Source organism: Lynx canadensis, chromosome F1 (genome assembly GCF_007474595.2).
Source record: "Lynx canadensis isolate LIC74 chromosome F1, mLynCan4.pri.v2, whole genome shotgun sequence".
Taxonomy (NCBI): Eukaryota; Metazoa; Chordata; class Mammalia; order Carnivora; family Felidae; genus Lynx; species Lynx canadensis.
Genome location: NC_044319.2, coordinates 66,324,086 through 66,393,256, shown reverse-complemented (window position 1 = coordinate 66,393,256; position 69,171 = coordinate 66,324,086). Strand labels below are relative to the sequence as shown.

The 69,171-nt window shown below is 57.1% G+C and overlaps 1 protein-coding gene and 2 long non-coding RNA genes across 9 annotated transcripts; 1 reads left to right on the top strand and 2 right to left on the bottom strand.

The window, feature by feature from the left end:
* Positions 1 to 34,658: 34,658 nt before the first annotated feature.
* LOC115504742 lies at positions 34,659 to 37,036 on the bottom strand. The gene is made up of 2 exons (XR_003965783.1): positions 36,985 to 37,036; positions 34,659 to 36,742 (listed from the first exon to the last, which is right to left on the bottom strand). It is a non-coding gene; the product is annotated as an uncharacterized LOC115504742 (long non-coding RNA).
* A 4,346-nt stretch (positions 37,037 to 41,382) lies between these two features.
* LOC115504740 (SLAM family member 9-like) lies at positions 41,383 to 50,956 on the bottom strand. 7 transcript variants are annotated; one of them, XM_030301854.2, is made up of 6 exons: positions 50,772 to 50,956; positions 45,694 to 46,092; positions 45,028 to 45,324; positions 43,520 to 43,654; positions 43,233 to 43,318; positions 41,383 to 42,975 (listed from the first exon to the last, which is right to left on the bottom strand). In XM_030301854.2, the coding sequence occupies exons 1-6, from the start codon at positions 50,842 to 50,844 to the stop codon at positions 42,883 to 42,885; spliced, it is 1,083 nt and encodes a 360-aa protein (XP_030157714.1). In that variant the 5' UTR covers positions 50,845 to 50,956; the 3' UTR covers positions 41,383 to 42,882. The 7 variants fall into 7 exon arrangements, with proteins under 7 accessions (XP_030157714.1, XP_032447745.1, XP_030157715.1 ...); XM_032591854.1 differs by having other exon boundaries at positions 43,516 to 43,654; positions 45,694 to 46,086; XM_030301855.2 differs by having other exon boundaries at positions 45,694 to 46,086; positions 50,772 to 50,955.
* On the top strand, positions 46,019 to 49,861 carry LOC115504743. Its single transcript, XR_003965784.1, has 2 exons — positions 46,019 to 46,109; positions 46,294 to 49,861. It is a non-coding gene; the product is annotated as an uncharacterized LOC115504743 (long non-coding RNA).
* Positions 50,957 to 69,171: the final 18,215 nt, after the last annotated feature.

The following is a 69,171-nucleotide window of genomic DNA, read 5'->3' as shown; positions in this document are numbered from 1 at the left end:
AGAGGAGCAGGTGTGACCCGGGGCCCAACAGATGGGGACTCCATGTGTTAGCTGGTTTCCTGCCCAGACCCCGATGGTCCAGATCTGCCTCCTCCTGGGTGGCTGGGGTGGGGGGCAGAACAGAGGGGCGGCTCCCGGGTGGGTGTAGCCAGGGGCCAGGAGGCAGGTGTGAGGGAGGCAGGTGGGGGGTGGGGGCTTCCTGGCGTCAACATGCTGATTTTTCCAGAGTCTTGAAGGGTTGAGGGAGAGGGATGGGGGGCTTGGCCCTTTCTGGGATGCCCTCAAATTCCCCAGGGCAGGGAAACCGCCACCAAATGTGTAATTGGAAAGGCAGTTCTTTGCCCTGCTTTGGCTGAGATCATCAGGCACTCAGTCTCCTTTTCCAGTGTCCTGTGTTTTCTGTGGATCTTTCTCTACAATCTGAGGGTCCCCTTTGCACCCCTCCCCATCCCTTAGCCTGGTTGCCTCTGCAGCAAACAGGCTGAGGACGGCATGTGTGAGCGAGGGGCCAGGACGGCCCGCCGTTAGCCCAGCATTAGGGACAGCCAGGCTGTGGCTCTGTCTTCGGGGGTGGGGTGGGCAGGGTAAGGGGGGGCCTTCCCTTCTTATCTGCCGGTGACCTGTATGTGTGGTTACAAACTGTTTCCAGGCTCTTGCGGGGGAAGGGGCTGGGCTGCAGATGTGGCCTTCCTGAGACCCAGACTTGGTAGCCTGGCCCCCGCCCTTGGCCCCAAAGGCCCCCGGGGTGGAGAGAGGGGCTGAGCTCTGCAGTCAGACCCCCCGGGTCCCCAAGTCTGGTTCTGCCACCTTTGGCCCCAAGATTTGGGACACATTGTCCCAGATCCCGGAACACCGGCTGCCCCTTCCTGAGCTTTGTTTTGCCTCACCCGTCAAATGGAGAGAATGACACCTAAGCCAGATGTTACTTGGGACATCAAATGACCCAGTGCAGCTTCCGAGCAGGGCCTGACACGGGGACCCAGCTCCCTCGTGTGTGTGCAGTGACACGTCGTTTCCTTATTGACAGTTTTTCTCATGATCCAGCAGTTTACGAATAGAGAAGGGGTTCCTGTGTGGCCTGAGGGGTTGAGGTGACACAGGGACGGCGCCCATTCCTACGCACCCCCCGCCTCTGTCCTCCGCGCACGCAAAGGGCAGGGGTGCGTGGAGCGAGCAGAAACGGGTCAGGTGCACGAGCAGGAAGGACGGTCGTCCTCACAGGTGCAGACACATGCAAATAAGATTCTGCTCGCCCTGTTTGCCTAGCAAAGGAGCACAGTCGGGTCTGTTTTGTTGACAGTCCTGAGTGCGGGGACAGGCGTGGGCAGGTAGGCTCGCTGCCCGAGGCAGCTGGGGACTCAGAGCTTCCTGGCTGTTCCTGGGACGCCTCAAAGACGCTGAACCCTTCCCAGCGCTTGCACTCTTCCTCGTCCGCCTGTGGGGTTTGGGCTCCAGGAAGAGGACTTCGTGCAGAAGGAGTTTGAGCAGAGACATTCATTTTGGGGTACTCACAGCAGCCACGGCCCCGGAGCCAAACTAGGGGGTCAGTTACCGACGGGCCCGCGCTGGGTGTGCAGGGCTGCTGGGTGATGGGGCGCCAGGACCTGGTCTGAGGGAGAGACAGGAATAACACAGGCCGACCGCACCCGGGCTGTAACATCCGTGGTCTGGTCCAGCCTCGCCCACTATGTGCCCCCGTGGCCTGCAGGGACAGCGAGGCGGGAAGGCCAAGGCCATGCTAGATCCCGCCCAGCACGGGGTACCGAGACCGGGTCCAGATCCTGCATAGACAGCAGCCCCACTGAGCAGACTCCCTGCCCTGCGTCTGCGTGGGAGGTCTACTCCCCACTCGACAGCCTGCTTCTTGCCCTGCCCTCATGGCACCTGCCCGCTGAGCTGGCCGTCTCCCAGCATGCACTTGGGAGTATACCTTCAACTGGGTAGATTTCAGCAATATTTGAGGAAACCCACAGAAACACGCTAATTTTTCTTGGATATTGATGATTGAAGCCTGATTCATATTCCTTCACCCACTGAAAATAGTTGATACCAAACATTCAGATAAACCAAATAAATGCCTAAAAAAAATAAATGCCTAAATAAAAAGCAAATAAATGCCTAAAAAAAAAAACCCATAAGTTTTCTAAATACCTGTCTGTTTCCTAATACTTTGTAAAAGACATTCCATTTAATTTTATATTTAAATTATCTGTTAATTAATCACCTATTTTAAAGAAGGTACTTAAGGGGCACCTGGGTGGCTCAGTCAGTTAAATGTCCGACTTCGGCTCAGGTCATGATCTCACGGTTTGTGAGTTCAAGCCCATGTCAGGCTCTGTGCTGACAGCTCGGAGCCTGGAGCCTGCCTTGGATCTTGTGTCTCCCTCTCTCTCTGCCCCTCCCCTGCTTGCGCTCTGTCTCTCTCTCAAGAATAAATAAACATGAAAAAGAATTTGATGATAAAAAAAAGCTACTTGAAAGTGTCATCTTCCTCAGACACATGATCAGTGGGTGTTGGGAGGGACTACAGATTTGTATTTTTAATAATCCCGCGATCAGGGGTTGGCAGAATACGGCCATTGGTCAGATCTAGCACGTCTGTTTTTATAAATAAAGTTTTATTGGAACACAGCCACATCGCTTCATTTACGTGCTGTATTTGGCTGCTTTCTCCCTATAGTGGCCAAGATGTGCAGTTGGGACAGAGACCATATGGTGAATGACTCCTAACAGATTTCCTATGGGTTTGCCTGCCCTTAGGTAACTGTGCAGGTTACTATGGGGATTAAAGAGGCTAATGGAAAGCCCTTGGAGCTGTGCCTGCAAACATATACCTGGTCGATAAATAAATGCTATTTTTTTCTTTTCATCGGCTCAGGGAGTAAATTACACTAATAAGTTTCCTAATTATACTATCCTTGTGTTCCTATAATAAATTCACGATCGTGATCGATGGTGTGATTTTATTTGCTAATATTTAATTTAGGAATTTTAAGTTCTCTGTGTATAACCGACTTTAGTCCATGGATTAACGTGTGTTTGTCTTGTTTTGGTTTTTGGATTCTCCTTGTCTCATATCAGCATTAGAGCTGAGCTATACTTCTGTGATCTGGAACCTCTCTGCCTGTTTCTTTTTAAATTTTTTTTTTTTTCAACGTTTATTTATTTTTTTGGGACAGAGAGAGACAGAGCATGAACGGGGGAGGGGCAGAGAGAGAGGGAGACACAGAATCGGAAGCAGGCTCCAGGCTCTGAGCCGTCAGCCCAGAGCCCGACGCGGGGCTCGAACTCACGGACCGCGAGATCGTGACCTGGCTGAAGTCGGACGCTTAACCGACTGCGCCACCCAGGCGCCCTCTCTGCCTGTTTCTAAGCTGGGACGCTGTAAATAGCACGGGCTTTTTATTTTCTTTGGCCATTTGCTAGTGCGCATCCCCGAAACCGCGTGCCCTTCACGCCTTTTATGAGGACGGATCTTGGCAACCTGTCTAATCTCTTCTAAGTCGGTGGGTATAACCAGGTTTCCTCCTTCGTCTTGACAGAAGTTTGACCAGTTCACTTGCCTAGAAAGGCATTATGTCACTTACATTTAAAATTTTTTAATGTGTAGTCACACATCGTGTTTCCTCATAAATTTTAATGTTTCTTGTCTGTATTTAGGCCTTGATCTTCATTCCTAATGACAATTAGGTATAAGTTCAACTTTGTGGTCAGACATCAGTATTCTGCTTTGGGTTGGTCTTTTAGGAAAATCAACTTTTGATTTTGCTCATTAAATCTCCTTCGCTATTGTCATCTGTGCTAGGACTCGGTCTGCCGGCAGCTAGCATACAACTTGGCCTTCGAAGGCTTAAGCAGGTGCGGATTATTTTCTCCTGTAACAGGAAGTCAGGCGATGGCGGTTGCTGTGTCGGGCCAGCTGCTCAGCACGTCCCCGGGCACCCAGGCTCGCCCATCTTTCTGCTTCCCCATCCTTGGCACGGGGGCTTTGTCCTCTGGCTCGTTGACTCACGGTCCCAGACAGCTGTTGCTGCAGACACAGCGCCACGGGGAGTGTGGCAAACCAGAAGGATGAAGGCCACGGTCTCTTTTGTCCTGAGTTCTGTCCTTCCAGGAATAAAGACCTTCCTCCCATCCAGCCGATCCCCCTGCTTTCATGGTCAGCACCAAGGCAGCTGTTAGAAGGTCCGGGAAGCTCTCTGGGTTGTGCAGCTGGTGAGCGAGGACAGTGAGGGCCCTGCGGCTGCGTGTGGAGGGAGACACTACCCCCCCCCCCCCCCCGCCCTCCCGCCCCAGGCCGGCCAGTGGCCGTCAGTGTCCGTGGTGCCCTTTGCTCTGCTCTTCCTGCCGCGTCACCAGAGCGAAAGAATCCACTGCGGTGAGAGTACGCTTGCTGATTCACGCTTGGATCTCCCAGGGTGTTGTGGTTTGGATTTTGTGTTTAGCCTGAGAACATTCCCACATTTCCAGGCCCTGCTGTTGGGCGCACAGGAATTTAAAGAATCTCCAGTCGGCTTGCTTAATGCTTTCCATCTTACAGATCGTTTGGTCTGCTGTGACCCCGTCACACCTGTGATGATTTTGCTGCCGTTTCCCTTCTGTACGGTTTTCCATTTCTTTCTTTTCAGTCCTCCTGTGTCATTAGGCAATACAAGTAGCCTCACGTGGCTGCATGTTCGGAATCGGCGTCTTGGGTTTTTACGAGGGGGTGTCATGCACCCCGACTTCTTCCATGAATGGACCTACTCCCGACAGTTAACGTTCTTTATTGACCGCCCTCTGGATTTTTTTCTTGCCTCTTGTTGGATTGAGAGAGTTTCCTTTGGTCCAAAGATCTCTAGTATTTGGAATTTGTACCACCTTGTATTTGTTTTTTTTTTCTGAATGGACACGAAACGTACGTTTTTACTTCAACGTTTAAGGTTAACCGGTATTTCTTTTTCTGAGCAGAACTTTAACGTGTTTCCCGCCGTATTCTCGACTCCTGCGGTGTTCCTTGCACACGTGAGGATAGATATAATTATTCTCTTACGTATCATCGTCATGTGTAGACGTAATTATAGAATCACCATATACATCAGGATTACCGAAATAACCAGACAAGACTGAGCTCGGAAGGGCCTCGGCCACGCGCGCCTGGGCTGGGACTCAGAGCCCCTTGGCCCTGGTGGTAGGATCCTTCTCCGGGCCTGTAGGTGGGACCCTCCCACAGCTGCCTCACTCGGTGATGGTGTTGATGACCTTGTGTGTCCTCCAGTGCTGAATCGCAGCTTCTCCTTGGTCCCCTCCTACCCCAGAGCCCATCCCCCAAACCCAGATTGTCATCCACTCATTATCCAGCCGGGCAGGCTGGTGCGATGTCAGCCTGGAGTGAGGGACTCCAATGGCCACAGAGAACGGGACAGACGGGACAGTGATCTGGTTGAGCCAGGGTCTCCTCGGGGAGCTGAGCAGAGAGGGCTCCGGGGCCAGCCTGCAGTTCCAGGAATCCAAGCCTGAGCCTGCTTCTAAGCCAGCGGAGGGGCCACGCCCTCACCTGGAGTGTCAGCAACCCCGTCAACGAGAAGGATGCACCTGACCCTGCCTAGCGTCTGTCCGTGGAGGGGTGAGGGGGTCCGGGGTCCGCCGGGAAGGGCCGGCAGAGAGGGGAGGTGCGTGCCCGCGGGGGACTCAGGGCATGTTCGGGACAGAGGAGCAGTGTTAAGGTGCTCTCTGGGGAGCCATCCAGAGGCACGTGCGTGTCCACACCCTCGTTCCTGTCCGCACACCCGCCGGTCCAGAGCCTGGACGGTACCTGGAGACCGCCGTGACCTCCATCCAGGACCTGCCCGTGCGGCTGGCGCGTGGGCGCCCCCTTCCCAGCGTCGGGGGGGCCTGGGAGGCTGACCTATCAGCAGAGTCCAGGCAGGGGAGGGGAGAACTTGCAGAGGAAAGACTGAGGACCCTGGGGGCACCCCGCCCCAGCCCTGGAAGTGCCCGTCCCCGGAACCAGGATGGTGTGGATACTCACAGCCCGTTCACTCTGATAAATGCCCATTGGTTTTGCCCCGTGTGCCAGACATGACCTTGCTGAGGATGGTTACCACGTCTGAAGTCATAAACCACAGTTCAACCCTCCCCTGAGCCGCGTGAGCACCTGTGGCCACTGCAGGCAGTTACCCTGTTTTCCCTTCCGCTTCAGGTGTCCCCTTGGCTCTGTAGAAAGGGACTACGTATGCAGTGCAGGGTAGGTAAGGGGGGAGGCTTACAAAAGAGCCCAGGTCCTGATCTCATGAAATACCAAACCCCCTACTTCACCTATACCCCCCCGAGCTAGTACAAGGGTGTAAAGAAGGAGGCTACTAATCAGTGTGTCTGTCCTGCCCCAGAGGTGTCCTCCCGAGCTCTGCCAGCCACCCAGCCTTCGGCCCCTACACACGCACTGAGCGCTCCCCGTGCCCCGTGGGGAGGGAGGCCTCGCCTCCCTCCCCGCTCCAGGGACCGCTCAGGACAGTGGGGGGCATCACCACAGCCTGGCTGTGAGACTCCGGGCAGAGTGACTTAATTTCCGGGGCCTTCTCTGCGCGTAATCACGTCCACTTCCTCGGGTCGTCGCTAAGGTGTCCGCAGAGCACGGGGCACACACGTCCTAGGGGGCACGTCCCCAGGCGAGGAGGGGAACGTCCCTAAACATAGAGCTGCACGCCCGCCGCTGAACTTCAGGCAAATACAAAGTGCCCGGTTCAAGTAGGAAGGAGAGACAGATCCGAGCGGTCGACGCGGGACCCGGGGAGGCGTCCCAGAGACGGGGACGCTTGAGTTGGGCCTTGGAGCACGAGCAGGCTTGTTGTGCCAGGGCGGGAACGAGGCCCCGCACAGCGAGCCCAGCGCCCTGAAGCCAGCCGGCCCCGCGGCCTCCCCCCTCTCCCCCCCAGCCGGCGTCTCCCCGAAGTCTGACGGCAGGAAAGAGGGGCGGGCGGGAGAGATGAGCGGCAGGAGCCTGTCGGGGCTGCGGCAAGGATGTGCACTTGGGATACCTTCTCCACCCGACCCCAGCCTGGGACCCCGGTTCTCCTTGAGCAGAGGGCTTCGGGGGGACGTCCTTCCCACGGTCCTGATGGTGAGCCCGGCAGGGGGTGTGCATCTGGGTGAGGAAATGAGGCAGGTGCAGTCGGGGAAAGGTAAGCGCTAGGGAGAGCCCGAGGGGGGCTCTGGGGAGGGCAGTGGGTGGGGGGGACGCCGGGAGGGACGTACCGACCTCTCCTGTGGGTCGTGGGGTAGGAGGCGGGATCCAGCGGTGCTGACGGTCAGGGCTGTGTGCCCAGAAAGGAAGGGTGCTGGATGGCGGGGATTAGAGCCCATGGAACGTGGCTGCCCTGTCCTGGGGCTGAGGGCCCCACTCCCCCGATCCCACACGCCCTCACTGCCCCCGTGGTGTGTGCAGGCGGGTCCACTCTGTGCCACAACGCTGTTCCCAGCCCCTTTCCGCAGACCACCCTGCTCTCCGACTGGTGGCACCAACAGCCAGCACCCTCCCCGTGGAGATCAGCCTCCTGAGACACCCTAAGGTGGGTCCGGGGGAATCAAACCAGGTCAACCGATTTGTGGTCAGAGGCCATAGCGACGGCAAAGCCAGGGTACCCTACTCCTGGTCAGGCTCTGGTCCCATCCTTGCTTTGAACGGTGCGGTTGTCGTGTCTGGACCTGAGAGCAAAGGCTGGAAACCACCCGGTTCGTATGCACACAATCCCTTCAGGGCCTTGGCCCCACCAAGGAGGAGGGACGCGGAGGCTGGAGAGGGAGGGGGACGTCTCCGCGAGGTGTGTGACTGACCCGAGGGCACACGACTTGGCAGGGGAAGGGGTGGGAGAGAGCCCAGGTCTCCCTGGAGGCGCTCACCGCCCACAGGCCCCAACTCAAGCCCTCGGGGGAGGCAGGAGTGTGACTGGGTGTTCGGTAGGACCTGTCACCCACAGAAGAACCGAAGCAAGTAAGAGTCAGGGGCTCTAGCAGGTTCTGGAAGCAGGGCAGACCCAGGGCTCTGAGGGGCCTCAAGAAAGCCCCATCCACTCCTCCCCCTTCCCATGGTTCCTTCCCTCCTACCTGCCGGAGATCCTGCCATTAATGCCTCCTTTCTCGGTAAAGGCGTTGTTGTCCCCCCTGTGAGCCGCCCCTGGGAGAGCCTCTCAGGTGCTGTGCCCTCACTTGATGTGGTGGCCGATGGCCTGATGACCCAGGAAGGCCTGGAGATGGGAGTGAGTGGCCCAGGGAGGGCAGGGCACCTTTCCGGGAGCATGGGTCTCTACCCGAGTCACATCAGACACCCCCCGGGGGCTCGCTGGTGCCCCTCCCAGAACTTGTCTCAGGGGGTCTAGGGCAGACCTGAGGCCTCGCATTTCTAACATGTTCCCCAGTGACGGCCCCATCCTTCGAGAACCATGAACTAAAATCGAGCAGCGAGGAAGTAGCCCCGCTGTCCAGACTCCCAGGGGCAGCCAGTGGCCTCGACCTCTGACTGCACGGAAGGGCGGCAGGTCTGGATCATTGACCCACAAGATGTCGGGACCTTGGAAGTCCCCTGATCCAGTCCCAGCAGATCATGGTGGGGAAAGTGGGCTCCAGAAGGACCACTAAGAAGGACTTAGGCAGAAAAGCACGGCGGCACCAGGCGGGACGGGATCTCCTTGCCCCCAGTTGAGTGCGCTGTGCACTGTCCCCAGCTGTCTCAGCACCTGCCTCGCTGTGACTTTCCAACTCAGCCCCTCTGAGTCATGTCCCCCTCTGACCTGGGCCACACAGGCCTCGAAGCAGTTCCTCAAGACCCAAATCGCCATACCCACCCTGGAGAAGCACAGGAGGGGAAGAGGGGGGAAACAAAGAACAAAGAGGGCGACCTCTGACCCAGATGCCCAGCCCTGCCCCCTCAGTGTCTGCCCTCGGGGAGCTCCCAGCCGTGGAGAATGTCTTCCCTCCCGGGACGCAAGCACAGTAGAGATGGGGTGGCCTGAAGGAGCAGCATCGGGAGGGGTGGGCGTGAGGCTCTCGTGCCCACTTCTCCATCAGCCTTCGAAAAAACTGCTTCCTGGGGTTCAGTTGCCTCTTTCCCAAAGTGCAGATTACAGGAAGAAGGCCTAACATTTATCTGATGCTTGGCAGTTTTTCAGAGCACTTTTGTGATGAGAGCAGCTAAGGCGAGTTACAAACTTGTTCAACTAATACTTTTTGTTTAATCTTAAAAATATTTTTTTTAATGTTTATTTATTTTTGAGAGAGAGAAAGAGAGACAGACAGACAGAGCGTGGGTGGAGGAGGGGCAGAGAGCAAGGGAGACACAGAACCTGAAGCGGGATCCAGGCTCCGAGCTGTCTGCCCAGAGCCCCATGCGGGGCTCGAACCCATGAACAGCGAGACGATGACCTGGGCCGAAGGCGGGCACTCAACCGACTGAGCCCCCAGGCGCCCCTGTCCCACTAATACCTAGTGAGGGTCTACTGCGTTCCCAGCATTGTTCTGATCTGGGACACCGAGGTCGACAAAACAACAAGAACCTTGGCCTCAGAGAAGACACATTCTAGGTTGGGGGAGGGGAGAATGGGGCGCACTCCGGGAAATACTCCGGAAGTACTTCCGGCAGGAAGGGGACGGGTGTGATTTTCGCCAAGGCAGTCAGGGAAGGAGACCCCAAGAGACATGAGAGAGTGAGCAAAGCGAGGGGTGCTGGGGGCGAGGAGAGGGGTAGCATCTGGGTAGAGGGCAGAGCCTGTGCAAAGATCGTGCGGTGTTCAAGAGGGGCCCGCACTGAGCTGTGTTGTGAGGGTCCCAGGAACTGCCTGGTCGAGGACAAGAAGCACGGGGAAGAGGGGTAGCTTGATGACCTCTGTGCCTGATTCTTTGGAGTTGACCAAGAGCGCCCCTAAACTCTGCTTGAACCGCGGAATGACGTGGAGGAGGGCGGCTGCCATCCCCTTAGCCCTGATCGCACCCCCACCGTCTACACTGTCTACGGGAAGAGCCAAGAGCCCCAGGAGGGCGCCTAGGTTACGAAGACATGGGGCGGTGAGGGGCCTTGGCAAGATCTGCCTCATCCTGCACTCCACCCCGAGCCCCCGAAGTCCCTTCTTAGGTAGAGCTAGGACAAGACCCCGCGTCTTTCCGACGCACCCCCAGGGACAGCAAAGCAGTACAGTGTGTCCCTGGGCTCCTCACCAGGGTTTTCTCACTTCGCAGGTTGTATGAGAAGCGAATTCTTCGGCAGGCAGTCCGCTTTCTGACCTCTGAGTCACTCACCCCCGTGAGGGAGCACCTGTCGTCAGGCAGGACCTGCCGAGGCATGTCTGGGAACAGTGATGCTTTCCCGGAATCGGGAGGGCCTCGGAGGGGGGGCCGTCAGGATGTCACTGCACAGCCTGGACAGGAGGAGGGGTGGCCCTGGATGATGGAAAATCAAGAGCTGCAGAGATAAGGTTCAGGGTCAGCAGAGGGAGGCAGGGAAAGGAAAGGAAACAGGGGGGTTTGAGCTCCTTCACCCGCCAGGCTTCACTGTAAACAGAGGAAATACCGCATCTCAAGATCCACCAAAATTTGAGTAATTTATCAATTCTTTTATGTTTATGACCTAATGTAGGTAAACGGCAAGAAAGTCAAAGGCACGTCTTATTGAAATTATATTACATAATTTTGGCCACTATTGCAAATAGGACCTTGTTCCTGTTGTGTCGTCTAATTAGTTTCAAGAGAATACACACAGGGGCGCCCAGGGGGGCTCAGTCGGTTATGCGTCGACTCTTGGTTCCAGCTCAGGTCAAGATCTCGAGGTTCGTGGGTTCGAGCCCCATGTCGGGCTCTGCACCAACAGCGTGGAGCCTGCTTGGGATCCTCTGTCTCCCCCTGTCTCCGCCCCTCCCCCACTTGCTGTCCCTCAACATAAATAAATAAACGTTACAAAAATAATACGGACATAACACATATTGTCACATCGCGAAATTTCTCTACTGTTTGTAACAGTTTTTCATTTGATCCCTTTGTATTTCTGGGTGAATAACCATAGTGTCAACAAATAATGATAATTTTTCTTCCTTCTTTCCAATTTTTATGCCCCGCTCCTCTCCAGTGTCACACTGTGTGGGCAAATAGCCCCCAGACTGTGTAATCCTAGCGATTCTGGAGGACAACCTCGTTTGCCTCCTCAGTGTGGGTGCTTCTAGGGTTTCCCTGTTTTTTTTTTTTTAATGTTTATTTATTTTTGAGACAGAGAGAGACAGAGCATGAGCAGAGGAGGGGCAGAGAGAGAGGGAGACACAGAATCCGAAGCAGGCTCCAGGCTCCGAGCCGTCAGCACAGAGCCCAGCGCGGGGCTCGCACTCACGGACCATGAGATCATGACCTGGCTGAAGTCGGACGCTTAACCGACTGAGCCACCCAGGCGCCCCTAGGGTTTCCCTGTTAAACGTGATGTTTACGGTTAAGGCATAGAAGGCATTTTAAAAGTACGTTCTTATTGCCATTTTAAGAGTTTTACCATGAATACCATGTTAAAGTTTATTCTTTCCCCTTTATCATCTGCGGTGAGATCATCTGGTCTTCCCCCGGTTTCCTCTATGAATAACAAACACATTAATAGATTTCCTCATATTGAACCAGTCCTGTGTTATCGGAATCAACCCCAGTGGATGTACTATTCTCTTAATGTGCTATTGTTTGATAACAGTTTTATTTGGGACTTCTGAATCCTTATTCGTAAATAAAATGTTTTTAACGTTTACTTGTTTATTTTGAGAGAAAGAGAGAGCACACAACGTGTGTGTGCAGGGAAGGGGCAGAGAGAGAGGGAGAGAGAATCCTAAGCAGGCTCTGCACTGTCATTGCAGAGCCCGATGGGGGCGGGGAGGGGGGGTGCTCCATCCCACAAACCGTGAGATCATGACCTGAGCTGAAATCAAGAGTCTGATGCTTAACCGACCAAGCCACTCAAGCACCCCAAGATTTAAATTATTTGATTATAAGCTACTTAGAGATACATAAACACACAACTACGTAAAAATGGCTTGTGCTTATGGCTTTTATACTATAAGCCACAAAACATCATAAAGTAAATAAGAACGAGGCAACAAGACAGCAAGGAATGGTTATTCAAGCCTACGATTTTAACCTAACGTGATGGCTGTTTTCGTTTGGCTAAAACGAAATCATTCATGTGAGCATCGTGGGGGAAAATGTAGCTTCCCAGCCGGGTCTACATTTAATGTTGAAAACTTTCTAACGAACCACGGTAGTTCATCTAGGTTTGTTGCGGAAGGTTTGACCGATTCATTTACCGGTTCAAGCCGGTCAGTCTCCACCTTGACCGAAACTCTGCCAGCTGGCAGCTGATAGACGCGCAAGATCGTTGTACACACTTGGAAAACAAGTCGACACGGTTGCTGAGAGCGCCGCTCTGGACGCGCCTACCTACTTACTACCGAAATCGTAGAGCAAGAAAGTTCCTCGCTGAGGATTTGCTACCCTGGTGGGCATCGATTATCCTTGTGCTCGTGGACTTTTGTGAGCTGTGGCCACAAAGACAGAATCCCATACCGCCGCCACATCTGTAAGCCAAATCTGCCCCCGCCAGCCACAGACCGGGGACTTCCGGGTTGGGCACGCTCGGTGGGGAGGGGGTGTGGGCAGAAGTGGGCCAGGGTGCCGGGCACCAGCTCAGTGAGTGACCAGGACACCAAAATGATCGAATCCATCTTTTTCCAGAAACTTCTTCCTTTCATCTATGTATAAAGCTTAAAGCAATTCAAATTGGATGGAAGGGTTTAAAGCTTTTGAAGATTTCTGTGGTGTCCGTTGACAGGTTTCCACGATTTCTTCGGCAACGTTCAGTTTCTCTGCCCAGCTCCCTGCCAGGAGAAAGAGACGTCGGTGCCCGAGACGGCCTGGGTTGGTGTTCCCTGACCTGGGGGACGGATGGGGACGCCGAGGGCAGGGAGGACACCTGGAGCCCGAGCCCTGAGTCTGTTCCCCAGCGTTCTCCCAGGCTCTTAATCCATCAACTCAAATTGACATAGTCTTTACCAGTAATGACAGAAATGGATATTTTGTAAGTTTAGCAAATGCAGTAAGTTGCCCGCTCAGGGATTTGCTCATCTAAGACACGGATTCTTCTGTCAAGTGTCTTTCGGCAAACAGGTTCTAGATGGATTGACCCGTGGGCAAGTTGCTGTGAACTTTACAGCTGATGGGCAGGAAATGTGGCTTTGGGGCCAAGCTGCCCGTGTGAAACCCGCGTGCACCTCCCGGCGGTCTGGAAGCAAGCCCTGGGCTTCCGCGGACCTCAGCCCCCTCGGCCGTAAAAGCGGAGTCATCAGAGGCCTTTCCTCGCGGCCTTGTGGCAAGAGTCACCGTATTAACACCCTCGCGGCGCTCAGGGAGCGCTGGCCTCGCACGGGCCCGGTAGGTGCCACCATTGGCACTCTCCCCGGCCCCGTCCGGTGGCCCTTTCCCCGCCTGTCTCCTCCAGGTGAACCGTGCATGTGGCGGTCCCCTTCAGGACCACGCTCCGCTCCCTGCCCTCATCGTGTTCTCCTGTAAGACGCTTTCACCCTGACGTGAACACGGCCCTGGAAATGCTTTTCCTCTAAGGTACAGGACCCGGCACGTGCACACATTCCTGTCCCGACTCTCGTCGGGGGAAAGCACGAAATCTAAACATTCTGACAGCACCTGCCAGCCCCTGAGACTGCAAATCCAGTTTGAGATTTACCCTTCCAGGGGCAACAGACCCAGACAGGAACATGCCACACGGCTGGCCCAGCCAGATGCGGAGGAGGGAGAAGGGTCACGTGGGGCCTCGTGGGCAGGGACACCCTGCCCAGTGGAGACCGTTTCTCTGTGGCTTTCACAGACCCCAGAGCTGGAGCAGAAAGTCCTCTCACCGCTGCTGGGTGCTCCCACTCGCCTCGGACCCCGCGGGCAGCGGGCAGACGCCCGTCAAACACAAGCCAACCTGTCTGGTTCCCTGACCCCTGTGCCAAGGGCTCAGCGTCCAGAAGGCAACGTCCTGAGGAATCCAAATACACGTTTGCGAAGGAAAACAGCAACACCCAAAGATAGGAAAGCAGAAAAAGGAAGAAAAAGAAAAACCCTGACCGGAGACCTCCACACATATTTGGTCTTCCCAAACGCAGGAAAGACATAACCGTTTGCAAAAGACCCGAGCAAGTCAGAGATGAAAGGTGGACTCAGACGTCAGAGTGTGATGGGGCAGGGCTAAGAAGATAATCAGGGAGAAAAGGGATTCTTCTGCAGAATTTAAAAATGCAAAGGACAGGGGCGCCTGGGTTGGGATTATGACTCTTGATTTCGGCTCAGATCATGATCCCAGGGTGGTGGGATCGAACCCATGTTGGGCTTTGTGCTGAGCGTGGAGACTGCTTAAGATTCTCTCTCTTTCCCTCTGCCCCTCTCCCCTGTTCGTGCTCTCTCTCTCTCTTTCTCTCTCTGTCAAGAAAAAACACAGCAAACCCTTAAAAAATGCAAAAGAACAGAATCACACTACAGGAAACCAATAGTGACGTGGGGACAGGGTGAGCAGAAGAGAAAAGTTAGAAGAACAGCGTGAAATCACAGTAGAGACTGAACATAGAAAACTCGGTCCCCGGAGAAGGGATAGAAGGAACGTCCCCAAACCATTGTTCTTGCTAACAGAGCCCCCCTTGGCTCAGCGGTCAAGGACAGATGGCTGTGCCCCTGTCACCACGGTGGGCACATGACCCTACTCTGGCCAGTGGTGCGTAAGAGGAGGTCACATGGGGTTTCTGAGGATGACCTCCATCCCGATAAGAGGAAGGAGGGGAGAGGGGTCCCTGCTGTCATGGCTCCCCGGCTCCTGCCCCTGAACCTCTGTGTGAGAAGCGGGGGGCTGGAAACCGACGGAGCCACCCCCGAGCAGAGGTCAGGAGATGGCCGAGGCTGACCCGGAGCCCCGGTGTCGCCGAGCGCTGATCCAAACCCAGTGCGGTTTACCTCTCGGCCTAGAAATTACCGGGGAGCCGCGAGGGTGTCACAGCCGCGGGAAGGGGCAGGTGCTCACGGGCCGAGTGACGGGGGCTGACTGTGGAGCCGTTGGCCCGTTTGTTTCTACTTGCCAGTGACAGGGGGCAAAGGAGTGGCTGGAGATTTGGTTGCACGTGGGGGTTGGGACGAGGTTTTGGGTTTCTTGCTCAAGATGTTCATAAACCGTGTAAACGCATGCATCTCCTGTCCTTCCCCAGAACCTTAAAACTACAGTAAGTCCATTTTAAGGGTATAAATCACAGCACACAGAGACGGGGAGACACTTGACCAGCAGACCAGAGATGCCTGGAGTCTCAGAGAGAAGGAAGAGGGCTGCCTGGGCCGGCAGAGCCCGACCCCCGACCGGTTACGCGAGGATCTCTGGGGTAGTGCCCAGGGAACGGTTAATGACCCCTCGCGGTGCGCCCATTACGCAGCCAGGGCCGAGAGCACCCTCCTGGAATACACACGCAGCACAGCTTGGAGCCGTCCGCCCGGAGGAACCAGCAGGGACTCTGGGCTCAGGCCAGCGAGGAACAGGAGGGCTTCTCGGGGGACACAGGGGCAGGGCCGGGAGGTCTGTGCTTGGAAGGGCCCGGGCCCACTGCCCACTCCAGGCACGGAGTGTGATGGAGCCTGGAAGCCGAGAAAGCAGCGCTTTTCTAAAAACCCCCCAAATGCCCTGCAGAGAACTCCAGCAGCCTCCTGGCTGTGGCACTCAGGGCTTCCCCAGCCGAGAGCCGCCTCCCTGCCTGCACCCTGCCTGGCTCCTTTTTACGTAAGAGGAAAACCAGGGGTCACCACACACGTGAGAAAGGCAGGCAATGAGGATCCAAGGATCCTCTGCAAGCGCTGGCCAGTGGCCCCAGGGGGTGCATCAGGGTGTTAAATCCCTGCAGCCCAGCGGGGTCCCATTCCGTGAGGCCTCAGCCTGAAAACTCCAGAAACAGCCTGAGAAGCGTTATCTAGAGACACGGAAGGAACCACAAGACAACTGAAACCAGAAATAAGACATGTGGTTGCCTCTGGGAAGATGGATTGGGGCCAGCAGGACCCTGAGGGTTGTAAGTACGCGTTTGCTGTGCCGTGCATGGTGTGGTGCACTGTATATTTACGCTCTCGTATAGCTGCTACGTTTGATCACACACATGCTAGAAAGAAATCCGACCAGCCTGAATGTGCACCTGACTCACTTGGCCACCTTCTTCAAAAGCAGATCTGGTTCGGGAGTTCTGGAAGCCTGGGATCACAGGACGTAGGACAGAGTAATGCGGGGACAGTAGAGTCACTGGCAAGGGCAGGGTGTGGGGACGGAAGGCAAGGACGCCCTATCCAGTGGAGGGAGGCTGACCTTTGGGGACCCTGGGCAGGAGGGCAGCCCCAGCCTGGGGCCTCAGTGTGAGGGTCTGCAGGACCACCGATGCTGGCAATTGTGAGATGCTAGAAAATACATGTGTCGTCTCTGCCCTGGGTTCCCTCGGAGTTTCCTGGGTGAGAGGAGTGTCTTTTGTCCTAACGAAGTGGCTCTGGGAGGGCTCCTGGGTGGGGGCTGGTCACATCAGAAAGACAGAGCCCTGATTAGAAGCTGCTAATCTGTTTCTCCAGAGAGGGGAGGGGGGCTGGAAATGGACGTAATGATCCATCGTGCCTGCGTTGAGGAAGTCTCCATACAATCCTAGAGGTATGGGGTTCTAGAGCTGCCAGGTGGGTGAATAGTCGGAGGAGTGGGGGGAGGGGCCGCCTGGACAGGGCATGAGGCCCTGCACCCCTTCCCCCTCACCTCGCCCCACACATCTCTTCTGGTACCCTGTATCGTTGCCTTTAGTAAGCTGGTGAACAGTAATTATTTTCTCAGTCTTGTGAGCTGTTCTAGCAAATTAATTGAACCCAAGGAAGGAGTCACGGGAACTTCTAATTTATAAGTGATCAGTCAGAAACACCGGAAACACCCTAGATGTTTGCTGGCCTCTGGAGTGGGGGGCGGTCTGGTGGGAGTGAGCCCTTGCTGACAAGGGAGCATAAGGCAAACTGAGGGCCAAACACAATCTAGCCCCCTCCTTATAGGTATCCATACCACCCGCCCCCCCCACCCCAAGTGGGATGTGTATTTACCCACACCCCCCAGGTGGGATGTGTGACATTCCTCAGGCTCTCCTAGCCACCCAAGGACAAAGGAAAGGACAGAAAATAAACCGCTAACTGGTAGAGATCACAGTCCTGCAGGAAGTGAGTCTCTATCACTTTGCAAATGTCTTCGTAAATTACAAGAAAAAGGCAATCCCATCAACGGCCTAATCTCCAGAAACCTACAGACTCAGTTTCCTGGAGCCCCAACATCACCCTCCCCTGCACAGTGATGTGGGAACAAAGGCAGAAGGAAATGGCAGGTGAGATTAAATTTCCTTCTGACCTGCAGCCCATCGACAAATACTTGTGGCAAATGCCGAGCGTATTTCTCCAGGAAGCCCCTACTGTCCTAATGTTAATGCCTCACTAGAGGGAAAACAACCTTAGCCTGACCACAGCAAGGCCCCTGGCATCATAAGAGTCCTCTTTAGCAGACGAAAGTCCTTCTGGAGGCTTCCCTTTGGCCTTTTCCTCCCCCAACTCCATAGTACGTAACTACTCAGTCCTCACAACCCCAGTGCAGCCCTTCCTACCCATAGGTCCTGTCCCTGTGCTTTACTAAAATCACCTTAAAAAAAATTTTTTTTTACATTTATTTACTTTTGAGAGACAGAGAGAGACAGAGCACAAGTGGGGGAGGGGCAGAGAGAGAAGGAGACGCAGAATCCGAAGCAGGCTCCAGGCTCTGAGCTGTCAGCACAGGGCCTGATGAGGGGCTCGAACTCACAACCTGTGATATTATGACCTGAGCTGAAGTCGGATGCTCAACTGACGGAGCCACCCAGGTGCCCCAATAAAATCCCTTTTTGCACCAAAGATGTCTCAAGAATTCTTTGTTGGCCCTCAGCTCCGACCCTCCCCCCCCCCCATTTCCCAAACCTCATCATTACCCTGTGGGATCTGACACTCTGTCCATGTAGGTAGTGTCATAACTGAACTGAACTATAGGACAGACACCTGGGGTCACAGCACAGTGCTTGGTGCGGGAGAGACACCTGTCCCCCCACGCCTGGTGTCAGAGTGCTGTGAGTGGGGGGCAGCAGGGAGGTGAGGGCTAGGCAGAGACACATGGGGAGAGAGAGAGAGAGAGAGAGAGAGAGAGACAGACATGCCTGCCCAGTCATGCAGAGCAGTCGAGCTGAGAAGCAGTAGTTAGTGAGGAAGTGACTCAAGGCTACAACCACCCATCACTCACAAATGCCACAGGATGTCCTGTTCAGGGCACACCCAGGGCCTGTATCCCACACAGGTTCCTGGGGCTGGAAGCACACTGAAGCCACTTGGGTGGCCTCTGTCCTGCAGCTCTGGGCTCCCTCTGCCTCCTCCTGTGGTCCCAGTGATGAGGGAGCATAAGGCCAGCTGAGACCCGTAAAACCCCTTGCAAACCCTCCTTCCCTCCTTGGGTGGGATGCGGGTGACATTGCTCAGGCAGTCCCCACTGCCCAAGAACAAAGGAGAAGGGAAAAAACAATGGCTAACGATAGAGATCACAGTCCTGGGGGACAAGAGTCTCCATCAGTTTGCTACTGTTTTAAATATTTACAAGAAGGCTTTTTTTTTTTTTTTTCCATTTCGTTGTCTGATTGCTGAGTCTGGGACTTCCAACAGTAGGTTAAACAGTGGTGAGAGTGGACATCCCTGTCGTGTTCCTGATCTCAGGGGGAATGCTCTCGGCTTTCCCCATTGAGGATGATATTAGCTGTGAGCTTTTCATGTATGGCTTTTATGATGTTTAAGTATATTCCTTCCAATCCTGACTGTCTTGAAGGTTTTTATTCAGAAAGGATGCTGAATTTTGTCAAATGCTTTTTCTGCATCCATTGACAGGATCGTATGGTTCTTATCTTTTCTTTTACTAATGTGACGTATCACATCGATTGATTTGCGAATGTTGAACCAGCCCTGCAGCCCAGGAATGAATCCCACGTGATCATGGCGAATAATTCTTTTTATATGCTATTGAATTCGATTTGCTGGTATCTTGTTGAGAATTTTTGCATCCATGTTCATCAGGGATATTGGCCCGTAATTCTCCTTTTCCGTGGGGACTCTGTCTCGTTTGGGAATCAAGGTAATGCTGACTTCCTAGAATGAGTCTGGAAGTTTTCCTTCCATTTCTATTTTTTGGAACAGCTTGAGAAGGATAGGTATTGACTATGCTTTAGATATTGACTATGATTTAGATAATTCCCTGGTAGAATTCCCCAGGGAAGCCATCTGGCCCAGGATGTTTATTTGTTGGGAGATTTTTGATAACTGATTCCATTTCTTCACTAGTTATGGGTCTGTTCAAAATTTCTATTTCTTCCCATTTGGGTTTTGATAGTGTGTGGGTGTCTAGGAATTTGTCCATTTCTTCCAGTTTGTGGCATACAATTTTTCATAGTATTCTCTGATAACTGTTTGTATTTCTGAGGGATCGGTTGTGATAAACCCATTTTCATTTGCGATTTTATCTATTTGGGTCCTCCCTTTTCTTTTTGAGAAGCCTGGCTAGAGGTGTACCAATTTTGTTTATTTTTTCAAAAAACCAGCTCTTAGTTTCATTGATCTGTTCCACTGTTGTTTGTTTTTTGTTTGTTTTTTGCACTGTTGGTGGGAATGCAAACTGGTGCAGCCGCTCTGGAAAACAGTGTGGAGGTTCCTCAAAAAATTAAAAATAGAACTACCCTACGACCCAGCAATAGGAATTTATCCTGCTAGGAATTTACCCAAGGGATACAGGAGTGCTGATGCATAGGGGCACTCGTACCCCAATGTTTATAGCAGCGCTTTCAACAATAGCCAAATTATGGAAAGAGCCCAAATGTCCATCAACCGACGAATGGATAAAGAAGATGTGGTTTATATATACAACGGGATAATACTTGGCAATGAGAAAGAATGAAATCCTGCCATTTGCAGCAACGTGGATGGAACTGGAGGGTATTATGCTGAGTGAAATAAGTCAGGCAGAGAAAGACAGATACCATATGTTTTCACCCCTATGTGGATCTTGAGAAACTTAACAGAAGACCATGGGGAGGGGAAAGGGAAAAAATACTAGTGTGTGTAACACTGTATATTAGCCAATTTGACAATAAATTATATATAAAAAAATAAGGTTGATTTTGTCTGATGTAAAAAAAATTATAAAGTTTTCTACGCTCTTTCAGAAAAAAAAAATATTTACGAGAAAAAAGGCGATCTCCAGAAATCTATAGACTCCATTTCCTGGAGCCCTAACAGCACCCGCCCCTCCGCAGTGCTGTGGGGAACAAAGGCAGGAAGAAAATGTAGATAAAATTAAATTTATAATCTGCAGCCCGTTGATAAATACTTGAGGCAAATACAGAGTAGAACATTTCTCCAGGAACCCTCCTGTCCTAAGGTTAATGTCTTACCAGAGGGAAAACAACCTTCGCTTGACAACAGCAGGACTCTGATGCGGGGCTCGAACTCACAGACCGCGAGATCGTGACCTGGCTGAAGTCGGACGCTTAACCAACTGCGCCACCCAGGCGCCCCATCTTATGAGTCCTCTTTAGCTCAGCAAAGTCTTTCCGGAGGGGCGCCTGGGTGGCTCAGTCCGTTACGCGTCCGACTTCGGCTCAGGTCATGATCTTGCTGGCCCTGAGGTCGAGCCCTGCCTGGGGGTCTGTGCTGACAGCTCGGAGCCTGAAGCTGCTTTGGACACAGGTGTCTCCCTCCTCCACACATGCTCTGTCTCTGTCTCTGTCTCAAAACTAAAAAAAACATTAAAGGTTAAAAAAAAAAAGTCCTTCTGGAAACCTCCCCCTCCCTTTTTATTTACCTCCTCCAACACCTAAGTATATAATCACTCCTCAGGACCCCAGTGCAGCTCTTTCTGCCCGGGCTCCTGGGCCTCTGGTCTTTCTAGCCCCAAGTCCCTCCAGACCTTGAGAAGCCACAGTGGGGGAGAGGGGAGGTCAGGCCTGCCCCAGGCCAGCCTCTCTCTTTTCTCACACCCCCAGCCAGAGGAAACAGCCCTGTGGCTGCAAGTCAGAAGCCTCTGAGGTCCACAGAGGCCCTTTGCCGACCACAGCCGCCCCCCTGCACAGCCTGCATCACAAACGGGCCACAAACGGGCCAGCGCCTCCAGGGCGGCCCAAACCTTCAAGGTTGCTGACCTCAGAAGCCCAGGCTGGTCTCCCCGCAGGGCCCGGGGACCTGAGAGACGGTGAGCTGGAGGAGCCCTGGGGAAACTGCCCTCCTTCCCCCCGGGGCTTGAAGGCCGTTCTCCCAGGGCAGCTTCACGGCCACTTTCCTCCTTGCTCTCAACCACCCATCAGCCATTCCGGCGACATCTCCTCACAACCCAGAGAAGCCCACCGGTGCCCGCTCCCCACGCAGGAGACCCACACGGGACACCAGCCCTTCCTGCCCCGCTTCCTTTGTCACAGGATTCTGGTGGGTCTGGGCTGGGCGGGTTCTCGGCATCTCTCTTCGCGGGGTGGGGAAGGACAGACCATGACACCCCTTCAGGCCTCTGCCCACCCCAGGGGCCCAGGCCCCATCACAGGGTCCCTCAGGGAGAGGGTGGGCTCTATGGATCCCCACCCGCAGCCCCTGAGAATGTGCCCGTGGATCTTTGAGCCCCCTCCACGGGGACACAGAGGGGACAAGAGACCCAGAAGGAGAGTTAACTGGGAAATAGCTCCCCACTCGGAGGGGTCCATCCCGGTCCCTTACACCTGAGAGGGACCCCCCGCAGCCCCGTTGCCCACCTGCCCCCACCCCCTGGGCTAAGCCCGTCCCTCCCACTCGGGTTGAATATCTGCTCACCCCTCCAGAAGCAGCTCAAATGACCCCAGCAGCCTGCCCCAGTGCTCTTGCCCTCCCCCTTCTGGGGGGATCCCCAGGTTGGTGGCAGGAGATCATGACCCTGAGCCGGAGAATGCGCCCTGGGCACCATGGCTTCTGTGCTGACCCGCGGGCTTCGGGCTGGAAACCCTCCTGGACGGGCCACAGTCAGCTGCTGGGAGAGCGGCTTTAGGACCAGACCCAGTGAGAATCTCATCTTTTTCACTCATTCCCTGCATGTCCGGGGACAAATGGCTCCATGGACCTGAGCCAGTGAGCTCTCAACACGGAGGGATTTGGAGACGCTCCAGGGGTCACTGGGTTAATCTCCGGGACTGTGTGGGGCCGGTGAGGTCATCAATGCTCCAGAAAGCCTCCAATTGTATCCAGAATGCCCGTCTCCAGGAGAAACCTCCTGCGTCCGGAATGTGTTGGCTTCACTCCTGAGCAGATTCCCAGCAGCTCCCCGTCCAGACTCTACATTTTCCCTTTTTCCCACCCTGTACTTCCCTCTGCCTCCACTTTCCAGGTTCATGGTCCTTGCCTCGGTTTCTTTGAAGAAATGTCCCAAGAGCCTCCGTATTCCTCTGCCTCTGAAAGTCCGATTAAACCTGTCCCACGTGCTTGTGTGAAATCACCGGCTGAACCTGCAGCAGCCCCGTCCTGTCCGGGAGGGTCCTGGTGAAGAATCGGGCTGGGACCCAGAGCGGGGCTCCCCCGGGAGAACCTGGTCCTGTTCCTGGAAGGGATCCTGAGCAAGCCTCCCGGGAGGGGAGCCGTGTGGACCGCAGACACAGCTGTGGCCCTGGGGACCCGGGGGAAGGGGCCCGGACTCGCTGGGGGAAGGGGTGGTAGGAGGAGGCTGGGAAGCAGGTCAGTTCCACAGACGGAGCAGACAGAATGGGGACGTCCCGCCTCCTGGGGAGCCCGGCCCTCGTCATGGAGGGTGGGGGGGTGCGGGGCACAGGCCTCGAGCGTCCCCCGCGTGCAGGGCCCTGTGCAGGGGGCTCCGCGCCTTCTCCAGGACCCCCTGTGGCTCCGCGGTTCTCTCCTCCCCACCTGCTCTACAGAGGTGCCGGCACCCGCACCAGGACGCGCGGGAAGAAGGTCGGGATCGAGTGGGAGGGGCCGCAGATGACAGACCACAGGCTCTGTGACCGGCCTTGTGTGCACCCCAGAACAGGCCAACTCGGCCATCCCGTTCCTGCTGCCTACGGAGGTGGTCCAACTGGAGACAGGCGGCAAGGGCTCACGTCTGGGGACGGGGACTTTGGGATTCGTGAGGACACAGGGAGACTCCTGGGGGTCGGGGCGTCCCTGTCCTGACCCCTGCTGCTTATGTGGAGTGTTTCTTTAATTCATTCCCCTATAGGTTTATGCTGTGATCTCTCTGTATTATTCCCACAACTGGGAAGGTCTTTTTAAATTAAATTAAATTAAATTAAATTAAATTAAATTTAATTTAATTTATTATTATTATCATTTTTTAAAAGGGAGGGTCTTTAACAGAGAACACTGTGGACAATTTTGAGCATAAATTGTTCCCAATATTTTTGGTTTTTCCGCCTTGGGATTTACTCACAGATGTGAGTGACGAGGCACATGCTGGGAACAATTCACACTCCTCCCTTCTCACCGCCCTTGTGTGTCTAGAACGCCAGCAACTCGGAACATGAGCCCCAGGTTTCTGAGCTGCTTGTATCTTCTCTTTTCTGATTTTCTGCACTCATCCCTGAACATGATCCACTGGAAAATCCCGTCATATTTGGGTGGCGAGATCACTACATTTTGCGGAGAGAGGGTCCCTGAGGGAGAAACTACTAAGGACTCGGGGGGGCCTGGGGGAACCGGAGGGGCCACGGCCCCCTTCTTCCAGAGCCCGTGAGGACCTGCTGTCCCTGCGGACGAGGAGCCGTGCACGTCCTTCCGTTTGGGGCCACTCGTCCTGTTCCACAGCAGCGGCTCCTGTGTCGCCAGGGACCCAGAGCCAGCCCCTCCCTACCCCCCCCCCGGGGCAGGAGCAGGTGCACGGGGTGGGGGGTGGGGGGCAACGGAGCAAAGACGCACCTCACCCAGGAGGAACAAGCAGAGGGACGGGGGAGACAGCACACAGGCAGGGGTGCGGAAAGGGGGTGAGAGCTGAGTTTGGCTCCGGGGTGGGAGGGGCGGAAAGGTCCAGGGACTCACAGAGAATCCCCGGGAAGGAGAAGCATCGGAAGCGGGGGGACTAGTCTGGAGAGACGGGAAGCGACCCCGAAGGCCTGGTGCCCGGCTCAGCGCGGAGCTTTGTCCTGAAAGTGGCGGCTCCCAGGCAGGCGACGAGCGGACGCTGGCGTAGCAGGAGCCCATAGCACCTCTGCTCCAAAAGACAGAAGACAGGAGTGAGAATTCCGCGCCCCCCATGACGGGAAACCCGGATGAGAGCATTGCCGCCGTTCCCGCTGGAGTCGGACCCTGAACAGGTCAGCAGGGACCCGTCTGCTGCGTCTCCCCCCCATTTCTCTGACCTCGTGCCCCGCCCCCACTCTGAGGAGCCTCCCGCAGAACTCACCCTCCCCGCTCGCACCCGGAGTCCCCGATGCAGGTAACCCGGGTGCCGGCGTGTGGACACGCTGAGCCACAGCGGCCTGGCCGGGCCGGGCCGGGCTCTCCCTCCAGCCCCTTCTCTCTGTCCCCACAGGGCAGCTCCTGGACGCCCCCCCCCCCCCCCGCTCCTGTCTGGTGACCCTGTTTGGGCTCAGCGCAGACCACGTGCAGGCACCGACCGCGAGCTGTTCAGGGTGCACCGTCTGCCCCCAACCGGACCCTCCCACGGTGGACTCGTTCCTTCCACGCCTGCGCCTGCGCCTGCGCCTGAGCTCCTACTGGGTGCACAGACCCCTGCAGGAAGCACCCAGCCCGGGCTCCGCCCCCCTCACTGTACTGGGAGGAGAAAGGCAGTGGGCGGTGCCCACAACACAGAGGGGGAGGGGCTCTGGAGAAAAGAGCAGGTGGGGGGAGGCTCAGGGCCTGGGAGTGTGGTTTCGAGGTCACACCAGGAGGTCGGAGCGGCCTCCCCACGATGCCTCTGAGAGGAGACCAGAGGAGGTGTCAGGTGCCCAGAGCATACGTGAGCCCAGACAGGACAGTTGGGAGATTGGGATCAGACAGGTATCAGGGAGCCAGATCGGGTCCATCCTGACCTAGAATCCTGGGATCCCAGGGCCAGAAGGGCCTCGGCGCTGCCCCATAACCCACCACCCGCTGGACGGCTGAGGAACCAGGGAACAGGAGGGACGCGCGCCCCGAGGCACCCGGAGAGAACTTGTCCCCTGAACGCCTTTCTCAGACCCGGGTCTGGCCGGCGCTGACCTGGCCTGGCCCGGTGCAGGGCTGTGCCGTCCACCTTCAGGGTCCAGGAGAGACCTGCTCCCTGGGCCCTGCAGGCGGGGCTGGGAGACCGGGCCGCGCGCGGCCGCCGCTGCAGCTCCTTCCGCCAGGGGGCGCTGCCGGCACAGCTTTGCCCGCAGGCCCTGCACCTGCTGAGGCTGAGACTCAGGGGCGCCCCTGGCCCGCGCCCTGACCCTGACCCTGACCGCAGCCCAGCCGGTGCGCAGGGCCCTTCCCAGCCTCGCTGCCCGGGTCTCCGTGTCTGCCTCCGGTTGGACCCCGGGAAGAGGCCTGAGGGCAGCCAGCCTGGTTTGCAGGGCGGAGCGGGGAGGGGGATGAGGAAGGGCGGCCCCAGGGCGGCCTGGGCAGGTGCAGGTGCACAGTCAGCTTGTCCCCCGCGCTCCCTGGGGCTGGCCCTTGTCGTTCCTCTTGTGTTTGCCGCTGCGGGTTCCCCGGGGGCTCATTGGGAGCAGGGAACAGGCAGGGGGTAGGAGCGAGGGCAGCAGAGTAGAGAGCAGGGAAGAGTGGGGTGACAGGCGGCCCTTAACCTGCCAGAACCACTGGGAAAGGTGCCATGGCCCCACCCCCACTCACAGGGCTTGTCCCTCTCAAAGACAACAGCCCAGGAAGGGGAAACTGAGGCACCAGAGGACAGGGCCGGCTGCCAGGTGCCCTCCTCTCCTGGGTTGCCCTCATTCCTGGGTGTCCTGGATGAGAGTCGTGTGGAGGACGCCCCCCTCCGGCCCTGCTCCGTGGACACACTGGGTTTCCGGGGTGGAGGGGGGGGTTGCTGCTGCCACACACCCCCGATCAACGCTGTAGGTCCGGGCCACACCCGCCTGCACACACCTGCTGGGAGAGCAGAGGCGGCCCACACCTCGTCCACCTCACTGCTGGACAGCTGACGACAGGGACGGGCAGGACAGGGCGATGCAGGCATAGGTCCAGCACGGGTGTCTCCACCCATGAGCCCGCGCCTCCTCTCTCTCCTGCCCCCACCCGGCCTGGCTCTCTGGGCCTCGAGGCCTCCCCTGCAGATCTGAAGTTTGGTACGTCTTACTAGCTGGCCCGAGGCTACGAATAAGGCATCTCTCAGGCTGACTGTGCCCTGTGTGCAGAAGAACCAGTGTCCCCGGACCTGAGGTCCCAGAGCTGGGGGTGGGGTGCCCTCAGGGTCCTCAGTCTTTCCTCTTCGAATTCTTCCTTCCTCTGCCTGGATTCCGCTGCTAGGTCAGCCCCCCAGGCCCCCCGATGCTGGGAAGGGGGCGCCCACGGGCCGGCCCCACAGGTAGGTCCCGGGGACGAGGCGGTACCGGGTTCTGGTCCAGGTTCTGGTCTTACCAGTTTGCAGACAGGAACGAGAGTATGGACACAACATTAACAACACAGGGAAACACTATGTGTGACTACACATTAATCCATTTTAAAATGTAAGTCAAATACTGCCTTTCTAGGAAATCGTACTGGCAAAACTCTTTTAAGAAGGGGCAGGAATCCTGGCGAAACCCACTGACTTATAAGAAGTTAGAAAGGTGGCTTCTGGGCACCCCTCGTGCAGCCACCCTCAGGGCTCTCTGAGAACGGTGCCTAATGCTGGGGTCACACCCTGTGTGGCACCACAGTGGTGTGGTCTGGGGCAGGGGAGCCGGTGTGGATGTCTCCGTGTCTCCAGGAAAAACCCCAGCAGGACTCCCTGGACGGCTCCCTGTCCCCATGGGGTCCCTGACCCTAACCAGGAAGCCACAGTGACCGTTGGGTGGCAAAGAGGAGAGAATCGGGCTGGGGGAAGACCCTAGCGGAGCGGCTGTCTCCCCGTTGAGAAATACTCATGTCATCATTTCCCCGAGGCCCGGGTAGGAAGGAGGCACAGCTCAGAGAGAAGAGCGTTATTTCAAATAGTGGCCGTGTTTCCAGCCCCCAACTGGAGGCCGGAAGACTTTGCATGGGGCGGGGGAGGGCAGTGAGCGCCACAGAGGGTCCCCCGCCACAGAGGGGACGGCGTCTCGGGGCTACTGGGACCCTGTGTGCACTTAGTAGCTCTGAGCTCAGGCTTCTTACCTGGCCTCCCCGAGCCTCGGTCCCTCACAGGCAGAAGCAGGGTAGGGTGACCCAGACTTGGTAGCCTGGCCCCAGCCCTTGGCCCCAGAGCCCCCCCCCCCCCCCGGGTGGAGAGAGGGGCTGAGCTCTGCAGTCAGACCCCCCGGGTCCCCAAGTCTGGTTCTGCCACCTTTGGCCCTAAGATTTGGGACACATTGTCCCAGATCCCGGAACACCGGCTGTCCCTTCCTGAGCTTTGTTTTGCCTCACCCGTCAAATGGAGAGAATGACACCTAAGCCAGATGTTACTTGGGACATCAAATGACCCAGTGCAGCTTCCGAGCAGGGCCTGACACGGGGACCCAGCTCCCTCGTGTGTGTGCAGTGACACGTCGTTTCCTTATTGACAGTTTTTCTCATGATCCAGCAGTTTACGAATAGAGAAGGGGTTCCTGTGTGGCCTGAGGGGTTGAGGTGACACAGGGACGGCGCCCATTCCTACGCACCCCCCGCCTCTGTCCTCCGCGCACGCAAAGGGCAGGGGTGCGTGGAGCGAGCAGAAACGGGTCAGGTGCACGAGCAGGAAGGACGGTCGTCCTCACAGGTGCAGACACATGCAAATAAGATTCTGCTCGCCCTGTTTGCCTAGCAAAGGAGCACAGTTGGGTCTGTTTTGTTGACAGTCCTGAGTGTGGGGACACCCAGCACACCTGCTCCACTCCTGCCCAGACCCTGGCCCTCCCTGTGCCCATCCCCCCCAGCCCCCTGCCCCTATCGCCCTGGCTGTCCCCGCCCTGCCATCGCTTCCTACCCCCACCCCACCCCCCACTTTGAATCTGTTGCCACCAACTGGTGGCACCAACTGGCCTCCCCCCACCTGCTGAGCTATAGGCGTACGGATTTGAAAAATAAGTTTTTGCTTTTCTGATGAGAATAATCCATGTTGATTATTTAAAATTTGGAAAAACACAGAAACTGACACAGAAGAACGAAAACCACTTGTTATCACGCCTCCCAGAGCCAATCTTTATTGAGTCATAATGGACACACAGCGTGGTGACTGTATGCACGTTGTGAAAATGTCACCACACGAGGACAGTTAGCACCTCCACACCTCGCGTCATGGTGGTGCCGTGACACGCAGGATCCGCCCTCTCAGTGCCCTTCTTGTCTGTAGCGCAGTGGCATTTTCTTTTTCTTAATGTCGGCTATTATTTTTTTAAAAATGTTTTTAATGTTTATTTATTTTTGAGACAGAGAGCATGAATGGGGGAGGGGCAGAGAGACAGGGAGACACAGAATCCGAAACAGGCTCCAGGCTCCAAGCTGTCAGCACAGAGCCTGATGCGGGACTCGAACTCACGGACTGTGAGATCGTGACCTGAGCTGAAGTCGGACGCTTAACCGACTGAGCCACCCAGGCGCCCCGGCTATTATTTTTTTTAAGTTTGTTTATTTTGAGAGGGAGAGACAGCACGAGCAGGGGAGGGGCAGAGAGAGAGGGAGGGAGAGAGAGAAGCCCAAGCAGGCTCCTCCCTGTCATCGTAGAGCTGGATATGGGGCGAGGACCCACAGACTGTGAGATCGTGACCCGAGCCGAGGTCGGACGCCCAACCGACTGAGTCACCCAGGCATCCCTGTAACACGACGGTATTAATTTTAGTCACCAGGCTGTGCCTTAGATCCCGGGACTTACTCATTTCAGCCCTGCAAGTGTGAGCTGCCTCCCCACCCCAGCCCGTGCTGCTGGCAACCACGCTCTAGTCTAGGGCTGGGTGTTCAGCTCTTAGTCTTGTTTTTTTTAAAGTTTTTATTTAAATTCCGGTCGGTTAACACACTGTGTATTGTTGGTTTCAGGTGTACAATGTGGCGATTCAACGTTTCCTTACGTGGCCCCGGCGCTGATCACAGGTGAGTGTAACAGGTGTGGATCCACACGTAAGTGAGCGCATTGAGTCTGTCTTTCTCTCTGTCGCACTTAAGTTCGCCTAACACATGGCCCTCGACGTCCGTCCGTGCGGTCATGAAACGGCCACCTCCTTCTTTTTGTGGCTGACTAGGACTCCCTGTGGTGTGTATGCCCCGTGATCTGCCCATCCCGCTCTGGACCCTGGGGTGCGCGCGTGTCTTGGCTGTTGCGACTATGCCGCCGTGAATGTGGGGAGGGGGCAGAGTCTCCGAAATCTGGATTCCAGTGCCCTCAGGTAAATAGCCAGACGTGACACTGTGGGGTCGTATGGCATTTCTATGTTTTAGTTTTTGGGGAAACTCCACAGTGTTTTCCACAGTGGCTGTGCCAGTTTGCCCCTCGTGTCTTTGCTCGTTGCCCCTTGTGTCTTTGCTCTTTGCCTCTTGGGTCTTTGCTCGTTGATCCTTGGGTCTTTGCTCATTGATCCTTGGGTCTTTGCTCATTGCCCCTTGTGTCTTTGCTCTTTGCCTCTTGGGTCTTTGCTCGTTGATCCTTGGGTCTTTGCTCATTGCCCCTTGTGTCTTTGCTCGTTGCCCCTTGTGTCTTTGCTCGTTGCCCCTTGTGTCTTTGCTCGTTGCCCCTTGTGTCTTTGCTCTTTGCCTCTTGGGTCTTTGCTCATTGCCCCTTGTGTCTTTGCTCATTGCCCCTTGTGTCTTTGCTCGTTGCCCCTTGTGTCTTTGCTCGTTGCCCCTTGTGTCTTTGCTCGTTGCCCCTTGTGTCTTTGCTCTTTGCCCCTTGTGTCTTTGCTCGTTGCCCCTTGGGTCTTTGCTCGTTGATCCTTGGGTCTTTGCTCGTTGCCCCTTGTGTCTTTGCTCGTTGCCCCTTGGGTCTTTGCTCGTTGCCCCTTGTGTCTTTGCTCGTTGCCCCTTGGGTCTTTGCTCGTTGCCCCTTGTGTCTTTGCTCGTTGCCCCTTGTGTCTTTGCTCTTTGCCCCTTGTGTCTTTGCTCGTTGCCCCTTGTGTCTTTGCTCGTTGCCCCTTGGGTCTTTGCTCGTTGATCCTTGGGTCTTTGCTCGTTGCCCCTTGTGTCTTTGCTCGTTGCCCCTTGGGTCTTTGCTCATTGCCCCTTGTGTCTTTGCTCATTGCCCCTTGTGTCTTTGCTCGTTGCCCCTTGTGTCTTTGCTCGTTGCCCCTTGGGTCTTTGCTCGTTGATCCTTGGGTCTTTGCTCATTGCCCCTTGTGTCTTTGCTCTTTGCCTCTTGGGTCTTTGCTCGTTGATCCTTGGGTCTTTGCTCATTGCCCCTTGTGTCTTTGCTCGTTGCCCCTTGTGTCTTTGCTCGTTGCCCCTTGTGTCTTTGCTCGTTGCCCCTTGTGTCTTTGCTCTTTGCCTCTTGGGTCTTTGCTCATTGCCCCTTGTGTCTTTGCTCATTGCCCCTTGTGTCTTTGCTCGTTGCCCCTTGTGTCTTTGCTCGTTGCCCCTTGTGTCTTTGCTCGTTGCCCCTTGTGTCTTTGCTCGTTGCCCCTTGTGTCTTTGCTCGTTGCCCCTTGGGTCTTTGCTCGTTGCCCCTTGGGTCTTTGCTCGTTGCCCCTTGGGTCTTTGCTCGTTGATCCTTGGGTCTTTGCTCGTTGCCCCTTGTGTCTTTGCTCGTTGCCCCTTGGGTCTTTGCTCATTGCCCCTTGTGTCTTTGCTCGTTGCCCCTTGTGTCTTTGCTCTTTGCCTCTTGGGTCTTTGCTCGTTGATCCTTTGGTCTTTGCTCGTTGCCCCTTGGGTCTTTGCTCGTTGATCCTTGGGTCTTTGCTCGTTGATCCTTGGGTCTTTGCTCGTTGCCCCTTGTGTCTTTGCTCGTTGCCCCTTGTGTCTTTGCTCGTTGCCCCTTGTGTCTTTGCTCTTTGCCTCTTGGGTCTTTGCTCGTTGATCCTGTGTCTTTGCTCGTTGCCCCTTGGGTCTTTGCTCATTGATCCTTGGGTCTTTGCTCGTTGATCCTTGGGTCTTTGCTCGTTGCCCCTTGTGTCTTTGCTCGTTGCCCCTTGGGTCTTTGCTCGTTGATCCTTGTGTCTTTGCTCGTTGCCCCTTGTGTCTTTGCTCTTTGCCTCTTGGGTCTTTGCTCGTTGATCCTTGGGTCTTTTCTCGTTGCCCCTTGGGTCTTTGCTCGTTGCCCCTTGGGTCTTTGCTCGTTGCTCCTTGGGTCTTTGATTCCAGCTACGCTACCGGGCGGGAGGTGATTTCGTGGTTTTGATTTGCATTTCCTTGAGGAAATGCATGTTGAGCTGGGCTGGGCCGTCTGGAAGTCCCCTCAGAACAGTTCTCCTCAGGGCCTCTGCCCATTATTTAGTCAGTCGCAGGCATTCACATACAGTTCCTCTGGATATGTTTTCCTGTACATTTTAAAATAAAATGAAAACAAAAAAGCTAGCCTTTTAGATAAAGTACTGGTCTCCAAAGTGTGTTATACGAGATGATCCAGTGAAGGATGCAAAGAAAATACAAGAATGTCTATTTATACTTTCATTTTGATCAGGGGAAAAAAACCCCACTTCGAGCATGTAATAGAATTTCACTGGCACCCTGGCCTGATCTGTCTGTTACCCAGTGACAGCAAACAGCCCCGGGAGGAGCCCTCCCACCCACTGGCTGGACTCCAGATTCTTGCTGTCTGGGGGGCACGAATATCACTGACTGAACCAGCACAAAAAGGTGGCGTTGCCGAAAAAGATCCCCTCCCAGGATTCATGGCTTGAAGACAGCACACTTAAGTGAAGAAGAAGAAAAACCAGAGCTGGCTTGTCCCACGCCTGGCGTGAGCTCTCCGTCTGCACACTATGATGCAAAACAGACCACCAACTGAATCGGACAAGGAGCTCATCACAGATTCAGACTTGTTTAGATCTCCAGGATGAGATCTCTCTGACTAGCCCCCAAATGTTTTCTAACAGAGCCGGATGTTTGTTGTGACGTTGCCTTAAAATAGATGAGGAATGTAAACAGTCTAAGCTTCCCTACCTTCCCCTGGCCTGAATCCTTGAATTCAAAAATCCAAACTTGCACAATATTCAAGAAGGCGGAAGTATGGCTGTGCCCCTACTCCCGTCATACGTCTCTTCTAAACCCATTCTGAGCCTTGAGGGATTAGCTAATGTTGTACGAAACCATCACAAACTGTAAGATCTTAACATATTGTTTGTTTCCTGGGTATGGATATCTTATATTTTCTAGGTTGTAATTTTTGGTGTATGCTTTAAAATGTGCAATTCCCAAATTGACAAATATATTGTGAGATTGTCTGCTTAAAATCTTTTAACATACGTTTTGCAATCTTGCCATAAAATTGATGAACCACTAACATAGACTTTATTTCTTTGCCTCTCTACCTCCTAAAGATTTGGAAGGTTAACATCCCATTTTCAATTTTTTAAAAGTTTGTTTTATTTACGTTGAGAGAGAGAGAGAGAGAGAGAGAGAGCAAGAGGGGGAGGGGTAGAGAGAGAGAGTCCTCAGCAGGTTCTGTGCCGTCAGCGCAGAGCTCGACGTGGGGCTCGATCTCACCGGCCTCGAGATCATGACCTGATCAGAAATCAAGGGTCTGATGCTTAACTGACTGATGCTCTGGGCGCCCTTCCTAGTTTAATCTTAATTTTACTAGTGGTGTCCTGTAAATAATAAATAAGGAATTTAAAGCTACTCTGTCTCTCGTTATCGACGCTACGAACGGACCTCTATTTCTGTTCCTGGGTTTCGTGAGAACGAATCCCATTTTCTTTCTCCTACTTCTCAGTTTTTGCTGATGTAACTTGGGGTTTTACACAGTTTATACTTCTTGAGTCTTGTGTACTTTGTGTCTTCCTTTCCAGACATTTAGAAATATTAGAATTACACGTCTGGTTCCCTAGCAGCCGGAGAGGCACGTGCTGAACTAGACCCATGCTCAAGTTTCGCTACGAGACAGAGGTTGAGGGTCAGGATCTTGCGTGCTGAGCTGGGGGTCGGACGTGGAAAGCCTCAGGAAAGTGGGAGCTAGGGGTGTTTAGGCTGCTAACGTTATTCTAAAGCAATGTTACAACCAATATCTGTGTCCTTTAGAAATATAGTAGTGCCCCCTCACCCACGGGAGATGCGTCCCGAGACCCCTGGTGATGCCTAAGGCCACAGAGTCCCAAACCCCATGGAGACTGTATTCGCTGCTGTGCACACACACCTGTGATGAAGGTTGATTTACAAGTCAGGCACAGAGATTAACGATACTAACTAACGAAAACAGGACAATCATAACCTTGTACTATCATAAAAGCTACGTGTATGTGCTTTCTCTCTCAAAATATCTCACTCTCCTTCCGAGGATGGTGTCAGATGATAAAATGCCCATGTGACGAGGGGAAGGGAGGCAAAGGACGCAGGCATTGTGATATGGCATTAGGCTACGGCTGTCACAAGGAGAGTCATCTGCCTCCCGACTGTGATGACGGCAGAGAGTGAAACCACGAACAAGGGGGCCTACTATACTCTCTGTACTCTGGACTCTCTCTACTGTACTCTCGTGGGCTGCCGTGAGAGAGATCTAATCGTGGTGACCTAAACAAATGATGGGGTTGTTTTCTCTGGTGTTCAGAAAAAGCCTGTAGGCAAGCAGGTCAGGGCAGGAGTGGTGACTCTGCGAAGCATCGAGGTCCCAGGCTACTTGTATTTTTCTGTTCCTCGGTGTGTGGCTTCTGACCTCAAGGTCGCAAAATGGCTGCTGTAACTCTAGCCATCTTGTTGCAAGTTCCAGACGCCACAAAGAAGAAAAGAGGGGGAGGGTGAGAGGGCTTTTCCTCGAGCTCCCCCCATGGAATTCCTGTATTTCATCAGCCCTCCCTTGTCGTACAAAGGTCTGGGAAATGTCAGTTTCCAACGGTGTATGTGAGTTCCCTTTTTTTCCACAGCCTTGTCAACGCTGAACATGATTATCCTGACTGTCAGTTTGATATATGGAAGTGGTATTCTCTTCCACTTCTTTTTTTGTTTAAGTTTATTTATTTATTTTGAGAGACAGAGAGCATGCACATGAGTGGGGGATAGGGAGAGAGAGAGAGAGAGAGAGAGGGAGACAATCCCAGGAAGGCTCCACACTATCAGCACAGAGCCCGGCTCGGGGTTTGAACTCACGAACCGTGAGATCATGACTCGAGCCCGGAATCAGCAGTCGGATGATCAACCGACTGAGCCCCCCAGGTGCCCCTCTCTTTCATTTCTTATTTCGGTGATGATCCGTGAATTTGAGCATGTTTTAGGAAGTCAGCTTGCTGTCTCTGGCAAAAAGGAATTTGTGCAGGGAAAGGCCTCCTCTCTTCTCCACCATCCGTACCCCCCCTCGTCCCCCATCCCAACTGGCCACACAAGACTTGACTTGTAGAGGGTGTTCAGGCCTGGGGACGTATGACAAGTGGACTGAGGCAAGGCGGACAGGTTCTGTGACAAAGCCTCTGAGGGAGAAACCGAGATTCTTCTGGACAGAGTCAAATTCAAACTAAGGAGAAAAGACCAAGGGAGATGCTTGCTGGGCAGAGTCACGAACTCTGGGTGAGGAGAGACAGAGAAGTGGTTGTTTACGAGGTTCTGGGAAATTTGATTCCATTCCCATATGTGGTTCCTGAGGAGCCGGTCTGTCTGGGGTCATGTCCCCAGCGGGGAGGAGCGGCCATGGAGGGAGGAGGGAGGACGTCAGCTCAGTCCCCGCTGAAGGCTTGGCTGCAGGGGAGGGGGGATGGTAAGCAGGCGCCTTTTGAGCTCCTCTCCAACATAAAAGCCCTCGCACCCCGATGAATGACACGTGTGACACTGAAAAACCAATGCCGGGAGTTTATCTCCTCCAGCGCCTCTTGGAACGTCATCTTCAATGTAACGCAGACGTGAACTTGATTGAACTTGGCCTGAATCCCTCTTTCACAGCCCGAGACGACCACAGGCCGTCAGACCGGTAATGTTTGAGGTCCGCAGCCTCGCTGTCCTGCCCGTGGCTTCTCCGCTGCGGACCCCAGGTACGCGCGTTGCACGGGTGCCCCGTGTGCACCCCGCAGAAGTGCTCGCCTGGGCTAATCCACCAGCTGGTGCGGTGACCCCAGCGGCATCTGGAGGCCGCGGCAGGGCAGGGGGGGAGGGGGGCTGCCCGCGTGCCTGACCGCCTCGGTGCCAGGGCGACCCCGCCCGACAAGTGGCCCTCCTCACGGGCGGTCCAGCCTCCGCACTCTGACTGCTTGTCTCCTCCTCCGGCCGCTCAGCCTTCTTCAACCTCTGCAGTCCTGGTGGACGCCATTCTCTCCGTCCCATCACGTCATCGTGGAGGAGTCCTATAGGTCCTTGCACATTCTGTCTCCCGAGGGGGGAGAGGGGACGACCGACCACCATGTTCACCTGTGACACGGGGCTGCCCTGTCCTGTGGGATCTCGCACTCTGTCCTCTCTCCAAGGGCGGTGCAGAACTCTTCTCTGGGCACCTGCCACGGTCCTGTAACTTTGTGGTCCCTTATGGCTCTGGCCCTGAGGGGCGCCGGCTTGTCAAATACGGCTTTATCTGTCCAACCCAGCCCGGCGGGGTCTCCCTGTACCCACAGGAGGGGCTGGGGGTTCAAGCTGTGACGTGTGCAACTGTCATTTGATCCAACCCTTAGAGCTGGTCGCTCACACGGCCTGCCTGCGGAAGGTCAGGGCCACCCCTGGGATCACAGCCCGTGCACCGGCAGAGGGCGCCCTTTGGTAGATGCTTTTCCCCTTTCAGGGGGAGAAGAGTTTATCGACTAAGGTCTTTTACCGGTCGGTCTGAAACTACCCCTCACTCAGACACCCCGTTTCCTGGCTTGGATTCCTGGACTCCCAGGTGGGGTCTGCTTCCGGTGTCGGTGTTAATAACAACACCCTCTTTTGCCTTGACTTAAAACAAGCCGTTAGGGACTTTCCGCCTTCCCGGCTGCAGGCAGGGCTCGGGTTGTCCGAATCTACTCCACATACCCCATGACTCCCAGGCGCTGAGACCAGTGCTCCGTCCCGTGACAGCTCCCTGCCCCAGCCCGCCTACACGGAGATGAGTGAGCGGCCATTGTATCGGACGGCGCCCCTTACACAGTGGGTCTGAGGCCCCTTCCGGGCCCGGAGGTGGACGCTGTCCGTCCTTCCCTCAGAAGGCTGCTCCGCACAAATGTAACTTCAGGAGCTCAACGTACCCGCGGTGCCCCCCTCCCCGCCCCGCCCCGGTCCCTGAACCCCACCGATGTCCCCACCCAACCCAGCCATCGACGAATTACCACCAACCTTTCTTCCTCCTCAAACAGCTGCCCCGAGAACAGTAATTTGGAGGCCCGTCTGGTGAGGTCCGGGACTCCTCCGTCAGACTCCCTTGCAGATTCTTACACAAAGCTGTGTGACTTTTTGTCAGTCTTCAGTAAGCAAATCCCTCTGACCTCTGCGTGTGTGGAGGCCTCTCCTGCCCTGTGGTTGATGTGTGGTCAGAAACCTAACAACTTTTTTTTTTTAATTTTTTTTTTTTCAACGTTTATTTATTTTTGGGACAGAGAGAGACAGAGCATGAACGGGGGAGGGGCAGAGAGAGAGGGAGACACAGAATCGGAAACAGGCTCCAGGCTCTGAGCCGTCAGCCCAGAGCCCGACGCGGGGCTCGAACTCACGGACCGCGAGATCGTGACCTGGCTGAAGTCGGACGCTTAACCGACTGCGCCACCCAGGCGCCCCAGAAACCTAACAACTTTTGTGGCGCCTGGGTGGCTCAGTCGGTTGAGCGGCCGACTTCGGCTCAGGTCATGATCTCGCGGTTCGTGGGTTCGAGCCCCGCGTCGGGCTCTGTACTGACAGCTCGGAGCCTGGAGCCTGTTTCAGATTCTGTGTCTCCCTCTCTCTCTGCCCCTCCCCCGTTCATGCTCTGTCTCTCTCTTTCTCAAAAATAAATAAACGTTAAAAAAAAAATTTAAAAAGAAACCTAACAACTTGCAACCCAGACATGGGGGTGCCTGGGCGGCTTGGTCGGCTAAGTGCCCGACTCTTGATTTCAGCTCAGGGCCCGGTCTCACTGTTCGTGGGTTTGAACCCCGCGTCCGGCTCAGTGCCGACAGCACAGGGCTTGCTTGGGATTCTTTCTCTGCCCCTTTCCTGCTCACGCTCTCAATCTCTCTAAAGAAATAAATAAACTTAAAAAAAAAATTAACTGAGACACGGTCTCTCATACGGACCTTGCAGCCTTTCTCTAACCCGCCCCCCTCTCCTCCGAATCACACTGTGGTGTGCCTTCGGTCCTTGGCACGGCCCCGCGTCTGCTGCTCACGGGACCAGGTGTCCCCTGGCCTGGGGGCGGCTCCCCCCAGTGGCCTTCAGTCTTCAGGAGACTCTGTTGCATCAGGGGAAGCAGGTGGGAGGCCCCCAGCAGCCCAGGGCTGGCCACAGGCCTCCTTCCCCTCCCAGGGATGTCTCTGATTTCGGAAGGAGTCGTGGCTCCGAGGGGTCAACACCACTGTCCGGCCGACAGCTTCATAAGTGACTTGTTGCTTCATAAGTGACCTGACGCTCAACACAGCAAGCTCCAAGTGTGCTCAGAGGACCGGACTTCACGGCAGAATGGAGCTTGCTGTGTTGAGCGTTTAACCACGTGGGGACACAGGCCGCGTGGATCTGCGTTTGTCCTCTGCCCTGGCTCCACCAACAGACCCGGTCTGAGCAGCAGGGCAGGCACATGGGGCTGCAAGGGTCCTGCTGGAGCCTGCTCTCGTGTGCAAGCTCCACTCGCAATGTGACCAGACGCACCCGCTGGTGTGGTCTCGTGGCTCAGAAAACACGCGGCTGAGGGGCGTCATCGGGTTACGTGGTCATTTGGTGTGGCCCATGGTCTGGCGCTAAGTGCCTACTTGAGTCCAGTACCCTCTCCGTGGGAGGAGTGGTGCTTTCCACGGAAATAGTGGTTCTCTTCACCCCAGAGGAACCTCTGAGTTTTCTTCTGTCAAGAAGGGTCGGGTCTCAAGATCACGTCAAAGCCCCGTGTCTCCAACACCACAGGGCCGATCGCAGGGCCACATACATTGTAGCCCCAGCCGGAGAACCTTGTCTTCCAAGTGGGTGTGATGTGTGAGTGGAGTGACGTTGCACACCCGTTGTGACATGCTCGTCAGAGTCACAAACCCTTAGAAAGCCTGGTGTCTCCTTCCCTATGAAGGGGCAAAAAGTGACACAGTTTGCTTTCGCCTGGAGGGATGTGCTGACGTTCCCTAAGTGACTGGACCCCTAGAACCTGTAACAGAATGTGAGGAACCTTGGTTTTCAGGAGACTTACGGTCCACGTCCTGGTGCTTTGCTGCGGCCCAGGGCCCCAGGGTACCCGCTACGTCCTTCTCACTTGCTCGCGACACAGGCCGGACGCCCGTGGTGGGTCCGCATGACGGGAGACGGACTGAGACTTGGCCCGAGCAGCAGAAGCCGCGTTCCCACGGCCGGATGCACCCCGAGCAGGTCTGCTCCTAGGAGACCCCGGCGGGTGCCCTTTGCAGAGCCGAGCGGGCAGCTCTGAGTAGCTTGTCCGCAGGGACAACGACACTCAACTTCGGGGGAGCTGACGTGGGGGCCGGGGCGCTCCCGGACAAGCCCAGACGAGGGACAGATTCTCTCGGGGCAAATGTTCGCCACCTTCCAGCCGCAGGTACTCAACCGCTTCTCTGTAGGAGGGACGGGGGATGTGGCGGAGGGCGAGGTGAGGCTTCTGCCCTCCGATCGCCTACGGTGCAGGGGGGGACAAACGACGCGGAAGCTAAGGACGTCCCCGCGCACGAGCAGCATCTGCCAGCCGCGCGGGGACCGGGTGTGGAAGGGAAGCACACCCAGGAGACAGATCCGCACCCGAGCTCGATCTGGTCGCTGTTTGCAGAAGAAGTAAGGGAGGCAGGAACGTTAGCCTCGTAGAGACGCTCCCGGGGGAGAGTTGACTGGGACCCACCATCCGGTCTATCCCATTAAAGCCCGCCCGTGTGGCAGGTGGGAAGGGGGGAGAGGGCAGAGGGAGTCGAGGCGCCAGGACCCTGGCGCTGGGCGGCCCCGGCCGGGACCGGGGCCCTGTCCCCTCCACCCTGGATGGGGACGCGGGAGGAGGGAAAGAGGTCAACTGAGCATCCCAGGGCTCCTCCACCCAGGTTTCGCCTCCTGCGTCACGGAGCCGCTCACTTCCCGCCCTGCAGCCCCGTAGCTGGACGGTCGGAGCCGCACCCCCGGAGGCCACGTGTCCGACGCCTTCTCGGGGCCTCTGCACCTCTAGCGTCCTCCAGCCTTCCTCGGCGGCCTGTGGCTTCGGGCAGGCGGAGGGAGCCGGACCCCGGCTCCCGGCTCCACGTGCGTTCCTGTTCGTCTGCCTCCCCCTGTCGCGGCCGCCCCCTTGACCGTTCGCGGCAGCGTTTTCTAAAACGCTCGGCCCAGGAACGTCCTCCCCCGCGAGCAGGGGCAACACCATCGCCTCCGTTCTCCTTGTCCCACAGCTGAGCAGGAGCAGGCGGGGCGGGACCGTCCCCTCGTGACCTCGAGGCTCCCTCCCCTCACCCCTCCGCCCTCTTCCTCCAGTTCCGGGGCGCGGTTTTCACGCAGCGGCCGCGGTCCCGCCGGGACAGAAGGTCCCCCGGGAGTCCCCTCAGGCTGGGCGGACGCCCGGGACAAGGGAACCGTGACTCTCGCTGGGACGGTCAGTCAGAGTGGGAGAAAAGAGGGCGAGGGAGAGGATCTCAGGAAAATCAGCCGCCGGGAGAACCAAAGGCCCGAGTGCGCGGCGGGGAGAGAGATTGGTGTGGGGCCTTCAGTGTGGGCGCCGGGACGGGGTAGCAGCAGGACAGGCAGGGCATGGCCAGGGGGCGCCTCGGCCGGGGGCAGACGGGCAGCTGCACGCACGGCTGGGGGTCGGCTCCCTCTGCGACCACACTTCCCGTCTGGCTCGACAGAGCTGGGTTCACAGTCAGAGGATAGGAACAGGCATGCCGTGGCGTCAGTCCGGGTTCTCCAGGGAAACAGAGTTAACGGGACGCTTGCAAGTCTAGAGAGATTCATCGTACAGGTTTGGCTCACATTCTCAGAGAGGCTGGCGGGCCTGGAGCCTGCAGGGTGGGGGAGCCAGGCTGAGACAAGGGAAGGTCTGCTGTTGAGGTTCAGGCCAAATGTCATCAGCCTGGACACACAGGGAGGAGCCAGTGCTGGAGGTCTCGTCCCCTGACCGTCCGCTGCAGAAATCTTTCCTCCTCGGGGGAGGTCAGACTTGGCAGCTTCCAGGCCTTCACCCGATGAGATGCGGCTCACCCACGTTGTGGAGGGCAGCCTGCTCTACTCAGAGTTTATCCTTTTCAGTTTATCTCATCCCACACGTCCTCGCGGAAACATCGAGAACGATCCTTGACCGCAATTCTCGGCACTGTGGCCCAGCCGGGTGACGTATAAAATGAACCACCAGATCGCACAAACGCGAATCCAAAGAAACGTAGAAAGGCTAAATAATATCAGAGAAAGAAGACTTCAGAGCCCGGGAAGTTACCAGGGGCAAAGGAGAATAGCGGACAATGACGGAGGTCAGTTCAGCAAGACGTGACGAGGACCCCCCACGTGTGCCCGCCTGAAGACGGCACGTGGTGCCACGGCACCAAATACACGTGGCAAAATGGCAGAACTGAAAGGAGGGACAGGTGCGTCCACCATCGCGGCCAGAGGGCCCAGCACTCCCGTCCCGGCGGCGCGGCGAGAGGCGGACAGTCAGCAAGGACACGCGACGCTGAACACGACCACGAACCAGCCGGACCCGGCCGATGTCTGAGGAACACTCGGCCCCACCAGCAGCCTGCAGAGCCCTCTCAGCCCCCAAGACAGCGTCCCACCCTGGGCCAGAACACAAACGTCAACGACTTTTCGCGTCCTGAAATAATGGGTTTTCTCCGACTGGGACAGACCTCGGGTAGAACTTAATAACAGAAAGATGACGGGAAATTTCCAAACACTTACGGAGGAAACGAAACAAGTCTCCGTAGCCCAAATGTCAAAGACGGCGCCTGAAGGGAAATGTCTCAACATTTGAAGGGAGCGGAAACGAACATACAAGACATCAAAACGTGGGAAAAGACGCGAACAAGGTGCTTAGAAGGAAATGAACATGATTCAAAGCATAGTTTACCAAAGGAGAAATGCTCCAAATTTATAATTTAAGCATTTATCTTACAAACCTATACAAATAAGAGCGAAACAAATGCAAAGCAAGTGGAAGAGAGGAAATAAGAAAAACGAAGGTAGAGAAAATGAAACTGAGTCATGTGATAGAACATATTGACAGAAAAGCCGACAGCGAACATCACCGTCGAAGGCGGAAAACTGGATGCTTTCCCTTAATGTTGGGAACGAGCCAACGGTGCTTGTGCTCACCGCTCCTCTGCAGCATCTAGGGAAAGTCTCATCAGATGCACTAAGGCAAGAGAAAGAAATAAAGTGAGATATAGATTGGAAAGGGGAAAACAAAAGCTGTCTTGATCACAGACATTACTTATGTTTGTCTACGTAGAAAATCCCAGGAATCTACAGAAAATCCCCCAGACTAGTAAGCGAGTTTGCCAAGAGGGCAGGATAGAGGCCAACGGGGAGGGGACTGACGGGCCATTGTACCAGCAGGATGGAACAGACATGTAACAGTTTGTGCTCCAGGCCGGGGGCGGTCACGGAGGCCCTGAGCAGGTGTGCGGGGGCAGGTGGGGCATGTGGTCGTGCACAAGGGGATGAAGAGGGGGTGGTCCCCGGTGCCAGGGAGCCCCATCAGGATTGGGGTGTGTACAGTGCCCTTGTGGCCTTGTGGGACAGAGGCAGGTTTTAATAACTAGTCAGTTGACAGCTAACTAGTAGGAACTAGAAACTTCTGCTTTTTCCTGAGAAACAGGAGCCGTGCCAGGTGCCAGCACGTCCGCACAGAAGGGAGGAGGTTTCCCAGGACGCGGGAAACCAGACGACGGCTGGGACACAGGCCCTGGCTGCGGTGCGGCTCGGGCTCCCCCAGCTGTGCGGCCTTGAGACTCAGCCTTTCTGGCCTCCTGCTCCTCGTCTGCAAAGTGGGCACAAGGACACCCAGCTCACACAGCGTCTCGAGGGCCCAGTGAGTGACGAACGAGGAGGCTGACGAGATCAGTGCGCGTCACGGGGCCAGGACTCAGCAAGCCCTGGCTAGTGCGACTTTGTATTCTCTTTACACAGCTCTCAAGCACAGACTGAGCCGGCTGGTGGTGAACCGGTCGAGGCTGGAAGTTGAGGCTTCAGGTCGACGGGTCCCAGAGGCCCAGGGTCCGGACAGGACGACGGACGGGGCACAGACGTGGGGAGAGTGGGCTCCGTTGACGGTCGCCAAAGGGGCTGAGGCTGAGCGGAACCGGACCACAGCTTTGGACTCGTTCGACGACGAAGGTCCCGCTCGATCCGCCGCGATGTGTGTCTTCTGCTCAACTTGGGCACGACGTGTCCGCATAGAGATTCACGGAGGGTGGATGAATCCGGTCCCTGCTGAGAGCAGTCAGAGGGGGAGGGGGCAGGACCAGGGCCGCAGGCATCAGGCGCGCAACAGAGGTGTCGGGGGGAGGCTGGATTCCCTGCTCCTTCCAGTTAAATCGCCCTCAAGCCCTGGCCTGGGTGGCGGACCTCACTGTAGACTGTCGTGAGCGGTGTCTCCTGTTCGAGATGTGGTTCCCCCGAACCCTGGAACGCAGACAGAGGGTTCCTGCCACAGCCGAGGGACACGGAGGCCCCAGAGGGACCCACACAGATGCGATGCCGCTCACGTGACCTCCCCCCAGAGCCCCCAGCACCGCACGGACCCCGTGTTAACTCTGCACTGTCTGGAGAGGGATGCAGAGGCAACGAGGCCAGAAACGGCTGACCCCTGGGTTTGGCAAACTCACACCCAGGCACCGGGACGCGGGAGAACCCGGGCTGACCGCCTCGCCCGGCCTCACCTGGTCCCTGCTCTCCCTGGAAGTCTGCTGGCTCAGCTCTGCATAATGGACGCCACCAAAACGGCCCCTGTGCTCTTCCTGCGACCCTGCACGAGAGTCCCACGGATGGAGCTTGAATTGCGCCTTGGAAACCTGTACCCTCCCCCACCATGCCCCCCTCGGTCACGCCCACACCCACCAGCCTTCTGCGGGGGCACGCCCGGGCGGCAAGGTGCAGGGGAAGGGAGCTGAGGGTCAGTGGGGGGCGGGGGGAGGCACGTGGGCGCGGGAAGGACAAGTGCACCTGCCTCTCCCAGGCTCCAAGCTCTGCTTCCTCCCGCGTGAGCACCGGAGGGACAGTCCAGCTCCGAGGATTAGCAGCACGACCCCAAGAGCCCCCAGGATAGCTGGCAGGTGGGCAGACGCGTCCGGCCCGTGCGGACCTGTTTGCCCCCCACCGGACAGTGAAGAAGGATGAGACAAGAGACAACGTCACATGCCCGTTGCCAGGCACGTGGAGACGTGTGAAGGGACCCCGTCTCGGCCGGAGAGGGGGGGAACACGGCAGGTCCTGTCGCTCGACCAGCACCGGGCCCCCGCTTGGGGCCGGGGTGCCGAGAGGGACAGGACAGGGTCCAGGCGCTTGAGCGGCTCAGCCGCGGGGGGAGGGCTGGGAAAAGGCCGAAGGCAGCCAGCCAGGGCCATGGCGGTGCACTAGAGGTTCACAGCCGGTGCAGGGTCTCCAGGGAGGGCTTCCCGGAGGAGGGGCGGGCCGGACTGAGTTGAGGGAGGGGCCGGAGGGAGGAGGGTGAGCGGGAGGCAGGAGGCTCCTCCAGAGGGGTAGGGGTCACTGAGGGACGAGCTTCCCCGGGGACTCAGGGATGCTGAGGCAGCAGGGGGACGATGGGGTGGAGGGACGAGGCGGCACACGGGGAAGCCGGCCGCTGCTCACTCGGGGACACGCTGACGGTGAGCAAGTCAGGTGGGGAGGCCGAGGCGGGACAGGAAGGCAGAGCAGAGGCAGCCGCGGCCCTTCCCTCCAGGTGAGCAGGCCGCACGAGACACTGATCCTCGGCCACAGCATCAACTCTGGGTGGCGGCGGGAGGGGGGGGCGGTCTGTGCTCCTGAGAGGAGGCCAGGGGTGAGGGCGGCGGCTCAGCGGGGGCTCCTGCAGGGCCCTGAGCAAACCAGGTGAGGAGCCCCGCTCGAGGTCAGTGCCTGCTGGACGGGTCCCCAGCGGGGGCTCCTGTGGGCCGGCAGGGGTCACCCACGGTGGGGCAGCTGCAGGCAAGGGGTCCCTGGACGGGAGAAAGTGCGGAAGGGGAGGACGCGGGACTGGAAGGTCTGGGGGAAGAAGGAGCAGCCTGGCCAGAGGCTGAAACCTGGGGAGCCCAGGACGCATCCGGGAATCCAGGCGAGCACTGGGGCGGGAAGCGTGTCCCCGAGACCGGAGACGGGCACACGAGCCCCGACGCCTGAACCCTGCAGGCCGCGGCTGGCTCGGCCTCCCTCAGGTGGCACCGACCACTGACCCTCCCCCCTCGCTTGCCGGAGACCTCCCGGGACACACAAGGACTGAAGGATGAGGCAGGGGTGAGGTACCCGAGGGGGCTGCCTGGACCAGCAGGGGTGAGGGCTGCAGAGGAGCCGGAGAGAGACACCGAAAGGCAGAAGCAAGCGGGGTGTGCCTGCCAGCCTCCTGGACGGGTGACGGGTGGCAGGAGGTGACCTAAACATGGGGGACAGAGCCCGGAACCCTCACCCAGGGGGACCTGAGCCCCGGGAGTCCCCTCCCCTCTGACAGGATGCACTCACCGTGGCCACAGACTTCCCCAAGGTCCCGGGTGGCAGTTTTCCGGTCCCCCGGGTTGCTGACCACGCAGGTGATGCTGGGGCTGGGCTGGCTCAGGGGCAGCTTCAGAGCCAGGGTCCAGGGGTTGGGGGCCGGTCCTGGGACCCCTCCCTGCTCCAGCTCCCTGGGCAGGCCCTTGCTCTCCCAGGACACATTCACGTCCTCTCTGGGTCCCGGGGCGTGGCACTCCAGGGTGACATTGCACCAGTCTGGTGTGACGGATGGAGTCTTGTCCAGGATCTGGGGGCGGGGCACGGGTTCTGGGGCCCGAGGGACAAGAGGACACGGGGTCACGTGAGTGGGAAGCATCACGCCTCATGCTTTCTCGGGCGGAATCTCACTGTCGCCCTGGCATCCTCCCCCCAAGGATGATGAATCCACTTTACAGATAAGACAGACTTGACCCAAATATACAGCGAGTGGCCGTGAGGACGGGAGCCACTGCGTGAAGCCTCAGGCGTGATCTCAGCTCTGCCTCGACTTGTGGTGAACACACTGCGTCCAGTGTCAAGGGAGAAGCCAGAGCCTCAGGTCTGGGGTCTGGAAGGGGTCCTGCGAGGGGGGCCAGGGACACTCCCAGGGACAAAAGAAGTGGGTATTTGTGGATTGGGGGAGGAGCCACCACCTACCGTAGACAGTGAGGTGGAAATACCGGTTCGTTTCTCTTCCTCCTGTTAAGGAGACTCGAGCCCAGTACTGCCCACTGTCCTCAAGGGTCAGGTTGTCAATCCTCAGGGTGGTGGTGTTGAGCACATGGACCCTCTTCTCGAACTTGTCCTGGAAGTTGACCCATGTTGGAACATCTTCCCCAGGAGACACGTGCAGGAGGATTAGGTAGACGGACTTGTTTTTAATGGCCCAAGAAATCTTCTCCAGCTTGACTCCTGGAAGTGATTCTGGACTTGGGGTCACAACAAACGACACAGAACTTCCTTGAGTTCCCTTCACAGAAACCACGTTTCCAGAATCCTCCATGTGAGATCCATGAGCTCCAGAACCGTTGACCACAGTGCTGAAGGCGCCTAGGGCATTGGAAACAGACACGGTGAGTGTTTTGTCATTGAGAATAAGGAGAAAACCCTAGAACCCATGGCGCTCATGAAATCCGCCCAGTAGACTCCCTTGACCCCGGGAGGCGGGACCGAGCAAGAATTGGAGTCGTGCTGGAATCAGGTCCTGGTCCTCGTGGGGCGTCCCCTTGAACCCGGTCCTGACCTGCTGTCCCGCAGTGTCCTCGCCGCCTAACTCTGAGAGTCTGGACGTGACGACATCACGGATCGAGAGCCCCGAGCACATCTGGGCCGACGCCAAGTGCCCAGCGTAGGAGGCAGCTTCCACCGGGGCTGCCCACACGCTGTGGGAGCCCCGGCCCTGGAGTGGGGGCCGCGCCCCGTGACTTGCTCTGGAGCGGAGTGGCCCAAGGTCAGGCTCAGGGAGGCTGTGCTACGGGAACCCGCACTCCAGTCGCTCAGGGGCTGAGACAAGGGGAGATTCTGAGACTGAGGGGGGTCCTGTCACACAAGGTAGAGGCATCACGGCCTGGTGGCTGCACCCCTCGGGGCCACAGCAGGGAAGGCACGCAGGGGAATCGCCCGTGGGGGTTTCTCTCCCTCCAGAAGCGGCGTGATCTCTGCTCATGGGTTTGGCCATCTAGTCGCAGGGCCCTGGCTACCTACCCAGAACTGGAAAATGTGGGAGAAGATATGATGGGTAGGTGAGCTCTGCTGTGCCTGCCACGAAGACCACGCTTCCCCAGCCGGTCCCCGAGACACCCTCAACGTCCTTCCTCAGTCCCCTCTTGCAGAGCCGTGACCAGAAGGCAAGGGCCTCCGGGCCGCCCCTCCAGACCCCAAAATGCCCCATGCGGCACAGCCCAGGGGACCTGATACCCTGGGTCCTTCTGGAGACCGGGATAGGAAAGAAGGGGACGGGCAAAGAACGACCTTGTCCTGAAAGGAAGACCCATGTGTCCCCTGCAGCAGGGCAGGACCGCCTGGGGGACCGCTGCCTGCCAGGGCCCCAGACCCCTCTCCAGGTCCGTGAGCTGTCCTCACGCGGTGCCTGCCCCCTCGCTGTGTTCACATCGTTCCTCGCTCTCCCAGGAAGCAGAGAACCCAGAGAAGGGCTCGGGCCAGTAGTGCTTGTAGAAGATTCCAGATCCTTCTACGCAATGATGTCCTCACTAACTCCCTCATTACGACGGCAGGCGGCTGCATCCCGCCTGACGCTGCCCGGCCCGGACGGCAGGTCCCTGTCCCCACGTGCCCGCTGCTGCGTCCCATTGCGGTTTGGAGCTGCTTGTGCCCTTGCCTTGTTGTGTCCCATTACTTTAGAGGAGCCGCCGCACCTGTCGTAAGAGAATCGGCCTGTTTTCTAACACACATAACGTAACTCTTCTCCAACGTGCACGTCACCTCTGTCTGGGGACTCTGGCCCTGCTCTCAGCCTCAGGAAGCTGGATGTACCCGTTACTTGAAAGGCTTATTGGTTTTATGTCTTGCGGAAAAACCTCGGCCCCAAAGCAAAAGTGTGCTTTGTACTCGGTCTGGATGCCTCCTAGAACTTTTGCGGTTGCAGTGTTGGTGTGTGAATGTGACCGGAAGGGACTGTGCTTGGGTCTCAGACCAGGAGGTCCCTTGCAGCAGGGCGGTGGGGACCGGGGCAGGGTCTGGGAGGCGGGAGTCCTCCGCGCTCTGCAGCCTGTGGCCTCGGGCAGTCATGTCAGCTCCCTGCCTTCTCCTTGAGTCTCTGATGCGGAGACAATGACCGTGCTCCCCTCAGGGAACCGTTGCCAGGGTGTCAGAAGGCGAGAGCTTTCCCTTAGGTGTGAGCTGTTCCCATCAGGACGATGCTTGCTCCTGGCAAGCACAGCTGGGGTCCGCCCCGAACTTCCCAGGTCCCGGATGGAGCCCTGTGCTCCCCACCAGCTGCCCTCTCGGGGTCTCCTCCGGGGATCAGGGACGGGCTCCCAGGAGACAGACACCCATGGTGCCGCCTCACAGGCGGCCACGGGAGCCAAAGTCCCCCCGGGCCTTCCGCTCAGAGCTATGAAGCTCTCAGAGACATGTCCACGGCAGCTGGTTTCCATGGTCCCTGTCAAGTCCACAGCAGGAAGAAACTGAGCACACCTGTGCAGGGGGGGCAGAGTCCTAGAGACGAGGGAGGGCCGGATACTGTGGCTCCACATGGTGTGGGCATCTCCCCATTTCTCTCCACCGAGCTTCCTCGTGGCTCTAACATATTGTGTGTTCATCACAGCTAGCCTACGGATGGTGCAGTTGGTCGAAGCAGAAGGTAGGTGTGGGTCCCCCCCTCAGGCTCCTCCAGGAGTCAGATGCCCAGGGCGTGTATGTTTGTTCAGGCAGCCGCAAACACCATCAACCTGAGCGAACGCAGCATATGTTGGTAATTGCACTTCGAGTTTCCTGATGGCCGGGACCAGTGCGCCCTCGATCCTTCCAATCCTTCTCTGACTGGGCTGTGAACACCTGCTGGCTCCCTCAGGAATGAATGGGCCCAATGAAGTGTCCGGGGAGACCCAAAGGCAGCTCCCCGGCCAAACGGTCAGGGCTGAGCTGATGTGGAAATAGGCAAAGTTGGCTGCAACTTCCATGAAATTCGGAGAAACAGCCCTTGTTGCAACCGGGGTGGGGGTGGGGACGGTGCACTGGGCTCCCGGAGGGACTGCGATTCAGCCTCCACTGTGCTACCGCCCCGAGGGCTGTTCGCCAGCAATTCTGAGCCAACAATGACTGTCTCGGTGCCCCCAGCGTTGGTGAGAGGGGCTCGGCACCAGGGAAGCAGAGACAAGGGAGGTGGCATTTTGTGCTGACCACAGGCGGGCCTGCACGGCTCTAGCCGGGCCGTGGGTTAGCGGCTTCTTGTCGGTTCACCGCTGTGGCTCGTGTCCTGAGCCTGCCGTGCACACAGAGTTTGCAAACACCGGGGAAGGGGCTGCTGGCCTTCACACATGGTCTAGAAGACCCTGCTCAGGAGTGGAGACGGAGACAGCAGAGGGTCAAGGATTGTGAGCGGAGCTCCAAAGAGACAATATCCTTCCGGCCTGGGGGGCTGAGCCACTGACGGCGGAAAGCCTAGGCTCCTGGTTTTGAAGGGTCCTCAGCTGTCCGAACCTGTCAGCACCCGGGGCTAGGACAGGATGGAGACAGAGAGCACAGGCCTTGGAGAAGCCCAAGGAGAGTCCTGTCCAGATGGGGGCACCCAGGCTCAGGATGTCGTAGTGGGGAGGGCCTTGAGGGGACCTTTCACAGAGGAAGGGGCTCCGTCAGGGGTGAACTTACCCCGGGTCATGAAAGGCAGAGACAGACCTGGAGCCGGCTTCGCTCTCCCCCAGGCCACGGCTTCCCCTGCAGGGGGCTGCCTGCACCTCTCCCCCTGCCCTACCCTGCCCCGCGCAGGGGCTCACTCTCAGCGGCTCCCAGCAGTCCTGGGCTCTCACGCCCCAGCTATTCTCCTGGCAAAGGGCACCCAGGTACCCGTCCGCCTGGGGCAGGGCAAGACCTCGGGCACCTGCTGGCAAGGAGGGCACCAGGGAGGGAGGAGGCTCAGCCCTCAGGCTGCAGGGGAGGGCCCGCCCCCCAGGCTGGACGGTGAGCCTGGGCTTCAGGAGGCTGGAAGCCGACTCAAGCTGGGAGGAAGGCAGTGAGAGCTCTCAGATCAGCAGAAGGTGCTGATCCCAGAGAGGAAGGACAGAAGGACAGAAAGACAGACGGCAGGGACACAGGTGGCTGTGATCCAGACAGCCAGGCTTTATTTAAAGAAGATAAAATTTAACATTCAACAGTGAACATAAAATTTTCCATTTCCTCCCTTCCTTCCTTCCTCCTCCTCCTTCTTTCTACCTTTTTTCTTTCTTTCTTTCCTACATAATTTTCCAATCCAGATGTTTACGGAGAAACTCTATGTAATTTCACATATTTCTCCAGTCAATTAAATTGAAAGAAAAAGAAAGCCTACGTTTTTTTATTGACAAAATTATTTGGATAACAGGGATGTCAAAGCCTTATAAGCCAAGCTCATGTCTAATGAGAAACGCCCTGTTTACAGATGCCCCGGAGTCGGGAATTTCCTAGAACCCGGTACCCCCCTTCCTCGGACAGGCCAGGGCACTCAAGCAAAACATTGCAGGAAATGAAATTCCCAGGAATCCACGGCTCTCGAGACCTCGGTCTTGTCCTTTGTTTTTATTTCGTCTGTTTCACGAAGGCAGATGGTCTCGGGGGAAGTGCTAACAGGAGTATCTGGGTTTCATCAGGACAGTCTTTCTTTCAGTTCCCTTTTGGGGACCTGCTACTTCCCTTCCTGTTACCCCGTTCACCCTGTCCCGGGGCCCTGATTATCAGCGCCCTCTGTTCCATCCACACCCTTCCAGCAAGTGGGCGCAGACACCCTCAAATTCCGGAGGCCGCCCTCCCTTCCTGGTTCCTTGTGTTCCGTGCCCTCCTCTCGCCCCAGAAGTGGGACCAGCTCCGACGGGGACCCTGGGTTGGCCCCCTGCTCCCCTCACAGCTGCAGAGGCAGCCTCTCCCCTGTGCCAGGCGGGTCCCGGCTCAGAGCCAGATGCCCCCCTCGTGCTCCCTGACAGAGTTGGTATTTCGGGCTGTTCCCCACAGACATCAGACACACGGGACCCCCGCCTCCCTGCCCCGCACACCGGCCTCCCACCCGGGGAGCCCGGGCCACTCACTGAGGACGAGGCTGCTGAACCCCAGGAGCCGGGAGGCCCAGCACAGGTGGGGGTCTTCTGAGTGGGCTCCCATCACAGGCTGCCTCCTTCAGGCTTGGTCTGGGCCCAGTTGGCCGTGGAGGAAACATCCAGAAGGCAGAGGCAAGAGAAGAGGCGAGCTTCTGCTCAGAACACTCTTAGGCTCTTCCCACCCCAAGGGCGGAGCTAACTGCCTAGGACAAGCTGGCTGGTTTAGATAAGCCATTCAGATGCTTGCTCTTATCTCTGGGACCTGCAGTGACCCTCAGGGAACGATGGTGGAATAAACATAGGAACTCCCCCTCGGTGAGGCGCTGTGTGGGAGATGCCGCGTCCTGTGGGCACGACCAGCCTGGTGATCTCAGCTCCCCAGCCGGCACTGCTGGGACCCCTTACCTGTTTCCCTGGGTTCACACTCCCCCCAGGCAGCCCTGTTCCCCAGGGCCAGCCGATGGCCAGGCCCAAAATCGCTCAAACCACTGTACCAGGGACACAGTGACCCCCCTGCTTTGGGCCTGTCCTCTGTCTTAACACCATTGAACGAGTCAAATCTCCTCTCTGATTTTCTCTGCACTTAACTGTCGGGTGTCTAAGGAAGACGCTCTGAGCACAAGAACAAAACGCTTTGTGGGAAGGGCCCACCCCCCACACCCCATGCAAACACAGACATTTCCCTTTGGCCGGCACCCAGGCCCTCCGGGCACCCAGACCCGCCCTGCCCCCCCACAAGGCAAACCCCCCCAACAGGGCAGCACCCCACCAGCGCGTCCCCCTAAGGCTCTGCCAGCCCTGGGCCCGCTCTCACACACAGGCAGGGGGCAGGGACGGGCTCCTCCGTCCACAGGCTCGGCTGCCTCAGACTCAAGGCCACCTGCTGAGGGTCAGGCCTCTTCTCCCCAGACGGGGCCCCACGACCTCTGAGAACCTTGTCTTCCATGGACCCTGGGGGAGCAGCCCCATAACTCCCGCCGGCCGTGCCCTTTCCCCGCCCACGGAGGCTCCCCCCAGCTGCTCAGAGCCTCGGATCCTAAGGCTGGACCCCAGGATGGCCGGGGACACGAACTGAAGGTAGTCAGCCTATGGGCTGGGAAGTCCCTTCTGGGGATGTGGAAGCCCATCCTAAGGGTGTGGACGACCATCGCAGGTCACTCAGCAGGGCGGAGCAGGGACTGGACTCCTAACCGTGATCTCTGAGACCCAACATCCCAGCTCCCGTCCCTTCCCACTGTTGTGGCCTCCAAGAGTCACCCCGTCCACTCTGGGCTCCCCGACCTGCTCTGCGCTCCTCGGACAAGAGAGCATCAACACCGCCTTCTTCCCCCGCTCCCGTCCCGTAACGGGGACGGTCCTTCAGAAGGCTCAGTCCCTGACCTCACGGTTAGAAACTCCTCGGACGGAGGCCCCACCTGGGCAGCTCACCACTGGTCACTTCGGCGTGATGGGGAGCAAGTCGGCAATGCCCCTGTCCCTGTCCCTGCACCCCCGGGAAGTGCCTCGGGGGAAGAATGTCTGCTCACCGAAACCACTGTGTGGGGGACAGGGCCCAGGGCCCCGGAGGGAACCCCCAGCAGCTGCAGGTCAGGGACACGGGAGGGGCCGCCAACACACGTGCCACGCTGGCACCCCACCACGGACATTTCGACCCCACATACTGATCTCTGTCACTCGCCGCCGTCCTGGGCAGTAAGAGCTAACGTCACCCGTGCACAGCGTGTCTGGTTTCTGCGGTTCCCAGGCTCGGTCCCTGCGAGAGGCGGCGGATATCAAGATTAGCGTCCATTTTACAGATGAGCAACGTCGGGGCCCATTTAGGGTATTTGATGAGCCCACAGTCTGGAAGACGGGACATGGCGGGGCCAGGCCCACATCTCAGGCTCATAGGCCACTGGTCTGTTCAGACCTCAGTCGCTCCTGACCTTCAGAAGCCCCACTGGAGGGGAAGGGGGAGGGAGGCCAGGCCTGCCCCCGGACAGCCTCTCTCCTTTCTCACACCCCCAGCCAGAGGAAACAGGCCCTGTGGCCTGAACCCTGCAGCATCTGAGGTCCAAAGAGGCCCCTGCTGACCACAGCCACCCCCCTACACTGCCTGCGTCACACGTGGGCCAGCCCCTCCAGCCCTGCTCACCGTGGGGCTTACTTCTCCCACACTCAGCCGCTTCCGGAACTTTCTAACCAGACTGGCAGCAGCTAATTTAGATCATGACCCTGAGCTGGAGAATGCGCCCTGGGCACCATGGCTTCTGTGCTGACCCGCGGGCTTCGGGCTGGAAACCCTCCTGGACGGGCCACAGTCAGCTGCTGGGAGAGCGGCTTTAGGACCAGACCCAGTGAGAATCTCATCTTTTTCACTCATTCCCTGCATGTCCGGGGACAAATGGCTCCATGGACCTGAGCCAGTGAGCTCTCAACACGGAGGGATTTGGAGACGCTCCAGGGGTCACTGGGTTAATCTCCGGGACTGTGTGGGGCCGGTGGTCACCAACGCTCCGGAAAGCCTCCAATTGTATCCAGAATGCCTGTCTCCAGGAGAAACCTCCTGCGTCCGGAATGTGTTGGCTTTACTCCTGAGCAGATTCCCAGCAGCTCCCCGTCCTGACTCTACATTTCCCTAATTTCCTTTCACAGAAATAGGACTGACCTTGAGGACGGGAAACCCCTGTGGATAGAAACTCCTTCCGTCTCCAGCTCCCGTCAGCATTTCAGGTCAGCAGCCCGCGGCCCGCTCCCAACAGAGAACTGTGAGGGTATATTGTAGACGCTCACCAACAGCATAATGGAGTCTCTCCCCCAGGAGAGGGAGGCCACTGAGCCCAAACATAACGCGCGCACGTGTGGCCATCGGACGGGGACCGATAGAAGAGGAACGGGAAATGCGTCTACCTCCCGCGTGTGCCAGAAACAAACGCGAGATACTGAGTCATGTGCACCCCAAGGTCACACCGCGGGGTGGATCCTGAGTGCACACGGGCCCCACGCGCCTGGCGTCTCTAACAGCAATCCCAGAGGGAACCGGGCTAGTGATGAGGCCCTCCGCTCTGGGGTGTGTGAGCAGCCGGGTCCTGCCTGCACTGTCCTCCCTCGGGACACCGGCTCTGACACGGCACGGGAGCCTCCCCCCCACCCCCCCGATGACCTTCAGGGCCAGGACCCCAGTCATGACACTGCCGTCTATTGCCAAACCCCTCAAAACCCCCCCACCCGGGCGTGGAAGGGCCCCTCCCTCCTGGAGATGGCCGACCCGGGGGCGGACCCTGGCCACGTACTCAGACCTGCCCCCGACCCTCCAGGCCCAGTGACAGCGGCCTCGGCCCTTTCCAGCTGGTGAGGGTCCAATACTCCGTCCCCCGCCCCTTCCTTTCCTGGGCCCCTGCCGAGGGATCCTGGGGAGGGGGGAGGCAAGTCACTGTCCCCATTGTCTGTAGGGTCCCCAGATCTAGGAGGGCCTGCTTGCCAGACTCTGACAATCGGAGCAGGGCCCCGACCTGACCTGGGGGAAAATTACCGCTGAGGATGCCACCAACCTGTCGTTACATCTGGACCTGGAAATAGTTCGACCCACATCCCGGAGCAGACGCCCAACTCTACTGTCCTAACAGAATCTACCTGTGGGGTCTCAACAGGCCTTGTGGGCCGGGGACATCTGGCACTGTGTGTTCCCGAGCAGTGCTGCCTTGCATCTTCGGGCGGTTGACATTATTGAGCGCCTACTGTATGCCAGGTGCCGAGGCGCCTCACTTGACGGTGTCCCGTGTCTCAGGGCACCCGAGCATGATGGACAAGTAGAGCAGCAGGACCAGGACCCCCTCCTCCCCGGCTGGGGGTCCCCGTCCGGCTGGGGGCCAAGTCAGGAGCCTCCGAAGGAAATCGGGGCCCCTGAGGCCCAGGAAGGTCTTTCCATCTTGCGTCCTCAGGTGTCACGCGGGCCATGTGGGTAGTGGGCACGCAATGCATGTTTTCTGGATGTGAGGAAGGCTCTACTCCCACAGACCTTACAGAGGAATTGGGACAATTCTCTGGACACCAAGCTTCGATGTGGGTCACACACCGCACCAGATACAAGCAGACGATGCCTCCCACAGGCGTCCCCAGCGATGAAGGCCTGAGGCTCTGAGCTGACCTCTCCCTGAAGGTTTTTCTAGACTCAGGTCAGAGCTCAGAGGCCCTGCCCGCCTGACCTCTGCTCCTCGGGCTTCTGACCACCCAGTTCCCACAGATCCGGCCAGAGAAGGCTGCCTATTCCCGCCACCCCTGTCCAACCCCGGTGAGCACCTGCCTCACCCCTGCCCCGGCAGGCCCAGACCCAGGACCCGGTGCAGGCTCACGATGGGGACAGCGACCGCGGGCTCTGTGCCTGGGGTTTCTCTGACCCTGAGCCCTCACCTCACCTTGGGACTCAGCGAATATTGGATGAGTGTGGCCAGGTCACCCAGACATTAGCTGAAAAACAAGCAGAAATGACTGAGGCTCATTCTGGGTCCTGCACACCACCCACCCCTGGTTTTGGGGGCCCATCCTCCTCCCGATGGGTCTGCACCCCCACTCAACCTCCCATGAGGTCGTCACTCCGTTCTCCAGGACAGAGGGTCTGTGGGTGCTCCAGGCCCCCAGGGCCCTGTGCCGGACAGCCCGCACCGCCAGACCTCTCACGTCCGCTGTGTCCAGCCTGGCCTCCGGGGTCAGTGATCGCCCGTGCTCCCCCTGTCCAGGCAGCGCAGCCCCCTTGTGTGTCCAGCAAATCCCTGAGGCCCGGCCACACCTTCCCCTGGGATGAGCAGGGGGCTGGGGCACGTCCCCTTCTCTTCCTGCCAACCTCTCCAGGTGATTCAGCCCTTAAAGCCTGTTCCTTAACCCACAGGTATATTCAGGAATTCCTCCTGAAACCTGGTGCTACGACTAAGAGACCCACCTTGCAAAATGGCACAAGACCCTGGAAACAGCAGTGGGGACACAAAAGTGCCCTTTTAAAGGACAGAGAAACAGGGGTGCCTGGGTGGCTCAGTCGGTTGGGTGACCGACTTCAACTCAGGTCATGATCTCACGGCTCGTGAGTTCGAGCCCCGGCGTCGGGCTCTGTGCTGACAGCTCGGAGCCTGGAGCCTCCTTCAGATTCTGTGCCTCCCTCTCTCTCTGGCCCCTCCCCTGCTCACGCTCTGTCTCTCTCTCTCTCTCTCTCTCAAAAATAAATAAACATTAAAAAAAATAAATGTAAAAAATAATTTAAAGGACAGAGAAACAAAGAGAGGAAACTGAGGCACCCGGCTGTTTGTCCAGCCCCCGCCCTACCCCCACTGCCCTCCCTGAGCCGGGCGGCTTCGCTGCACCCCCACCCCGGACCTCCCACCCTGTACTTCCCTCTGCCTCCACTTTCCAGGTTCATGGTCCTTGCCTCGGTTTCTTTGAAGAAATGTCCCAAGAGCCTCCGTATTCCTCTGCCTCTGAAAGTCCGATTAAACCTGTCCCACGTGCTTGTGTGAAATCACCGGCTGAACCTGCAGCAGCCCCGTCCTGTCCGGGAGGGTCCTGGTGAAGAATCGGGCTGGGACCCAGAGCGGGGCTCCCCCGGGAGAACCTGGTCCTGTTCCTGGAAGGGATCCTGAGCAAGCCTCCCGGGAGGGGAGCCGTGTGGACCGCAGACACAGCTGTGGCCCTGGGGACCCGGGGGAAGGGGCCCGGACTCGCTGGGGGAAGGGGTGGTAGGAGGAGGCTGGGAAGCAGGTCAGTTCCACAGACGGAGCAGACAGAATGGGGACGTCCCGCCTCCTGGGGAGCCCGGCCCTCGTCATGTTAAGGGGGGCGGGGCACAGGCCTCGAGCGTCCCCCGCGTGCAGGGCCCTGTGCAGGGGGCTCCGCGCCTTCTCCAGGACCCCCTGTGGCTCCGCGGTTCTCTCCTCCCCACCTGCTCTACAGAGGTGCCGGCACCCGCACCAGGACGCGCGGGAAGAAGGGCGGGATCGAGTGGGAGGGGCCGCAGATGACAGACCACAGGCTCTGTGACCGGCCTTGTGTGCACCCCCAGAACAGGCCAACTCGGCCATCCCGTTCCTGCTGCCTACGGAGGTGGTCCAACTGGAGACAGGCGGCAAGGGCTCACGTCTGGGGACGGGGACTTTGGGATTCGTGAGGACACAGGGAGACTCCTGGGGGTCGGGGCGTCCCTGTCCTGACCCCTGCTGCTTATGTGGAGTGTTTCTTTAATTCATTCCCCTATAGGTTTATGCTGTGATCTCTCTGTATTATTCCCACAACTGGGAAGGTCTTTTTTAATTTAATTTAATTTAATTTAATTTAATTTAATTTATTATTATTATTATTTTTTAAAAGGGAGGGTCTTTAACAGAGAACACTGTGGACAATTTTGAGCATAAATTGTTCCCAATATTTTTGGTTTTTCCGCCTTGGGATTTACTCACAGATGTGAGTGACGAGGCACATGCTGGGAACAATTCACACTCCTCCCTACTCACCGCCCTTGTGTGTCTAGAACGCCAGCAACTCGGAACATGAGCCCCAGGTTTCTGAGCTGCTTGTATCTTCTCTTTTCTGATTTTCTGCACTCATCCCTGAACATGATCCACTGGAAAATCCCGTCATATTTGGGTGGCGAGACCACTACATTTTGCGGAGAGAGGGTCCTTGAGGGAGAAACTACTAAGGACTCGGGGGGGCCTGGGGGAACCGGAGGGGCCACGGCCCCCTTCTTCCAGAGCCCGTGAGGACCTGCTGTCCCTGCGGACGAGGAGCCGTGCACGTCCTTCCGTTTGGGGCTACTCGTCCTGTTCCACAGCAGCGGCTCCTGTGTCGCCAGGGACCCAGCCCCAGCCCCGCCCCCCCCCCCCCCCCCCCCCCCCAACCCTCACCCCCCCCCCCCGCCCCCCGGCATGGGCAGGAGCAGGTGCACTATTGTGTGTCCGACTCCACAGTGATCACTTTTCTTCCATTTAATGTTTCAACCTGTCCCAAGCAGGCAGGTGCTCTCCCATGACCTGGGTCCTCCCACAGTTCCCTGCAGAGGAAAACTTAAACCCGAGTCAATCTGGAAGGAGCCCCCCTTCCCAGAGATTCAGTGTCTGGAAGGCTCCGGTTTGGGAGAAGAGGCAGGTTATTCAGACGCCCAGGTACCAGAAGCTCCTCTCCTGCCCCTACCTCAGCTCAGTTTTGAGAACGGGACGATCAGAGGGCTCCGAACTGGGGTGCAGAGGGCAGTCGGCCGCTTTACGAGGTCACTCGCTGCCAGGCCGTGGCCTCTCATGCCACAGCAGTGGGAGGAGCAGAGCATTTCTGCTGGTGTGCTGGCTGCAGGGTCCCCGTGTCCCCTGTTTCTGCCTCTTGGAGCCGCAGACCAAGACCCTGGGCTGGGCCTGTGCCTGTGGTTGCTGGGAAGGACCGGAGGGGAAGACTGGGCCCGAGGGCACCCGGCGGCCCCTTCCCCAGCTGGACCCTGGGACACAACACCGAAAGAACCCACAAACGCGCCGCTAAAGGTCCCAGAGGCCAGAGTTCAGGGCTGTCAAGCAGCTGGAAGTTTGGAGGAAAAATCAGAAAGCGTGAGAATCTAGAGGGACTGAGACCCCAAATCAGAAAGCAATGTGTCAACCCCCTGCCTGGCAGCTAAAGTGTTCCCACAAGAGGGAGACCCTGGGGACCCGGTGAAAAGAACAGCACAGCAGAGAGGGACCTCTTACGGACAGATGGAGCCACGCAAACCGGAGCTTTACTTTTAATTTTTTTTTTTTTTGGTAATGTTTGTTCATTTTTGAGAGACAGAGACAGAGAATGAGTAGGGGAGGAGCAGAGAGGGAGGGAGACACAGCATCCGAAGCAGGCTCCAGGCTCCGAGCTGTCAGCACAGAGCGGGGCTTGAATCCACGAACCGTGAGATCATGACCTGAGCCAAAGTCAGACGCTTAACCGACTGAGCCACCCAGGCGTCCCGTCTCTCATAATTTTAAATGCACGTGGACTGTATGAGTCAGAAAATCTCACTCTTGGTTGTTGACTCCAAAGTCCTATTCCCAAAGAAATGAAAACCAAGGCTGAGGCCAGCGGAGACGAGATCGATGTCCAGGGAGGGAAATTTCCCCCACCCGGGGCCGCTCTTGCAAGACCCCGAGAGCGAGTGTCTCCTTAAAGCTTGCACCTGACGCTTTCCCTGCCTCACCCTGGTCCCAGCCCTGAGCAAACGTGGCCGCACGAAGACACGCGTGTTCGTGGCATCAGTGTGTGTAACAGCCCAAATGGGGAAACAGCTCGAGTGTATCTGTTGGTGGGTACCAGGGAGACGCCAGCCACGAACACGCACGGAAACGTGGGGGGCTCTCCGAGGCACGATGCTCAGCGGAAGGCGTCAGACACAAGAGATCACAGACCGCATGACTCCGTTTACATAAATTTCTAGAAAAGACAAAATTACAGAGTCAAAACGCAGATCGGGCGTTGGTTGCCCGAATCCAGGGGGGTCCAGAGGGAGGGGGACGGATTGAGAAAAGGGTTAGCGATGGAAATACTCCCCCCCTGCATCGTGATGGTGGCTCTCTCACTGGGTACCTCTGAACAAATGCGTGCATTACGCATCCTTCAAGGCAGACAGGACTTGCTGGGGCCCTGAGACAGGCTTTCAAGCCCCGAGGCTCACGGACAATCTCGACCACGGGGGGAGCCGATCCAGACACCAGACAAGGGTTTGTCCAGCCCTCTGCGTCTCACCTTCCCAGGACCGGGTGAGGGGTAGCAGGCGCTGGGAGAGTGAAACGCACGTTAAAGAAACAGACGCACCCGTCCTTACAAACAGCAAACGCTTCCGAACCGAAGCAGAGGATTCCAGGGGCCAGTGGAGCCCGGGAACCACCGAGGGAAGGGCGTGGAAAGGCGCAGAAGTGGGGGGAGCAGGGTTTGTGCTTCACCAGCTATTTTTTTTATTGATGTGTAAGGTACGTAGAGTGGAAGTTACCAATTTTAAGTGTACGAGATTTTCTCGTGTTTCCCAGAAGGGGGGGTGGGAAACGTAACTTTCCTACAACTCTGTCTTAGATTCATTTAGGTTTTTTACTTCTTGGGTTGCCGTGGGGACAGTTTGATCTGCCATGTGCCTCAAGATATGAGTAGGCACGCCTGGGGGGGCTCAGTCAGTTAGGCATCCGACTCCTGATGTCAGCTCAGGTCATGATCTCGCGGTTCGTGAGTTCGAGCCCTGAGTGGGGCTCTGCACTGACAGAGTGGAGTCTGCTTGGGATTCTCTCTCCTTCTCTCTGCCCCTCCCTCACCCGCACGTGCTGTCTCTGTCTCTCTCTCTCTCTCTCTCTCAAAATAAAGAAAATTAAAAAAACCTTAAAAAAAGATATTATGAGTAAAACTGTGCCTCCCCTTTCGGTTTGGATCCTCCTTTCAGAACCATGTGGTTGGGCCGGATGTTGATGTCTGCGGCTACTCAGTTACTGCGACAGGTGGGTTTAGACACGGGAGGCCATGGGCTTCGAGCTTAGTCTGTGGATTTGCTCTGAACTTGCTAGGAGAACTTGCACCTGAGGCGAGTGGCCTGGGCTTATGACGTGGTTCCATTGCATGGTGACAGTGATGTCCTTTTGATTTGTGTGTGTGTGTGTGTGTGTGTGTGTGTGTGTGTTCATTTTTGCACGGCCCTTGTGTAGCCAGCATCATTGGCATCATTATCTCTAGGAGCAGAGCCTGGAGAAAACAGCACGCTGGCAAATGTTGCTTTTTTGCAAACCCTTCTGGGAGAAACTGTTGGGTGAGGTAAAGAGCTTCGCAGAAGTTACAAAGTCTTTTCTTTCTTTCTTTCTTTCTTTCTTTCTTTCTTTCTTTCTTTCTTTCTTTCTTTCTTTCTTTCTTTCTTTCTTTCTTTCTTTTTACTGGAAAAAACCATAGCAGACTATCTAGGCTGCCACAGGGCTAAGAGTTACGTTCACTTGGAATCAAGAAACTCCCCACACTTGAGACGCTCATTGGTGTCTGGGCAGAGCACCCCCTCCCCGCCCCCGCCCCAGCACGGTGGCAAGAGTGTGGAAATCACAAGGTGCTGTTTGGAACTGCCCAGCGTCACGCCTCTTGTGCGCACTAGCACCGTATGAAGGCAGTGGGAGCTCAGGTGAGCTGGGGAGGGACGCTCCTCACCTTCTACTTTAATTTTCAGAGGCTACTGGGTGGGTGGCGCCCACGCGGATCGCCAGCTCTCCGGTTGTCGTCCAGCATTCTACACTCTTCTGCTAAGGCCCCTTTCAGACTCTGCACGGTGAGGTCCAGAGCTGAGGCTGCAGAGCTGAGCTGAGCTGAGCTGGGAGGGGAACCCACATTCTTGGCCTCGCAGGCAACACCAGCGGCAACGTCTCGTGGCTCTGGGGTCAGTGGTCTTCGATGCAAACGCCGGCAGAGGCGGCTGTGGTGAGGGCCCTGGGGCTGCGAGGGGCTGTTTGGCTCCTGGCCATCTGGGCCCCGGCCACACCTCGAGGAGGCGCAGGAAGGATGGAGGGGACCTGGCAGCTCCTTCTTGCCGAGGTCCCCGAGATGTCTTTGGCTACCGAGTATAAGGAAGGTATTAATAATAACTGGAATGGCCAGTATTTATATAACTCAAAGTTCATCAGCATTGTAATGAACCAGTGCTGCAAAGGGGTGTGGAAAATGGGGTACCAGTGGATCGCATTAGTGAGGTTATAGTCCTCCATTTACTGGGTCATCAAGAGAATGGGTTGATGACTTAAAGTGAGTCAACTTCTATTTTTATTTTTTACATTAAACCGTTTGAAAATTTTTTACATGTTTTATTTATTCTTGAGAGAGAGAGAGACAGAGTGTGAGAATGGGAGGGGCAGAGAGAGAGAGAGAGAGAGGGAGAATCTGAAGCAGGCTCCAGGCTCCGAGCTGTCAGCACAGAACCCGACGGGGGCTCGAACTCACCAACTGTGAGACCGTGACTTGAGCCGAAGTCAGATGCTCAACCGACTGAGCCACCCAGGTGCCCCTAAAATGGGTCAAGTTGAACCTAAAAAATGACTCAATGTATGGCTGATCATGTTTATAGTGAATGGCCTCAAGTAACCAGCGGACCAAGAAACGTGACTGCTCTCTTGTCCCATGAAATTCCAAGTCCCCGATTTAGGTCCAGCTGGCATGACATCAGCCACGGCATTGAATCAGTTTTACCTTGCGTTTTATTGCTGTGTGTCTGGTTTTATGCTTCAAATTTTTGTGGTTATTCGAGAAGCAGAAGGCGTAGGGGTCTCGTACTTGCCCGCATTTGGGTCGTGTAGTAATCAAATTGTTTGTAAATCAACGCTGAGTTCAAAGTGGGCACCGGGAGTTTTTTTTTTTTTTTTTTTAACGTTTATTTATTTTTGAGACAGAACGGGGGAAGGTCAGAACCGGGGAGGGTCAGAGAGAGGGAGACACAGAATCTGAAACAGGCTCCAGGCTCTGAGCCGTCAGCACATAGCCCGACGCGGGGCTCGAACTCACGGACCGCGAGATCGTGACCTGAGCTGAAGTCGGCCGCTTAACCAACCGACTGAGCCACCCCGGCGCCCCGGTAACCGGGAGTTTGAAGAGGATCGGAGATCCTGGCGGGAAGGCCTGTGCTTGTGGTGTCAGCGACACCCGGTGGCGCGAGGCGGAACTGCAGCCCCGCTGACCGGTCCCTCCTGGATACGCTCCCCTTTCTTGGGAAGGAGTCTTGACACGGGGTGACCAGCCGTCCCTCATCCCTGCTGTCCCGTCTGTGTGCACTGCGGCTCTCCGGCCTCTGGAAGCAACTGTATGGAGAGAAGTGGGCGCCATGTGCCTTTTAGAGGAAGTTTCCAGTTAGGCGTTTCCAAGAACCACGGTGGTCCCACGATGCACGCGGCGTGGCTGGAGTCGCGCCGGACTGATGTTTTGGGGAATCAACGCCCTGCCAGCAGAAGGGCTTAACCAGCATCTGAGCAGACGCTCACGGCGCCCGTCCAGCAGGGGCGGGGACGGACCCAGGCTCCCGGCTCCCATCGGAAGCTGACCCTCTGGGGAACGGGGCTGGAGGTCTCCTGCCCGGTGGCCAAGTGCATGACGTCAGGGCGTGAGAGCGCCGCGCTAACGTGTCTGGAAGTGGCACTGACGCTCTGGGGACCTTTTTACAATGAGACGTTGAGCCCGGGCGCCGGCACTCTGACCAAATAGGGCGAAGAAACTGACGTGCCTCTGTGTCAGCGAAACTCTGGCCCGTCACCACGGTGCCACCTTTCCACCATCATGGTTGACAAAACACGTGTTCACCGAGGGGCGTGGGCTCCTGAGCCCTGCTCGCCTCTTGCCCCCAGCTGGAAGAAAGCCGCGCGGGTCTGCTCCGGACCCTGCTGCCTCACGTGGGACACAAGGGCAAGTCTGTCACCTTGTGCCCGGTTGTCGCCCGAAGACCGGGCAGAGGCCGGCGCTCCCACCTTCCCCAGCGGCTCTCTTTCCGGATGCTTCTGGGCTTTGAGGGTGAGTGCTTGCTGCCCTCCCTCCCTTCCAACTCCGGCACGCTCCCGGGAGGACTGGAAAAGCCCGTCGTGGAGCACTGTCATCCCTGTGGGCCGAGGCCACCGGCTGCTGTCCCTGCAGACGCCCGTACGCGCCATTCTGCCCCGTCAGGCAGCTTTCTGCCTGTCCAGAGCTCTGCCGAGGGCCCTTCCGCCCTCTCATGTAGCTGGCCAGACGGGAGCCACGGTCCGGTTGTGGGCGACAGACTGTGCCAGGGGCTCTGTTACCCAGAGCCAGACTTGGTTTGAAACACTCAGTTTCGACTGTTGCGTATTTGCTTGGTGTGTATTTTTCTCAAGCTTCGTCTCCTTCATTTCGTGCTTGTGGGGAGGAAAATGTTGCTCTGAAGCCAGGTGCTTATCATCACCAGCCCTTTGGGAAAACACTGTTGGCGATAAAGCCTGCCTCACTCACTGGCCACACAGCCGCCACGCGTCCTGCTGTGTGTTGGTCCCTTGAGCCTTGCACCTGTCGTGTTTCCGTGTCCCTGCGAGGGTGCCTGTGCAATCCGTCCCCACCACACGGGGTCACTGGCAGTCAAGGGCCTCATGTAAAGGACAGAACTGTTCTTTTCCTTCTGAAGCTGGTGACCTCGTGAATGTGGCCCAGGCCCCAGTGGGACCGAGTCTCAGGAGTGTCTGGGGGTCTGAGCAGCCTCCCTGTGAGCTATCTCGGCCCCTCCTTCCCTCCCACGGGGCCCCCGGCCCAACTTGCCCTCCTTTCTCTGAAGGCAGCTTTCACCAGCCACTGAAATGTGGGTTTCCTCCTCCCTTGTCCCTGACTTTGGACTAAGCTCCTTTGTGCTTGGATATTCCTGGGCCTCTTTCAGGGTTTTACTGGTTTTTCATCTGGGGACAGAGACGAGGGGCACAAAATAGGCAAGTTACACAATTCAAGAACTCCTGGGACGCCTGGGTGGCTCCGTTGGTTAAGCGTCCAACTCTTGGTTTCAGCCCAGGTCATGATCTCACGGTTCGTGGGTTCGAGCCCCGTATCAGGCTCTGTGCTGACGGTGCGGAGCCTGCTTGGGAGTCTCTCTCTCTCTGCCCCTCCCCTCCTCATGCTCTCTCTCTCTCTCAACATAAATAAAAATAGTAAAAATAAATTTTTAAAAAGAAAATGCTTGGGGCGCCTGGGTGGCTCAGTCGGTTAAGCGGCTGACTTTGGCTCAGGTCATGATTTCGCGGTCCGTGAGTTCGAGCCCCGCTTCGGGCTCTGTGCTGACAGCTCAGAGCCTGGAGCCTGTTTCGGATTCTGTGTCTCCCCCTCTCTCTGACCCTCCCCCGTTCATGCTCTGTCTCTCTCTGTCTCCAAAATAAATAAACGTTAAAAAAAATTAAAAAAAAAATAAAATGCTTAAGAAAATTCAAGAACTCCGATAGATGTGACCTGAGGCTTATCAGCAGCTGAGAGTTTTTGTGAAAACCACACAGGCAGCAGCTCTGGGGGAGCTTCCAGGGGGACGGAGGGGAGACCGGGTGGGGAGGTGGTGGCCAAAACCTCCGGGTGTCCTTCTCCAGTGTTGGTGGGAGCTGGGATCAGTCAGGTCTTGTTTAGGTATGAAATAGGAAGTTTCTGCAATAAGAACCCTACGTTAGGTTTAGTTTAAAAAAAAATTTTTTTTAATGTTTATTTATTTTTGAGAGAGACAGAGACAGAGCATGAGTGGGGGAGGGGCAGAGAGAGAGGGAGACACAGAATCCCAAGCAGGCTCCAGGCTCCGAGCTGTCAGCACAGAGCCCGACGCGGGGCTCGAAGTCGTGAGCCGTGAGATCATGACCTGAGCCAAAGTCGGACGCTCGACCGACTGAGCCACCCACGTGCCCCTAGGTTTAGGTTTTAATAAAAAAAAAATTCAGAAATCCCTAAAATTTTTGTTTTGCTGGAAGACAGCAGTGGAATCACTCCTCTGGCACGATGGTCCTTCCAGCAAGTCCCCCACCACCAGGCACTGGGGCCGTTTGACGAGCAAGCTGCCGAATCATTTGTGCGGACCTCCTTCGTTTTCCAAATCAGCTCTTTTAGCTAATTGGCTTCTTAGGACTTCACAAACTTATCTAAACATCTCACCCTTTACACTATTGGAACACCAAGGTTTTAATGTGTATGATTCTGTAAAAACAAAGGAAGCGTCCTTGCATTGGGGGGGGGTGGTCTTCTCTTTCTGTGGGTCGTTAGGAAACAAGACGAAAACCAAAATCAAAACCAAAGCGCAAACAAACCAAAGATTTTTCCTTTTTCTTTAAGTCTCGATAGCAGGGACTTTCCTGGTGACGAGTGGTCTTGGCCGCCTGGGGCCGCTGGGTTACCCGGGTTCTCCGGGGGAACAGAGCCAACGGTCCAGGCAGACCCACCGCCAGAGGGGAAGAGTCGCGTTATGAGGGTTGCTCGCCATACGCCGAGGCCGGGGAGTCCCCGTCGGTGGGACTGGGGGTGGGAGAAGGCGGGCGCCCCACTCGAGGACGGGTGGATGTGCCCTCCGTCCCCCCGTTTCTTCTTCTGGTGGGGCCTCAACCGATTGGCTGATGCCATCGGCGGTGGTGATTTTCGCTCTGTCTATGGATACAAGTGCTGTCTTCTTCTGGGGATGCCTTCGCAGACGCACGTGGGATTAAGGTTGTGCCAGTTCTCCGGGCCTCACTCAGCTCAGTCAAGTGGACGCATAAAGCTAACCATCACGGCCGCCATTGGGCCGGGGGGCTTAAACCGCACGCACCCCGTGGGTTCGGGGGCTCTGGGCTCATCCCCTAAGTGGCTGGTGGAGGCTTGGGGGCCTTCACCTGGGCCTCCCCGAGTTGCCCATCCCTCGCCCACGCCATTTCTCCCAACCACTTTCTTCACGTTGACCACAGACGACAGACCAGACCAGAAGAAATGTGGACAAACCGAGTGTCCCGGGGGGCGAGTCTGAGCACCGGATCCCACCGTCCTGCCTCTGTCACAGACACCCCAGCCCGGGACCCAGGCTGCCCAGCAGTGCCGTCGTTTGTCGCTGCGGTGATGCGTGCGGGGGCCGGCCAGCACGTGCACACAGGCCCAGCCTGGACAGAAAGAGCTTGAGAGCTCCCGGGTTGTCCTGAGGCAGGAGACCACACGGTCCTCCCCGCGGGCCCGTCCCCTCGGCAGGGCTGAGCCCCCCGGGGCAGGACAGGCCCTCGTCACAGGGTGTCGGCCGCAGTGGCCTGGTGGCCCCGCGCCCGCCCTGTCCGGTCCCTCCTTGGGTTTCGGAGAGGCCTTTCTGGGCCCGTGCGGTCGGAACAACGTGACCGGGCTTTGGCTGGGCCTTTGTCGTTGTGTGTGTGTCCTTGAGCCGGAAGAGGAGGGAGACCGACTTTCGTCACCCCCAGGGCCGTTTGTCATTTTAATAAAGGTGACAGGTGCACTGGCATCATCGCAGCCACCCCCCCCCCCCCCCCCGTGTTAAATGTGATCACAGGTGATGGTGCTGTAGCTGCTGCTTGAGGAGCCCCTCCACACGCCCGGCCCGCTGCGAACACCAGTCCTGCATCGCGCCCAGGCTGCTCCGGGAGACCTCGCGCCACCTGCCCGTTCCATGGCCAGCGCCTCGGAGCAGGCCTTGAACTTCGCCGAAAGGCAGGCCTCCTTCAACTTAAAAGCGTACATTCCTTTCAGCGCGTGGTCTGGGAGTCTCGGCAAGTATACACAATCACGGAACCCCCCCATCGCGGTCAGGAGAGACCATTCCACCCCTGCCATGAGCTCCCCCGTGCCCACCGTGGGGAACCCTCCCCCCACCCCGCCAACTCGGGCAGCCGCCGACCTGTCCGCTGCCCCTTGCGAGGACATCGCGAAGACGGGGGCGCGCCGCCTCCAGGGTGTGGAAATGGCCTCTTTCGCTCGCTGGGACGCGTCCCGGGTTCAGGCCCCTGGTCACACCTGCCGGGAGTTTGGTCCGTTCAGGGCCGCGTGGGATTCCGCCGTGTGCCGTTTGCTCCTTCCATTTATGAGTTTACCGCATCGGGGATATTTGTTTGCGTTGTTTCCAGTTTTTGGTGACTGTAATCAAAACTGCTAAAACCATCCGCGTGCCGGTTTGGGGTGCGAATGGTGGTTTTCGTTTCCCTCGGGCGAGTACACAGGGGGCCGGACGGCGGGCTGGTGCAGTAAGTGTGGGTTTAACTTTATGGGAAACGGCCAAACTGAGAAAACTTTTTTTTTTTTTTTGTTTTTACAATTTGTACATCTTCGTGCTCACCGCAACCGTTTGGGGCAGGTGCTCTAGCTGTCCCGCTCTCCAGGAGAGGGCACTCAGCCCCCCCGGGCCAGGCGGCCTGCCCAGGGCGCACGCCGGCCCTGCGGCAGATCTGGGGAGCTTGGCCTCAGCCCTCCGGCCCGGTGCCATCGCGTCTCGCTCACTGGCGTCTGTCGCTCTCACGCTGCTGCCTTCCCCCGCCTTCCCTCCTCACGCGGGCTGGCCCGGCCCCGCCCTCCTCGGGCCCCTTGTCCGTCAGCGTGCCCACCAGCCGAGCCCCGGTGGGTCCTCTCTCTCCTCCTGGCCTTGATCTTTCCTGCTGCCGGGGGCCACGAACCCGGGAGCTGCAGGTGCGCTGGGCACCGAGGCGAGGCCCTCCTCGCTTTTGTCAGTCAGAGCCCCCAGAGAATGCATCTGGAGAAGTCACTTATTCGCTTCTATTTCTCTGGAAAATGACCAGATAGCCCCCAAATCACGGAAGTCCGTTCCCGAAGCGCTGAGCACATCCATTCCTCCGCCTCCTCCCTGATCACCCTGCTCTCGCGTTAGACAGGACGCCGAAGTGCTCGTTTCGGCAGCACGTCTAAAAAAGGACACCGGGTCGTCTTCCACCGTTTTCTCTGGAGCATCTTTGTGGCAGTTCAGCAGCTGCTTCCTCGTAACGATGAAGCAATAGAGGCAAACGAAACCGCGAGCACGGGCGCCTCACCACCTGCTCCCGAGAACACCTGCTCCGTGTGTACATGAACAGTGTCCCCACCTGTAATCCAGTCAAGCAGCTGTCGCTACTTTTCCTGTTTTGCGGATGAGGTAACCAGAGCCCGGGGAGGCCAGACGGGGAGCGGTAGGACCTTCGGACCCCGGGTCGCCCGTGCTTCACAAACGCCTCCGTCCACACGGGACGGGTGACCCGTGAAGCCTGCCGGGGACGTTGGTCAGGTAGCGAAGAGTGTGGGCACTTCTGGCTCCAACTGACCGATGTGTGGCCTCGGGCAAGTGGGGGTACTCTCAGCCTCAGTTTCCCCATCTGTAAAAGGGACGCTGACGAGTACTTGTTGCACGGACTTCCTGGGAGGGTCGCGTGATTGATGCAGAACGCCTCACGCGCTACCTGGTGCTCGTGAATAATAAATAGTAGCTGCTTCTGTGAGTTAGGTCTCTGTTGGGCGGGCAGTACTAACCAGCGGGGCTGAGAGGACGGGAGCGACCACGAGGCTGGCTAGCTGAAATAGAAGAGGTTAAATCGGGAGACGGGTGCGGGTCAGCGCACTGTCACAGAGGAGGGCGGACCTCGGGGAGGCACAGAAAGCACAACAAAGAGAAAGCAGCTGTGACCCGGGAGCGGTCGACATTCTCTTAACCCCAAACGTGAGGGAGGCCAGGCGGCACCCGTCCTGTTCGAGGAGACCCCCCCCAAATGAGGATTCGTTGTTCTGAGCTGACTGAGGAAAACCCCCAAAGGTCTAGTGGAGGCAAGAGGCCACCGTTATGATCGGGGTGGCGGTTTTCGTGTGGCAATTTGACCGGGCCACAGGGTGCCCGGATATTTGGACGTTGTTCTGGGCGTGTCTGTGAGGGTGTTTCTGGAAGAGGTTAACATCTGGATCGGCTGGAGTGAAGCAGATTGTTCTCCTGAGTGTGGGTGGGCCTCGTCCAATCAGGCGA

What these genes read in the sequence shown, in the direction of transcription:
- LOC115504740 (XM_030301852.1), bottom strand. Translation starts at nt 46,927, where the DNA reads ATGGGGCATTTTGGGGTCTGGAGGGGCGGCCCGGAGGCCCTTGCCTTC. An exon ending in CCCACATTTTCCAGTTCTGG is followed by an intron (nt 46,093 to 46,740) that starts GTAGGTAGCCAG and finishes CTGTTTCCAATG; the next exon opens with CCCTAGGCGCCTTCAGCACT. An exon ending in TGGGGAAGTCTGTGGCCACG is followed by an intron (nt 43,655 to 45,027) that starts GTGAGTGCATCC and finishes GGGGGCAAACAG; the next exon opens with GTCCGCACGGGCCGGACGCG.